General features: G+C 37.5%; 3 protein-coding genes and 1 long non-coding RNA gene across 4 annotated transcripts; 3 read left to right on the top strand and 1 right to left on the bottom strand.

The window, feature by feature from the left end:
• Positions 1-29,144: 29,144 nt before the first annotated feature.
• Positions 29,145-34,736, bottom strand: LOC117274226 (uncharacterized). Its single transcript, XR_004504322.1, has 3 exons — positions 34,556-34,736; positions 30,356-30,476; positions 29,145-30,219 (listed from the first exon to the last, which is right to left on the bottom strand). It is a non-coding gene; the product is annotated as an uncharacterized lncRNA (long non-coding RNA).
• On the top strand, positions 31,118-33,793 carry LOC138900827 (toMV resistance protein Tm-2(2)-like). The gene has a single exon (XM_070188451.1). It carries the CDS (start codon positions 31,118-31,120, stop codon positions 33,791-33,793), a length of 2,676 nt encoding a protein of 891 aa, XP_070044552.1.
• Positions 34,737-37,996: 3,260 nt separating the features above from the next.
• LOC104086418 (dehydrogenase FPY6) lies at positions 37,997-46,986 on the top strand. The gene is made up of 12 exons (XM_009590663.4): positions 37,997-38,198; positions 39,681-39,821; positions 40,948-40,996; positions 41,469-41,486; positions 44,722-44,837; positions 44,913-45,026; positions 45,332-45,382; positions 45,516-45,604; positions 45,690-45,750; positions 45,855-45,932; positions 46,065-46,175; positions 46,477-46,986. Exons 1-12 carry the CDS (start codon positions 38,070-38,072, stop codon positions 46,603-46,605), a joined length of 1,086 nt encoding a protein of 361 aa, XP_009588958.1. The 5' UTR covers positions 37,997-38,069; the 3' UTR covers positions 46,606-46,986.
• Positions 46,987-53,282: 6,296 nt separating this feature from the next.
• LOC104086419 (FT-interacting protein 3-like) lies at positions 53,283-55,977 on the top strand. The gene has a single exon (XM_018767407.3). It carries the CDS (start codon positions 53,490-53,492, stop codon positions 55,794-55,796), a length of 2,307 nt encoding a protein of 768 aa, XP_018622923.1. The 5' UTR covers positions 53,283-53,489; the 3' UTR covers positions 55,797-55,977.
• Positions 55,978-72,089: the final 16,112 nt, after the last annotated feature.

Here is a 72,089-nt window from a genome sequence, read left to right on the forward strand (position 1 = left end):
GGGCATCCGATGTTCCTAAGATAGCTTTTCGGACTCGGTATGGGCATTATGAGTTTCTAGTGATGTCATTTGGGTTGACAAATGCCCCAGCAACATTCATGGATTTAATGAACCGGGTGTTCAAACCCTACTTAGATTCCTTTGTGATTGTGTTTATTGATGATATCTTGATCTACTCCCCCAGTCGAGAGGAGCATGAGCAGCACCTTCAGATCGTTCTTCAGACTCTAAAAGACAACCAGTTATATGCCGAGTTCTGAAAATGCGAGTTTTGGTTGAGTTCAATTGCTTTATTGGGTCACGTTGTATCAGCAGAGATTCATAGTTTCCTAGGTTTGGCGGGCTATTACCGTCGATTTGTGGAGAGGTTTTCATCCATAGCAGCCCCATTGACCAGATTGACCCAGAAGGGTGCCCTGTTCAGGTGGTCAGACGAGTGTGAAACGAGATTTCAGAAGCTCAAGACTGCTTTGACTATGGCACCGGTATTAGTGTTACCCACAGGTTCAGGATCTTATACAGTATACTGTGACGCATCCCGTATTGATCTGGGTGCGGTATTGATGTAGGGTGGCAAGGTTATTGCATATGCTTCGCGAAAGCTGAAGGTTCACGAGAAGAATTACCCTGTTCATGATCTAGAACTGGCAGCCATTGTTCATGCGCTGAAGATTTGGAGGCACTATCTTTACGGCGTGCCATGTGAGGTATTCACTAATCATCGGAGCTTGCAGTATTTGTTCAATCAGAAGGAATTCAATTTGAGGCAGAGGAGGTGGCTGGAGCTATTGAAAGACTATGATATCACCATATTGTATCATCCTGGGAAGGCCAACATGGTGGCTGATGCTTTGAGTAGAAAGTCAGTCAGTATGGGTAGCCTTGCATATATTCCAGTTGGTGAGAGACCACTTGCATTGGATGTTCAGGCCTTGGCCAACCAGTTCGTGAGGTTAGATCTTTCTGAGCCCAGCCATATTCTAGCTTGTACAGTTTCTTGGTCTTCTTTGTTTGAACGCATCAGAGATCGGCAAGATGACGATCCTCATTTACTTGTCCTTAGAGACACAGTGCGGCACGGTGGTGCCAGGCAGGTTACTGTTGGAGATGACCGAGTTTTTAGGATGCAGGGTCGTATTTGTGTGCCTAATGTGGATGGACTTCGTGAGTTGATCCTTGAAGAGTCCCACAGTTCCCGGTATTCTATTCATCCGGGCGCCGCCAAGATGTATCAGGACTTGAGGCAACATTATTGGTAGAGGCGAATGAAGAAGGACATAGTTGCCTATGTAGCTCGGTGCCTAAATTGCCAGCAGGTAAAGTGTGAGCATTAGAGACCTGGTAGTTTACTTCAGAGGTTAGAAATTCCAGAGTGGAAGTGGGAGCGTATCACTATGGATTTTGTTGTTGGACTCCCACGGACTCAGAGAAAGTTCGATGCAGTTTGGGTCATTGTGGACAGGCTGACTAAGTCAGCACATTTCATTCATGTGGCATATTCCTCAGAACGATTGGTAGATATTTACATTCGTGAGATCGTCTATCTTCACGGTATACCCATGTCTATCATTTCTGATCAAGGTACGCAGTTTACCTCGCACTTTTGGAGGGAAGTACAACGTGAGTTGGGTACGCGGGTTGAATTGAGCACAGCGTTTCATCCTCAGACGGACGGGCAGTCCGAGTGTACTATTCAGATCTTGGAGGATATGCTCCGTGCTTGTGTTATAGACTTCGGAGGATCATGGAATCCGTTCTTGCCCCTTGCAGAGTTCGCCTACAACAACAGCTAACAGTCGAGCATTCAGATAGCTCCCTACGAGGCATTATATGGTAGGCGGTGTCGGTCGCCAGTTGGGTGGTTCGAGCCGGGAGAAACTCGGTTGTTAGGCACAAACTTAGTACAGGATGTCTTGGATAAGGTCAAGATTATTCAGGATCGACTTCGCACAGCTCAGTCCAGGTAGGAGAGTTATGCCGACCGTAGAGTTCGTGATGTTGCGTTCATGGTCGGAGAGAGAGTGTTACTTCGGGTATCACTCATGAAGGGTGTAATGAGGTTCGGAAAGAAGGGCAAGTTGAGACCTAGGTATATCGGACCTTTTGAGATTCTGGAGAGAGTGGGAGAAGTGGCTTACAGGCTTGCGTTGCCACCTAGTTTAGCAGCTATTCATCCGGTATTCCATGTGCCCATGCTTCAAAAGTATCACAGTGATCCGTCCCATGTGTTAGATTTCAACTCTGTCCAGTTGGACAAGGATTTGACTTATGAGGAGGAGCCGGTGGCAATTCTAGCCCGGCAAGTTCGCCAGTTGAGATCAAAGAATTACCCTTCCATTCGAATGCAATGGAGAGGTCAGCCTATTGAGGCAGCTACTTGGGAGTCCGAGTCCGATATGCGGAGTAGATATCCCCACCTTTTCACCAGCCCAAGTACTTTTCTATGTCCGTTTGAGGACAAACGGTTGTTTTAGAGGTGGAGAATGTGATGACCCAAAAGGTCATCTTATGTTTTAGAACTCGAATCTGCACTCTTAAGCCTTAAAAATCTTATTTTTACCCTCCTCGATTTGCATGCGCAATCCGGGCAGGTTTCCGGAAAGCTTTTATGTTGAAAACTAATGAAAATAAGAATTTTTACCTTAAAAGTTAATTTTAGTTGACTTCGGTCAACATTTTTGGTAAACGAGCTCGGACCCATGCTTTGACGGTCCCGGTAGGTCCGTATCGAATTATGGGACCTGGGCGTATGCCCGAAATCGAATTCGGAGGTCTCTAGCTTGAGTTATGAATTTTTGATGAAAATTAAAAGTTTGGAAATTATTTGTTTTTAAGAATTGACTGATATTTGGCATTATTAGTATCGGGTCCGTATTTTGGTTTCGGAGCCCGGTACAGGTTCATTATGATATTTAAGACTCATCTGTGAAATTTGGTGAGAAACAGAGTTGATTTGATATGATTCGGACGTCCAGTTGAGAAAATAGAAATTGTAAAGTGTTCTTGAGAATTTTATTTGATTTGGTGCTAAATTCGTAGTTCTAGGTGTTGTTTTGGCAATTTGATCGCGCGAGCAAGTCTATATGATGTTTTTAGACTTGCGTGCATGCTTGGTTTGGAGCCCCGAGGGCTCGGGTGCCATTCGGGCGATGCGCGAGTTAAGTTCTAACCTCAACAAGGCTGCTGGTGCACCAAATCTGGTGTGCCCGCACCTGCGAGCCTTTGGTCGTAGGTGCGAGCTTGCAGGTTCGACCAAGGCCTGGACTTTATTTTTTCGCAGATGCGGACTTCTCTCCGCATGAGCGGGACTGTAGAAGCGGAACGATGTACAGGTGAGGTGACGAGCATCTATGCGTCGTTGTCGAGTCATAGCATGCGAGTGAAATTCTATTCTTGTCTATTTTGTAGCCTTAAATTCTACTATCCATGCTTATCGGGTTATTTGAAATGATGGGTGACTCATATCTGGTTTCACTGAGATTTGGTAACTTTCGAATATTGATTCAAGGTTGAGATTACATTGTGCTATTGATTATGGGTAAAATACTGGTTTCTTTGTGATACTCTTATCTATCCATTGTTATTGATTTTGGGATTGGTGAGGAGGGGTGTAAAGCACGAACAGTGATGTCGTGCATGCATTATTTATATTGTGAGGTTGAGAGTAAAAGCACGAAGGGTGATGCCATGCTGTTCTATTTATTTATTTGGTGAGGTTGAGAGTAAAAGCACGAAGGGTGATGCCGTGCCATTCTATTTATTTATTTGGTGAGGTTGAGAGTAAAAGCACGAAGGGTGATGCCGTACAGTTTTCTTTTGCTGTTTTAATTGCTCAATTCGTTTAAGGATTTTCTGTTTAATTCTGTCTTTTCATTATTCTCACTCTTTATGTTGTATTCCCCCACTGTATGTCCCCTTCCCATTATTTCTGCATTATTGCTTTATTTACTGTTGTTGCCACTAGCATGATTATATTGTTCAGGTTATATGTGGGTGTCTTGTCCTAGCCTCGTCACTACTTCGCCGGGGTTAGGCTCGACACTTATCAGTACATGGGGTCGGTTGTACTGATGCTGCACACTGCACTTTCTGTGCAGATTTTGTTACCGACTCAGGTTGATCGAGATTTGCTACTGGTCCGTTGTCCGGAGACTCAAGGTAGATTTGTCGGCGTTCACAGACCTTGAAGTCCCCGTCTATCTTTTATGTCCTACTGTTTTCTTTCATTCAGACAGTTGTATTTTTTTCAGACTATTACTTATAGTAAATTCTAGAATGGTCGTGAATTGTGACTCCAGATCCGGGTGGTAGTAATTAATATAGTTTTATGATATTCCGCACTTATTATATTTCATCTCAGTTAATTATTGTTATTTACTGAATGGAAATAAGAAATTAGTTTAACGATTTTCTAACGTTGGCTTGCCTAGCAAGTGAAATGTTAGGTGCCATCACAGTCCCGTCGGTGGAAAATTTTGGGTTGTGACATTTTAAATGAAAGACAAGTAAAACATAACCCACAATATATACTTTTAAAACATTTATATCAACCCAAGATTTTGGATAATATCATTCCATTTGCTTTAATTCATCGAAATCACTTTCGTCTCCTTAGGCCTAAACATAAGAAAATCATCCTTTGTCACGACCCGAAATTCCCACCTTCGGGACCGTGATGGCGCCTAACATTTCACTTGCTAGGTAAGCCAACTTTAGAATAATCTTATCTCTTTCTAAACAAATTAAATTAAACGAAAGTCAATTACTGAAATAAAGTGCGGAAGACCATAACTACCGAATCATCAAAATACATCCCCGAATCTGGTGCACGAGCTACTAGAATAATACAAATAAAGGTCTGAATAAAATTCAAGCTGTTTGAAAGATAATACATAGCTAAGATAAGATAGAAGGGGACTTCAGAACTGCGGGCGCTGTGCAGTTATACCTCAAGTCTCCTCTGGATAGCTGAATCCGAGCAAGTATATGGTACGCCGCTGGGACCAACTCCAAAATCTGCACAAGAAGTGCAGAGTGTAGTATGAGTACAACCGACCCCATGTACTCTATAAGTGTCGTGCCGAACCTCGACGAAGTAGTGACGAGGCTATGACAAGACACGTATGTAAACAACATGTACAAGCTTATACACATACGAAGCGACAATAACACAATAATTAACAATTATAAATTTGGGAGGGAACATGCGAAGGGGGATGATATAATAATTTCAGCAGGAGAAGTATCACGTAGCAGCCAATTAATTCTTCAAAAATAAAATGAGTAGCTGATAATATGAAAATGGCACAGCACCACCCTTTGTGCTTTTACTCTCATTCTTCCCATATATTGATAAATAAATAATAATAATTGGCACGTCATCACCCTTCGTTCTTTAACTCTCTTTGAAAATGGCACGACATCACCCTTTGTGCTTTTACTCTCTTTCTCACCATGGCAAGGATAATATAAATGGCACGGCATCACCCTTCGTGCTTTTACACTCTTCCTTATCATGAAAATAATAATATAAATTCGTAAGAGTATTTAAATGCGGGGATATATACTTATCAATTAATTCAATACTAGAATACCGACCTCACCTTCCAAAATATTCAACAATAATTAAACTAACAATAATCTCATGAAAAAATGGTCAAATAAACAATAATAACTTAAGCAGGAACATCTTTATTAAATAGAAAATTATTCACAATAAGCAAATTCCACCAGCATGCTTTGACTCAACCACAACGCATAAGTACTCTTCACCTCACATATACGTTGTACCCGCACATTAAATCGCGTAGCAAATAGACAAATAAGTCCTACTCCATCAAGTCAAGGTTAACCATGACACTTACCTCACTTCGCAACCAATTTCAAGATTCCAATAAACCTTTGCCTCGCAAATTCGTGTCTGAAAGCTTCAAATCTAGTCACAAACAATTCAATATACTCAACACGAATCGTAGGAATTAATTCCATATGAATTTACTAATTTTCCGGATTAAAATCTGAAATTCATTTTAAAAATTGATAGTGGGACCCACGTCTCAGATCCCAAAAAAACTCACGAAATTCGAACACCCGTTCTGATACGAGTTCAACCATACAAAAATTATCGAATTCCGACATCGGATTGACCTTCAAATCATAAATTTCATTTTTTGGAAAGTTTTCCAAAAATTTCAATTTTCTTCCATCTAAATCCGAAATAAATGATGAATATACACATGGATTATATAATCACTATATGATAAAGAACACTTACCCAGTTCAAAATCGTAAAAAACTCCTTTGAAATCGCCCCTAGGCCGAGCTCTAATGGAGGGTTTGTGAAATATGGGGAAAATCTCATTTTTAGGTCTGTTTTAATCACTTGCGCCAGGCCTTCTTCGCGTTCGCGAAGGGCCTGTCGCGTTCGCGATGTGTAGCAAACCCAAGTGGCCTTTGCGTTCGCGAGATACCCTTCACGTTCGCGAAGGCTTACACCCACCAGCCTACGCGTTCGCGAGCCTTGTGCCGCATTCGCGAAGAATATTGATCAGTTCCCCTCCCCTAGGTCCACAAAGCTACGCGTTCGTGATACAATGTTCGCGTTCGCGGAGGGCAGCCACCCTCCACTTCGTGTTCGCGTACAGCCCTTCGCGTTCGCGTAGGGTAAAATCCCATCCAGCCCAGTTCACTCTTCGCGTTCGCGAGAGTGCCTTCGCGAATGCGAAGAAGCAAACCAGATGACAGATGAAGCTAATGAAAAATCAGATTTTTTAAGTCCCAAACCACCCGTAGCCTATCCGAAATTCACCGAGCCTCAGGGCTCCAAACCAAACATGTACACAAGTCCAAAAATATCATACGAACTTGCTCGCGCGATCAAAATACCAAAATAGCACCTAGAACTACGAATCGGACACCAAACTAAATGAAATCTTCAAGAAAACTTTAGAACTTCTATTTTCACAACCGGAGGTCCGAATCACGTCAAACTAACTCTGGTTTTTACCAAATTTGACAGTCAAGTCATAAATATAGTAATGGACCTATTTCGTATTCTGGAACCAGAATACGGACCCGGCATTAATAAAGTCACACATTAGTTAAATCTCTTAAGTCATTAAACCATTAAACTTCAAACTTTCGACAACAAGCGATAACTCGAGTTAGGGACCTCCGAATTCGATTCCGGACATATGCCTAATTCCTAAATCATGATACGGACCTACCAGAACTGTCAAAACACTACTCCGGGCTCGTTTGCTCAAAATGTTGACCGAAGTCAACTCAGTTGAGTTTTAAAGCTCTATTTTCAGATTTTAATTAATTTTTCATATAAAAACTTTTCGAAAAATTTTACGAATTGCGCACGCAAGTCGATGAATGATGAATAGTACTATTCGAGGTCATAGAACATAGAAATGAATGTTTAAATTAAAGATGACATTTTGGGTCATCACATCCTAACATTTCACTGGGAGTACTATACCATCACCGACATAAGAAGGTCAACTAGGTTATGTACCTAGCGGCAAGTATCATATACCCTACTTGCTCATGTCGTCTAATCGTAGTGCCGTACAAATTGACTCATCCATGCTAATAATAGCACTAAATAGTACTCTCTCGAGGGAGAGCACTCTATCATAGTCTATACCATAAAGTGATCATCTACGCCTACACCGGCATGTGTAGTTTCGTGACAATGAACACAATATATCCGAAGTCAATCTTGGTGAAAATAAGTAACTCCCAAAACATTTGATACTTCAAAAATAGATTCATAGCATAGTAGCTTCAAATGATCTATTTTTATAAACTCATAGCATTTATAGAAAATCTAAATCATTTGAACAAAAATTAAATAAACAACCTTTTACATGCTACAACCTTTAGCAATTTAACATCAATATTTAAAAGATACACAAGTGCTATTATGTTCGTCAATTTCCCAAAAGAAGTACTTTTCATGAAAACTTATCTTTAGCACTCAAATATGTATACTCTAGTCAATACGCAAGTTTTGATAAAAACTTATAACATTTACCTTGAGTGTCATTTTGCCAATAAGATTTAAAATAAAATTTTATAAAATGGCATGACACTACATATGCAACATAATATTCTAGTACATGGAGACATCCGTACTTGTTTGTCCCCACAAGCATGAAAGCATATTTGCAAACAACTTAAGTATTAACTCGAAACATGCTTTTAGAGAAAGTCCTTCAAGAAGAGTAAGTTTTAATCAACTTACCTCGCTTTTACTTTATTAATATTCACAAGCCTTCAATCCTCCTCCATCATTCCAATGTTGATTAAAATGCTCAACATCACCAACAAGTCGATATCTACAATTAGATATCCTAATTACATCAAAGTATGACCTAAGATATTGATATATCCATATATGGCTCATAAGTTGGCTACAAGCCTCCAACTTTACTATTCATCGTCTTTCATAATCAACACTTGTAAAATATACAATTCGGGTGATTACTTAGTTGATCACTTCCAATTTTTGCTAACAAATAACTCCATAGGTTCATTGTATTCATTAGTTTCATCGGCAAGATTAATACTCATCTTCTCTCATATATTCTCAAAAGTATTATTCATGCCATGAACTAGAGTTTTATATCTAATATTTCAACCATTAAAATTTGTAACAAATGCTTCAAATACTTCTAACCACTCATAATAAACGAGTTTGAAACATTGAAATTATCTCTAGTAGCTCAATCTTGAAAAATCACAACTTTGGTGATTTTAGTATTCTTGAGGATTTGATGATGAAATATAGTATTTGGATGCAAGAGTGATGTTAGAACTCATGCATATTGAGTAAGAATCGACCCAAAATATCATTAACAACTTACCTTGGTTGATTGGACTTGATTTGAGCTTAAAATCGCCCCTTCACCTCAAGAACCCTAACCCCTAATACTTAAAAAATACTCTCCTCCCCCGACTTTGTATTTATAGGCCCAGATTTTTGGGTTTCAGATGCATCCTCGGATGCTATGGCAGCACTTCACTGCCAGCCATTCTTTCGGATGCGGCCCCGGATGCTTCGCATCCGCAGACTCCTCTGCCAGCCTTTGGTAATATGGTCATAACTTCTTGTAGGAATGTCCAAATGACAAACGGTTTAAAGATTTAGAAACTAGACTCGAAAATCTTTAATTTGATTGGTTTTCCATCACATAAATCCTTATAAATAAGTAGATATGATCTTCCAAAATTTGGTCTTATACGTACTCATTTGGAACTTTAGTCTATCATGTAATTTCCAACTTGACTTGGACTTAGAGCTATCCTTAGACCCCACATCACTTATAATATGCCTCGTACACTTATTATCATATTCAATTGATATCTATCATATTAATAGTCCTCGTCAGCACACAAAATAATATAATTAGCGTACATAAACTTTTTTAATAGCGCTTAAGTACTTTGAAATTTTTCGAGGTGCTACATTCTCCTCCACTTAAGAACATTCATCCTCGAATGTTTTGCAAGTCATTTCTAAGAATATATTTACCATCCTTTTACCTCCAACCATTATGCATAGGCACTTATGACTACATGGGTCTTATACTTTCTTTCCAAAATCTCAACTTACTTATGGCCCTCAAAATTTGTCTATCTTTACAAATTCTTAAAATTTTCGGCAGAGTTTCCCTTGCAATTGGGACTATCAAAAAAACTATTTAACCTATCTATAACAAGCCTCCACACGGGCATCAATAACAATATAGCTCAACAACTAGAAATATAGAACATGATGAACTCTTTAGGCTCTCACGACCTTACATATACCATAAGTGCATCAAATATATACTTTTGTACTTTGAGTATTTACATACTTGCATACTGCTCAATATTAATAATAGTCACTCGACATAGTACCCATATCACTACTGAACATATGTGTAGTCCTTTATCTTGAATACGTCAACTTGTACTTGAACAGTATCTTCAAGTAAACTAAAATCTCTCTATGATTGGAAATTTTACAAATTTCATAATGTAGAATAGCACATTTTCATGCTACCTAAATTCTCAGCTTCCTCGAAGCTATGGCTCATGCTTGGTGAGAGAAAAATTATATTGCCCACTTGGTACCTGTAAACTTATCCATTCATAGTCCAAAATTTTCTTATAACAATACTTTCAAATTAGTTTGTTGCCATTTTTGAGTCTTATATATATATATATATATATATATATATATATATATATATATATATATATATATATGGATTTCCACATTGATTTTACTAGTTTTGGAGTGACGGACATCGGTTTGGGGTGTTAGAGTGGCGTTGGAGTCGGATTATGGAACTTCGGAGTAAGGTAAGTCTCATGTCTAACTCTGTGAGGGGGAAACTACTCCTAGGTGTTGTAATTGATATTTGATACTTGTTGCGAGGGATACGTATGCACGAGGTGATGAGAGTCCGTAAGTAGATACTTTCATGTTATTGTTCGGGTAGACTCAGGTTAACGCCATGCTATAACTATACTATTTGAGTTATTTCTGGCCTATTAAATTCCTTAACTTCACATTACTACTTGAGACTAGACGTGCATAGAGTGATAGACTTGCTATCGTAGAGATTTGACGAGTTTCATGACTAGCCGTGGAATAATTATACTCCTCTTACAAATTTCTCCTGCATTATGCGTTCTCATCGAAAGGTTTCCTCAAAGATCCTTATAACTCACATGTCCCTTCGTGAGTGGGGTTAAGGACCCGTTAAAGTTTCTTATTCTAATGGGATCGGGCCGTTTGCCTCGACAGGATAGATACATCTATGGTTCGTGCCGTTCAACCCTCAGCAGTGCGCATATCTTATGGGATCGGGTCGTTCGCCTCGGCAGGATTATGTATCACACTCTCATGGGAGCGGGCCCTTCGCCTCGAAAATATATATATAATAGATGTATCAATGGTTATATACCAGACTATGATGGGATCGGGCCGTACGCCTCGGCATTTCTATGAAACACTTCTATGGAAACGTGCGTATCCTTTGTCAAAAAGCCAGTGTATCTGGGAGTTTTTCCTGATTTGAGTTATGACGACCCATCAAGTGAGGTCCTTTTTATATATATACATGCTCCGGTTGAGGAGGAAATTACTAATTAAGAGCTTGAGTTTATTGTAGAGAAGAGGATTGTACCACGTATTTATACTTGTTCATTTCATTTATTTACTCTGCCCCATATTTGTTTACTTCTTATTGTATCTGTCTTATTAGACCACTAGTAAGTGTCGATGTCGACCCCTCGTCACTACTTCTCTGGGGTTAGGCTAGATACTTACTGGGTACGCGTTGATTTACGTACTCATACTACACTTGTTGCACATTTTTGTGCAGGTACATATATATCTGGTGGTCTTCTGGGCGCAGAAGCAAGGATGTTGCGGGGACTTACCGTGAGCTGCATTTCATGTTACGATCCGCAACCTGTAGAGTCTCCATCAGAGTTATTTATATTTTTCTGTCTAATTTGTACTCCGGACAGATATTGTATTGTATTACATTTTCTAGTTGATGCACATGCACTTGTGACACCGGGTTTTAGGGGTGCTTATAGGTGGTTCATTATTGTAGTTGTGAAAATATTATCAGTTATACTATAAAAATTCTATTTCTTACTACTTAATTGATAAAAATTATGATTTCAAAAATACTAAAATGAGTAATTAAGTTAATCATCCATTGTTGGCTTGCCTAACGGTGGTGTTAGGTGCCATCACGACCTTTAGTGGATTTTGGGTCATGACAGCTTGGTATCAGAGCCTTAGGTTCACTTAGGTCTCACGAGTCATGAGCAAGTCTAGTAGAGTCTTGCGGATATATACAGAGACGTCTGTACTTATCTTCGAGAAGTTACAGGGCTGTTAGGAGAACTTCCCTTCTTGATTCCTCATCGTGCAATTTGATTCCTTTGAGGCTTGTGCCTTTATTTACTTCCTACTCATTCATATACGATATTAAACCCCCCGGGTCAATTGAGTACTGAGGAGTTGCAGTGGTACAACAGACGTGGAGCAGGATGTTTCTCTTTGCGCATTCAAGCAAGTTATTATCGTCTTCTTGCAGAAGGATGTTCTGTCATTTTAGCTCAGTAGCTATATTTTGGATGGTTTTGAGGTTATGCACATGTTGCTATGATGTTCATGAGTTATTATCTCACGGTATTGATGTAATGGTAGGGTGCTCACTTATGTGCCGACGCATTGTATGACTTGAAAGAAGGATTTCTCAGCACATGATGTAGAGGTTCGGCATTTAGTTCTAATAAAGAAAAGGCAACCGTACTATGAATATTCAAGTTTAGGTTAATGGAGTGATGAGACACAATATTTTGGAGTGTGGTGGAATTATTAATTGTGATGTGGTGTCATCATCCTTGTTGAACGCGCTAAGGTTTGCCGGTGTTATGGTCTTCACCAATTTGCCTTCGGGGCAGGGTATTGTGGAATGGTGCCTGAGAAACGGTCGTCAGAGATAGCAGAGTGTAGCGATTTAGGAATCGAATTGGTAATTCTAGTATTTGTGGCTCAAGAAAGATGATCTTCTAGAAGGTTTAGAGTCGGTAGCGACTCATTTGTTCAAGTGCTACAGGTATGGATTGATTTGGGGCAATATTCGGGCAGCAAAGTATGAGGAAAGGCATGGCGAAAGTTGTCTCACGGTGGTTGAATTACTAGCAGGTCGAGTATGAAAAGCGGAAGTCGAGTAGTTGCTTAAAGGAGAGTGTTTAATCAAAGTGGAAGAGTGACGGAGTAGCATATGGGTTCTGTGGTAGGATATCCACACATCTTGAGGAAAGTTTACAGCAATCTGGGAATCCATGTTGGGCAATGACTAGGTCCACGGATTTTATTTGGATGCAACATGACTTAGAGTTTGTAATGTATTGTTGGACTTTTAGTTGATGTCAATGGGGTAGAAGGAATCTTGGTGGGTTCCAGGTTTATGTAATTGCAACTTCAAGCTAAGTGGGGGGAGTCCCACCATCTACGATTGGATCACATGGTTGTCTGCTTGTGCGGTTTCTGGTGGGGTATCATAACTAAGGAAAGAAAATATCAGTGGTAATTCGAGCAATGGATTTGAGGACGGTGTGCTATATTTGGCCTTATCTATTCATAATCAGGTTTTGGGAAAACTCAAAGTTTATGCTTCTTGTGGGGGTTATATGCAAGGAAAGAAATTCAGCCGATTGCTTCTTTGAGAAGGTGTTCATGTGCTAGAAGGGCCTTGGAGTTTGATTATATTCGGGAACAATTCAGAGTGGGTGACTCTCAACAACGGTCCTAGTGGGTTCAAAAACATTAAAGTGTGGTGCCTAACGATTTCGACTTCGTGGCATGGTTAAGTATCAAGCTTTTGCAGTGGATTATGAAAGGGGCTTGGAGTGTTCTATGTTGTCATCGGTATGCGGCGTAGCTTTGAAGGAATGTGAGAAAATAACTTCGGATTCATAGAGGAATTATCAGAATGGGTGTACCAGTTGAAGATGCGAATATGCGCACAAGGAGGGCATGAGATGGTTCGTGGGTTTTGAGACAGCGTTATCTCGTGAAATAGGGTCACTCAGGATGAGTGCGGATCAAGTTCGTTATATTTTGAATGGAGCTATTATTATTTCTAAGGCAAGTCCAGAGTAAATTGGAAGAAGTTGGGTCAGTTAGTAATAGTTGAATCAACATGATTGTGGCAGTGATCAGTTTCTTCAACGTGAAGTTATACGTGTAGTTTGTGGTTGCACACTTGGGCTTGAGCGCCATCACCACTTGGTTGATTTGGGAGGTATTTGATTCGAATGGCTTGTTATGTGTAGATGGATCCTGGAAGAGTTATGGGGGTTTAGACCACTACTTGAGGATTGTATTTTCTGCGGTTATGGGAATTCAGTCGCGTGTTGCAATGGTTCTCCTGAAATGAGTTAAGTGAAAGATTTCTATATGATGGAGTGTTTATTCTATTAGTGGTTTAGGAGTTATGATGGAATTCTTGTACTCTCGCGTATTGACATGTTATGTGCAGTGAGCGGCATGGGAATTGAAAGTTGAGGATCAAGGTTGCGGTTCGGCGTTGACAAGAATGTCACAAGCTCGGATGAGCAGGAAAGAATTAAGATGTTTAGAGTAAGCTGGTATTGTCTGAGCGTCACCTGAGAACGGTGTCCTGTGTTAGAGGCTTTGTGTACTGATTTGCGGATTCTCGATTCGCTTTGCAGAATTATATGGCCGGTGGTATGGATATGCAGACTTTGCTACCTGGTGCGGGAGGTCATGGGGGCATATCCCACGGGAAGATTGTATAAGTGTGACATGAAGTCACTTGATTGATTAAAGATTGAAACCAAGTATGGGGATTATGGTACTATCGCTAATGTGAGAGAGTTTATACCTGAGGGGCATTCTATTCCTTGGGCTGTTGACCGTGTGAGTTTGTTTCGAATTTGACAGTTATTCTTATATGTCATGGAAAAGGGTTATTGTGGATCCTTGAAAGATTATTAGCCAGTATGGTACGATCAGAATCGGTTTGAGGTCCGTTGGTGGGTCTAAATGTGTATGTGCGCTCTACACCAGGCCGAGTGTGTTCATTCAGCATAGCATTTCTTATGGAGGAGTATTCGAGCATTGAAAGTTAATTTCGTCGTCAACTATTTCATGTAATACTCTAATGTGCCATGTGGGTTATGAAACGACTTGATTATTCGCACATGTGTTGAGGTCCCGCGTAGCGGTGGTGTTACGTGGGCAGGATGGCTCTTGAGATGCAGGTCAAATATCGTACCTTAGTTGTGCTTGAGTTTCGTAGCGTATGGCGCTATCTGTCTCCCCAGAATTTGTACTATGCACTTGGTGTGCTTGTGGTCGACATTCGGGTATTTTGTAAGTATGAGCATTCTAGCTCGGTAGGTATTTCGTTATTGATTACTATGTTGGATCGGGTGGCACGCCGCCACGGGTATCATGGTTGGATCGAGTTGCATGCCGCAACGGTATCATATGTGGATCAGGTTGCACGCCGCAACAGTGTAATGTTGAGTACAGTTCCCCAATATCTATTCTTGTGTGTTTTGTTTCTCATTTTCTGAGGAAGGTTCATAACATTTTTTCGGTTGTTTAATTAGTTACGTGGGTTGAGTAGTTCTTTCCAGAGTTCGTTTTCCTTATGTATCATATTCGAGTTTGTAGTTTGTTGGCGCATTATGGCATCATATGAGATCTTGGTCAATGTTTGAGGTGGCTTATTGCAGAGCAGCTAGACGAGATTTTTGGACCTCAAATCAGTGCAATCTGATTTATATAAGGTAAATTAAAGAGCAAATATCGTTATCCAGTTCAGAATGAGTTGATGTCCCTTAACAGGAGGAGAGGCTCCATTATTTGTTGATTCGGCAGGTGATTATTAGTTTCTACAGATCTCTTCCGTCGTGGCAGTAGTGCATGAGTTGAAACATGGCTTATATATGTTATGAGGTATACTACGGGATTCGAGTCTGTGAAAATTTCAACTGTTGTTCTTGGGGGAGATTGCCTTGGGCAAATGAGTTATGTGGTGCATGGTGTGATTTCAGCGGAGGAGCATGGTCACGTTGGGTTCAATGTCTGGTGATTGATACGGTGCTCGTGTGTTAGAATGTGGTATCGTGGAGAATTCTGGATATTGGAATTTGGTTCTAAAGCTTGTTAGCTAAAGTAGCGGGAAGGATCTTCAGTCTGACTTGAGCTGATATGCTCAACTGGATTGTGGTGGCATGGGTAGGTGCACGAGGTGTTAAACAGAGATTTTTGACAACTCCGGAGTAGTTCTTAGCACGTTCGAGGACAAACGTATGTTTAAGTGGGAGAGAATGTAACGACCCGATCGGTCATTTTGAGCTCTAGCGCATCATTCAGCGGTTTGAGGCCTTGAGTAGCTTCACTTCAGGTATTATGACTTGTGCGCGTGGTCGGAATTTAATTTCAGAAGTTTGGAGTTGATTTGGAGAGAAATCTCAAATTTCGGAAGCTTTAAGTTAGAAGAATTGACTAAGGTTGGACTTTTGAGTAAACGACCTCAGAATCAGGATTTGAAGGTTCCAATAGATTCGTATGATGATTTCGCACTTGGTGTATGTTCAGGTTGAGTATCGGGTCGCCCGGGAGTATTTCGACGCTTATTGAGGAGAGTTGGCATTTTGAAAGTTTAAGAATTTCGTAAGTTTGGTTTGAAGTGGATTCTGATGTTATCAATGTCCGTTTGGGGTTACGATCCTTGGAATAGCTTCGTTATGTCATTTGTGGCTCGTGTGTGAAATTTGAAGTCATTCCGAATTGATTTGATAAGTTGCGTCGGATGTAGAAGTATGAAGTTTTAAAGTTCATTGAGCTTGAATTGGGGTGATATTTGTGGTTTTAACATTGTTTGATGTGATTTAAAGGATCGACTAAATTCGTATGATGTTTTAGGACTGGTTGGTATAATTGGTCGAGGTCCCGGTGGGGCGGGTAGATCTCGAATGGTTAACGGATTGAATTTGACCTTATGAAAATGTTGGTGGCAGCATATCTGGTGTAACCGCACCTGCGAGGTTTTGGCCACAGGTGCGGAGCCGCAGAAACGGCACTGTGTCTACAGAAGCGACCTTTGGACTAAGCTTGGCCGCAAATGAGAGTGTATTTCCGCATCTGCGAGCCTGCAGATGCGAAGGAGACTCCGCAGAAACAGAAAACGAGAGGGGCAGTTGGGTCACAGAAGCAAGGATGTTGCAGGGACTTACCGTGAGCTGCATTTCATATTACGATCCGCAGCCTGCAGAGTCTCCATCAGAGTTATTTATATTCTTCTGTCTAATTTGTACTCCAGACAGATATTGTATTGTATTATATTTCCTAGTTGATGCTCACGCACTTGTGACACCGGGTTTTAGGGGTGCTTATAGGTGGTTCATTATTGTAGTTGTGAAAATATTGTCAGTTACCCTGTAAAAATTCTATTTCCTACTACTTAATTGATAAAAATTATGATTTCAAAAATATTAAATGAGTAATTAAGTTAATCATCCATTGTTGGTTTGCCTGACGGCGGTGCTAGGCGCCATCACGACCTTTAGTGGATTTTGGGTCGTGACATTTAATATTCTCTAATCATCAAAACTATTTTGGAATGTTCTTTTATTCCTTCCAAAGATTAATAAGATATTTGTCTCAGATTTATCCATCATATATATATGATAATTTAATACCCCCACTTTCGCTCATACCTTTAGAGCTCACGTTAGATTCATAACTTGATAACTATTGTTACCGACAAGTTTACTCAAAAAATATAATTCCACTCACTTCGTTCGATTTCATGACACTAGTTTGCCATCTACTCGCGGACATCCGTGTTCCAGTTTTATTTTTTAACTTTTACCAATTCCTTCACACTATTGAGTATGTTGTGATATTTTTCTACCAAAAACTTGGGATTGCATTTATTTTCATGCGCACCATAGACATGCTACCATAGCTCGTAAGCCTTCAACAGTCGAGAGTCATCATTATCACGATGGTACTTGTACACTTTTAATATTAATGCTCTTCTTTGAACCCATGCCCTTTATTCGCACACTTTATTTTTGTATAGAAGAGTCTCTTCTCATTCAAGAATGCGCATTACATTACCCTTTTCTATTTCATCTCATGCTAAGTGTGCACATATTAAAATACACTCTTATTCCACTTAATCCCACGTACAATTCAATGTACTTCCTTGTTCTCTGCCAACACTTGAATTTAATTCAAATTGCACATGTCCCCAAAGTTGTAGGAATACATTCGAGTTGCCCATTAAGTCTTTGACTATCAGACATAACTTTTAACATCCCTGATGCAGAACATCGTAACTATTACTTGTAATGATTCCTTGATTCTCTACAAATACTTTATGGTAATTGTACTCATTCCATCATGAAGTTACCGAAGGTTTTCTCTTCATCTTGACTCTAGTAAATAAAATATCTTATTTCTCAATTCATTACTTTTAAGGTGAATATTTTCTGTTCCGATGCTCCCCAACTTAAGAGTAAACCCAATTCAAATTCTTACTTGCCACGCGAAGTCATTATTAAAATTCTATCTCACATAAAACTTTTCATTGACAATCAATTTGTTCACCCACTACAATAGGCTATTTATCCCGCCCAATTAGAAATCTTTGTTTTACCGCTTCAATCTTTCATCGTACATTAACTTTTATTTCATCATTATGTCAATATGCTCATTATTCTGACAATAGGATAGATTGGTTATACTCATAGGAACTTTCTTTGTTCATTTTTGTATCCAAGTATCACGTTGCTACTAGCTGCAACATATATTGCTAAGGGTCTTTATTTTCCAGCCTTATGATATCATTATAGTTAACACTTCACTCTTTCATGTTCACTCTGCCATTGAAATCTCTTCTCACATTTCATCCTTCAATCCATGCTCTAACACAGTTCTAGCAAGTATGACTACCTTGCGCCTCTCATCTCATGCTTAAATATGTTGAACAAGTGTGACTCCCTTAGGCTAAATCTACATATCATTATATAACTTTTCACAATATATACTATTTTCACAATATTAAACGTAAGAATTACACATTCTATATTTATGCCAACATCGTGTTCTCAAGCCGCATATATATATATATATATATATATATATATATATATATATATATATATATATATATATGAGATTCCGTAGTGTATATCTCAGAAATTATATTTCTTGCTATTAAGTCCTTTCATAAAACTTTATTTCGATGGTATCCCACCGAGTACACTAATATTTGTGATAAAGATATCATGCCTGTAGGGTCTTATTACTTCATATCTTCATCATAATGCGAACTCTTTTGGCCATAGCTAGTACCACATATTTACATCAACACGTTTCATATGATAAATATATACTTGCATATTTTTCCATTCTTCATGGTATCGTTGACCTCGTCTATACACATTCATGTAGGGATTTATGATACATTATCATTTAGTCTTAGAATTCTTGTAACTTTTCAATCTCCAAATCCGTACCACAACCGTTTTCAATCTTTGTTTTGAGCCTTACGTCGTACACCTTATATGTATAAATTTCCAACAACTTTAACTTAGCCCATGAGCCATTTCAATATTTATTCTTCTTAAATCATAAGGATCTGTTTACTCACAAGTTAACTGCTCTTTCAATGTCGGGCACATATAGAGTTGCTTTGACATCACTCTTGGAGATTCTCAATTTTTTATCATTTCAACAGAATAAAATAAGACATACCTCGACTAGAAAAAACTCAAGATTACCATTTCACGTCATTTTATTTTCCTTCTCTTGCAACATATATTGCTTCATACAAGATCCAAGATTACACCATTTGTGCATCCCATGCCTTAATATTTTCACGCTTACCCATTTAAGTTCACATACTTTATCCTCGCATACCTTGGTATGCATAATTAGAGGACTTTTATTTGTATCACATTCATCATCTGGAGGAACTCAAGGTTATCATGCCCATCTTTTACATATGGCATGCTTCGTCTATCCTCAACTCGTACTTACACGTGGCACTTTATTTCTTGTGTATCACTTCTATTACGTATGACACAATCATGACGATAACCTATCATGCTCATAGGAAACCCAGCGTCTAGTATAATTAAGGTTCATTTCCCTCATCCTGTAACATTCCCTTTTCGAATGATCAAGAAAGTCTTTTTCTTTTTCTTTTGGGAATGTGTCTTTGGTCATTATTGACATTGTTTTAATCATGCCATACTTTTATGAGTCATACTATGTTTACCACAAACTTGAATGATTCACATTCACTTATCAATTAGACCCATATCACCTCTCTATATCTTGTCAAGATAATTTAAGATGTAACATCTTCATTACAATATTCTTTTTTTGTGTACCTTTGCTTAACTCGTTAATGGTGACTACCATAGTAAACAGACGCTCCAACATCTTGACCAACAATCTTGAATTAAAATTTATGGTCTAACATAGGTGCCCTTATTCACATCCTTTAGTAAAATTCTTTATAAGTCAGGACACCATCTTGACAATACTAGATGACATTATCACCTTGTTTTTTTCCATGATTTCTCAGTATTCGACTGATAATCCTTATTCACCAAAGTCATACGTGTTGACTGTATCAATCCCAATCTATTCTCAACTTATCCTTCCATTTTGAACAAATCTGGCACTTCCTAGATATTAGCCTAAACATCTTGTATTATAACTTGAACCTTGACCTTTATTCTCGTCACTTCCATATCTTCCTCATCAAGTAATCAATACGATCGAGAATTCGTACTCTCACTTCAGGCACAAATGCACGATATAGAGTATGAAGAAAGTGAAACTCCCTAGATGTCATTGTAGCCTCCCTGGTATAAGTGTGGCCGATAACACACCGATAAAAAGGACTCTACATGACACGGCTCCATACACTTCCTAGGACTCGACTTAGAACCTAGTACTCTGATACCAAGTTTGTCACGACCCAAATCCATGTGACTGGCACCTGGCACACTACCCGACCCGAGTGAACCAACCCATATTTCAAGACTAATTATAATTGCGGAAGCCAATTGAAAATCTTGTACATTTTCAAATCAAGTCACAACATATTTTTTATTTCCAAAATCATACATGAAACCTTTTATAAAAATGATATAATCAAATTAAATGATTATTCCTTTATGCATGACGTCCACAATCCTATTTTTACAATCCCACAACTATCTATGGAGCCTCTATACCAAAGAATAGAACCAACACTTGGAGTAATTCCAACAAAATAGAGGATACATAATACCTCGGAAAGAGAGTCATCCTAGCCCTGACCGCATGCCACGTATCATAGATCATCCTGAAACATGTAAAGTAAGTGGGACCCTGGAGGTGCTTTATTTACTCCTAAAACATTTGATACTTCAAAAATAGATTCATAGCATACTAGATTCAAATGATCTATTTTTATCAACTCATAGAATTTATAGAAAATCTAAATCATTTGAACAAAAATTAAATAAACAACCTTTTACATGCTACAACCTTTAGCAATTTAACATCAATCTTTAAAAGATACCACAAGTTCTATTATGTTCATCAATTTCCCAAAAGAAGTACTTTTCATGAAAACTTATATTTAGCACTCAAATATGTATACTCTTGTAAATACGTAAGTTTTGACAAAAACTTATAACATTTACCTTGAGTGTCATTTTGCCAACAATATTTAAAATAAAATTTTATAAAATGGCATGACACTACATATGCAACATAATATTCTAGTACATGGAGATATTCGTACTTTTTTATCCCCACAAGCACGAAAGCACATTTGCAAACAACTTAAGTATTAACTCGAAATATGCTTTTAGAGAAAGTCCTTCAAGAAGAGTAAGTTTTAATCAACTTACCTCGCTTTTAATTTATTAATATTCACAAGCCTTCAATCCTCCTCCATTATTCCAATGTTGATTAAAATGCTCAACATCACCAACAAGTCGATATCTACAATTAGATATCCTAATTACATCAAAGTATGACCTAAGATATTGATCAATATCCATATATGACTCATAAGTTGGCTACAAGCCTCCAACTTTACTATTCATCGTCTTTCATAATCAACACTTGCAAAATATACAATGCGGGTGATTACTTAGTTGATCACTTCCAACTTTTGCTAACAAATAACGCCATAGGTTCATTGTATTCATTAGTTTCATCGCCAAGATTAATACTCATCTTCTCTCTTATATCCTCAAAAGTACTATTCATGCCATGAACTAGAATTTTATAATCTAATCTTTCAACCATTAAAACTTGTAATAAATGCTTCAAATGCTTCTAACTACTCATAATAAACGAGTTTGAAGCATTGAAATTACCTCTAGTAGCTCAATCTTGAAAAATCACAACTTTGGTGATTTTAGTATTCTTGAGGATTTGATGATGAAATATAGCATTTGGATGCAAGAGTAATGTTATAACTCATGTATATTGAGTAAGAATCAACCCAAAACTTCATTAACAACTTACCTTGGTTGATTGGACTTGATTTGAGCTTAAAATCGCCCCTTCACCTCAAGAACCCTAACCCCCAATATCCCAGATTTCTAGGTTTCGGACGTGGCCTCGGATGCTTCACATCCCCAGTTCACTCCTATTCGAAGCTCGGACGCGGACCTGGATGCTATGGCAGCACTTCACTGCCAGCCATTCTTTCGGACGCGGCCCCGGATGCTTTGCATCCGCAAACTCCTCTTTCAGCCTTTGGTAATTTGGTCATAACTTCTTGTATGAATGTCCAAATGACAAACGGTTTAAAGAGTTAGAGACTAGACTCAAAGATTGTTAATTTGATAGGTTGTCAATCACATAACTCTTTATACATATGTAGATATGCTCATCCAAAGTTTGGTCTTGTGCGTACTCATTTGGAACTTTAGTCTATCATGTAATTTCCAACTTGACTTAGACATAGGGCTTTCCTTAGACCCCACATCACTTATAATATGCCTCTTACAATTATTATCATATCCAATTGATATGTATCATATTAATAGCCCTCGTCTGCACACAAAATAATATAATTAGCGCACATCAACTTTCTTAATAGCGCTTAAGTACTTTGAAATATTCCGTGGTGATACAAGAGCAGAAGGCAGGAACTCGACGAAATCGACGAACGAGAAGATATGTCATACATAAGAATGGTCGCTCAAAAACAATAAGCAGAACGCTATTACAACAAGAAAGCAAAGGTCTGACCGCTTAAAGTCGGGGACTACGTACTGAAAGCCAAAACTAAAGCGAGCAAAGACCCCGGTAAGGCAAGCTGGGAACGAATTGGGATGGTCCGTACAAAATCACAACCAAAGAAAACAAGGGTTCATTCCAACTAGAGACAATGGAAGGAAAGCTACTATCAAACAACTGGAACACCAGCCACCTAAAATACTTCAACTTCTGAGAGACAAAGCGTCCCCCGAGTCGTACTCGTTTTTCCTCACTTGAGTTTTATTCCATTTGGGTTTTCTCGAGGAGGTTTTTAACGAGGAGGAGAAGGGAACACTTCGAGTTGAAGTACGCGAGGGTAGGATCGTTGTTACTCTTTCATTGATCGACTTCTCAATACGCTCCAAGTCAACCAATGAAGGGGCTAGGTAGAATGGGACTGGGACTGGAACGCCAAGCAATGCCTAAAATCTATAATTTTCTCCAAATATGTAACCAAAGAAACAATGTCAAAGCAATAAAAAACTTACGTTTATCAGGACACCTTTTTCGTATTAAGGTTATGTTCGACATCGCTCGAACAAACACCTACCGGCCCTCGGCCGTGACTTAACGAAAGGTTATGTTCGACCTCGCTCGAACAAACACCTCGGTCGTGACTTAACGAAAGGTTATGTTCGACCCCGCTCGAACAAACACCTACCGGCCCTCGGTCATGATTTAACGAAAGGTTATGTTCGACCCCGCTCGATCAAACACCTATCGGCCCTCGGCCGAGACTTAACAAAAGGTTATGTTCGACTAAGCTCGAACAAACACCTACCGACCTCGTCCGCAACTTAACGAAAGGTTATGTTCGACGATGCTCGAACAAACACCTACTGGCCATCGGCTGCGAGTTAACAAAAGGTTATGTTCGACTAAGCTCGAACAAACACATATCGGCCCTCAGTCGCTATTTAACGAAAAGTTATGTTCGACCCCGCTCGATCAAACACCTACCGGCCCACGGTCGGGACTTAACGAAAGGTTATCTTCGACTAAGCTCGAACAAACACCTATCGGCCCTCGGCCGCAACTTAACGAAAGGTTCTGTTTGACAAAGCTCGAGCAAACACCTACCGCTCCTCGGCCACGATTTAAAGAATGATTATGTTCGAACTCATTTGAACAAACACCTATTGTCCCTCGGCCACATCTCAACAAAGAAACGCACGCGACCTAAGAACATTCGACTCCAAGGCCACGACCAGCTAAAAGATAACAACTATTAGAAGGACAAGAGTGAAATGAGCAAACAACAGAAGCAAACAATATATACAAGTACAGAAAACAAACCACATGAATGGAAGATGATGTAAGGAACAACTTTGATATTTCACACTTAAACCGTTTATAAAGTCTCGTGAAGACGCCGGCAAAACTACACAAAAATTGGGGTAGAAAACTACTGGTCGTCGCCATTACAGCCTTCAGCGCCCTCGCCAGCTCGATCTTCAACATCATCACCACCCTGACCACCAACACCCTCACCATCTTGGCCCCTAGTGCCCTTTCCATCCCCGACCAGAGGGTATACAGAATCATACGGGGCCTCGGCCTCGAGGCAATCTATAGCATCCTCATCGCCCTCATCTTCCTCACCAGGACGAGGAGTAGCCGGATAATAACCACACACAATCCGAGCCTTGCGAGCTTTGGCACGAGCACCCTTAAAGTCTGTAGCAGAAACGGATCCCGCTACATGCAACTCGCGAAGCATATACAGTTGGGCTTCGGTAGAACCCACACCTCGTACAAATCACAAGGAATGTTGGGAAAGCTGGAAATCGCAGATGAAGAGGGCCGATCAAGTAGTTTGGCCTTTTCGACCTCCAAAGTAGCAACTCGATCGTAAATATCAGAGGTCTCTTTCTCTAACTCCCCAATCCTTTCATCGAGCCGCTCTTCTTTGAGCCTTGCCGTCATTAAATCATTTTTATCACTCGGAACGGAGAGTCTGGATCACCACCTCAAGGGACTCCGCTTTCCTCAAAGCCTCCGACCATGCAAACTCCGCCTTCTCTAGCTCACCTTACTTCTCAACGACCTCGCCACTAAGAGCCTTCGCCCTAAACTGACATTCCTCAAGTTGGCCTTCCAGCAAGACTACATGATCTTGAATATCACTGCACTGGGCTTCGACCCCCCTGCTAAGCTTGAGCTCTTCCTCCTTGTTCCTCAACGTCCCCACTAGGACGCTGCACTTCCCCACTACCCACACCAGCTCCTCATCTCTTGCCTTCAAGTCCTCCATCAGTTGGCGCACATCGTCGCCTTCACGAAGCCGGCACATCGTATTCAAGCGAGACGTCGTCCTCATCAATTAGCTAATAAAGTTAGGGGCAGGAACTGCAGAACGAATGGAGACGTGCTCCCGAGTTATGGTAGCCGGGGTCGATATCAGAATAGAAGATGTTGTAGCCGTAACATGAGCCGAAGTCGATGAGGCAACAGCCACCTTACGGAAAGAAGGCACTGGTACCCAGCTCCTACGAGAACCCATACCTGAGAAAAAGTAAGTACTAAATCAGAAAAACGAATCCGCATATAATAGGAGACGGAGTAGCCACGATAAAAGAAAGGAAATTACTAGTTGAAGGGAGAACATGCCCGAATTTCTTGAAAAAACTTGGCCAATAACGGATCCCTACGATGTGAGTGAGGAGTCGCTCGACCCAGTCACAAAATATGAGAAGCTAGAGAAGGAGGTTGACTGTTGGCTACAAAAGGGAAAACAAAAAATCACCAATCAAAGTTCAGAATCAAAAGTAAAAGCAAAAGGAAACAGGGCACTCACGAGTGTAGTTCCAAGATTCGGGGAAGCCATTGACGTTGGCCACAATGTCCTCGGTCCTGACAAAGAAGAAGTTAACCCACAACCGACGGTTAGCTTTGTCGTCCATTTTTACCACCAAGCACTTGCCTCCTCGGTGGCAATGGTTCAACATCATCTCCCTATAAAAGCCATGGGCGAATAGGTGTATCAAGTGCCGTAGCATTAGTTTGACCCCGGCTACCTCGGCGAATTTGGTCAACGTCTTAATCACCTAACGTACGGTGCAAGATGAGCCAGGGAAACACCGTAGTGGCGACAAAATTCCTTCACTAACGGGAGGAGAGGGAGAGAATAGCCGATGAGGAAGGGATAGACATAGAGGGTGCAGTACCCAGGGCGGTGTACCTGTACCACGTCCCCCTCGGCCGGGATCAACTCAGCATGGTTGGGAAGGCCAAATTTGGCCGTGAGCTCCGCCAATTCTTTAGGCGTCATCATTGATTTAAAAATTCCAGGTGCAGCATCTGGTACTTTGGTAAGATCGGACCTGGAATCGGGATTACGCGTGATTATCTCCTTTACTGACGGGAATTTTTCGTCCTCAGCAATGGCAGAAGCACCTTCCCCGTGAGAGGGAAACACCACTGCCGAGGGAGAAACACGACTTCCCTAACCTGACTCAGAAGGTACATTAGACATGATTCAATGTAAGGAAGAAAAGCATCAAACGAGAGGGAGTAAGAAACAATGTAAGTCACTGGAACAGAGAAAAGAAGTTCGGAGGAGAAGAGAAGGAAGAGAAAGGTATGGGATTTCGAAACAACAAAAAATTTAAACTTCAAAATCGTGTCCAAATACCTCTATTTATAAAGGTCATGGCACCAAAACCAAAAACGGCTCATCATAATTGGCACCGGAACTGAAGCGGCAGGTCTAATCAGAGGTCACACACGAAACAAAGCGACACATCGGGAATATACATCATAATGATGCATGACATCATGACGTCATCCTAACTCATGGGCAAGATAACTCCAGCAAATCACCCGAAAAAATCGAAGCATTTGAAATGTGCGGCCACGGAGGACCACACTGCCTATTCGCCGCAACCACCATGACCTGCGTAGCTCACTCGATTAGCTCGTCCACAAACAACATGATCCGCTCATCGAACCCGCCCGTGAAGCCGGCCTCAATAAATGGAGGGACTAACTGTATGGGTCAAAATCTATCTTTAGAATACTTAAGTCAAGATAATACTGGGGAAAAATGTTCCCAGGTCGTCGTTTGTCGAAATGACCTAAGAAGCGAAAAAGTTTGTGGTCGAAGAATTAACAAGGAATGAAGTCGAGGAGTCAACAAGGATCAAGGCCGATGTCGAGTATTTTTGACAGAGTTATAACAGCTAGTTTTCAAGATAGGACATTAAAGAGTATATTCTAAAGGATATTCTCTGCACTTATACTATTAAGGTTTTTTAGGAACATGTTCCCTATAAATAGAAAAAGAGGCAATGATAAGAGACATGTGATATTCATTTGTAAAAATACACTTTGACTTTAGAGAGAGAGAATCTGATTTCATTGTAAGCATACGAATATCACATTTTCACTAAGATTGTTGTTTACATTTTTCCACTAAATCCGAGAATGACTCAAATATTCAAAGGATTGTTCATCACTCATTATTGTCAGAAAGAACTTTCACCGATTCCATCCTTTCTTGGGTGACTCATTCATTCTATTTACTTAAATGTCATTTACTGTTATTCATCAATATTTAATGCTACATTATTGCCTTTGATTTCTTGAATATTGAATGTATGTTGATGTTGTTATCAAGATATACTTACGTAGTAGTTATTGCACTTTTGAGAACTCTGTCTTTGGGATATTATTGTTAGCTAAGATTAACCTTTCATTTATATAAATTTAATTAGTTGAACCAAGATCTATATTTTTTGGTCAAACAAGACGAAAATTACAACTAGTTAAGATATTTTTTGAAAGTGGGACGAGATAGCCACAGACTTTGTCTAATTATTTGAGTGATTGTTGATCACTTGACCAAACTAGTTCATTTCTTACCAGTCATAAATGACCTACGGTACCGGTAAACTAGTCGAGATATGTATTAATGAGATAATGCACCTACGTGGAATACCATCATTCATAGTAGGGGTGATAAATGGGCGGGTCAGGTCGGATATGGGCGGGTCGAAAGCGGGTAATGCAAAATATGGATAAATTATTCGACCCGACCCATATTTAATACGGATAAAAAATGATTTATCCGGCGAATAATATGGATATCCGTATTATCCATGGCTTCTTGAATATGATCACTTTTGAGAGAATTCTTAATCTCCCAAACTTGAGGAACCCCCAATTTAGGTTTTACAAATGTAAAAGTTAAACATTAGTTATCCATTGGTTATTCATTTTCTAAGTGGATAATATGATTCTTATCTATATTTGACCCATTTTTAAATAGTTCATTATCCAACCTATTTTTTAATGGATAATATGGGGGAATAACTGTTTTCTTTTAACCATTTTGTCACCACTAATTCATAGTATCACACAGATCCACCGTTTTAAATTTCAACTTTGTAACAAAGTTTATGAAAAGCTATCAGTAACACAATCTTAGCGTGACCTTCCATCCTCAAACCGATGATCAGACTAAGAGGACAAACAAGACACTGGTTTTAGGATAAAAAGCATATGTTTGAGCTTGTTGTCCATCAGTTGATTTTTTAACTTAATTCATAGGTGTTGTTGCTGTAGACTGTAGCAGTGTGTCATTAATCTAATTGTACTTCTTTCACCATGTCATTTATGTATCTCACTGTCCTATCCTTTCTTTTTTTTTTACACAAATAGACACTTCTGCTTGCACGGTTTTGTAAAACCAATCCTCCAACTAAAGTACACCACTAGTTATGGTGAAAACACATGTTTTATACACCTCTCCTTGTTGACTAAGCTTGTGCGGCAATATTGTGCAAAAAACACTCAAAAAAGGAGCAAAAGAGCCCGTTTGGATTAGCTGATTTGAATTAGCTGATAAGCATTAGGTGCTGAAATATACTTTTAAGTGCTGAAATTGATTTAATAAATAAGCAGTTACGTGTTTGGATACAAATGCTGAAATTGATAATAAGTTGTTGCAGTATTTGATAAAAAAATGCTGATAAGCTCTTTTTCTGTTAAAATGACTTAAATAACCTTAGAATTGTTTACACTTATAAGGGCGTAATTTCTTCAAAATTTTAGATTCTAGATCGATTCAAATACAAAATATTCTATTTGTCATTTTATTTTAAATACAACTGTGCTTAGATAAGATAATTTTTATGATAAATATAATTTATTTTATGATAAGCATATAATCATAAGTTATAATAATTAATAAATTGACAAAAGTTTCTCAGTAAAAAATAAACCTAAATAGGACAATATTTGAAGAGAAACAAACATTGTCTTCATCACCACAATACTTAGAAAGCAATACACCAAAAAATTGATATGTCTTCATTTATTACATACAGTTCAAAGATTAATACACAATTACATTTATACAAATATGCAAAGGAATAGAGGATTTGCTTATCTTAAATAGTCAATGAGAATTGCAGACTTGAAGAGGAGGAGGGTTTAGGTTGAAAAAATACTTGAGGCAGTGATTATCGATGTAGGAGTTTTGTTCTAAAAAGGAAAATTTTAAGGATAAAATAGTAAAAATCTTGGTCAAACTTAAAGTGCTTATAAGCTAAAAATTTATAAGCTGGGGGTGACCATCTTATGGCTTTTGGCTTATTTTTGACTTATAAGCACTTGACTTATAAGCACTTTTAACTTTATCAAACGCGTAGATAAGCCGAAAAGTGCTTATAAGCTCGTTAGACCAGCTTATAAGTTTAGCCAAACACCCTCTAAATGTTAAAGAACAAAAAACACTTTCTCTTCATGATTTTGACCCTTTGGTCACTCTCTTGTTTGGTCTCAGCATCTTTGAGGTATGATTGCATGTTCTCATCTCTTTTTTGATTGATTCAATTGATGTTCTCTGACAACTGATAAAAACAAGAAAATAGGTTCACCAGCTATTTCTGCAGCCTTATTGGTCACTGATGTTAATAACATTTCACCATATTTCCAATCTAAATTACTGCGGAATAGTGAAGCTTCATCCGGTCTTTTTGTCCAGAAGTCCGCTTCTTCACAAACATGTCTATTTCACCGAGCCTCTCTCCAAGACAATGCCCAGATAATTACACCTTTCGTGAGGATCGAAACTTACCCGACGACCGTTACATTTATGGCCACCGTTTACCCGGCCTTTGGTCGTCAACTCCCCTGTCATTGAGTCACCAACTTCCTTGACCCTTCCGGCACTGGGCAAGCATCAGCTCCCATACATGGTCTTACAACTTTGTGGAGACCTACGTTTTTGATAAGCAGTCGCCCGGGCCTGAATTGTGTAATGCACCCTGTTGGATAACTGATGTCAGTATATCCTTTATCATATGGAAGGTCAACCTTCTGAAGTGTCTAAATCAATTCATTCTTAAGTCAATAATCCCCTGCATAAAAGAAATCGGATGATATGCCACCTACCTTACACTAGAATAAAAAAGACAAAGGATTGGGTGTCCATTTTCTTTTGGTCAAACTATTATTGATGGAAAAAGAGTTAATATAGCTTTCACATATGCATACCTGGTGATTTAGAAGAGGATCTCTAGATTGATCACAGAGAAAAATAAATCTTGACAAATGTTCCAATGTATCTGAACTACACATCTTCAAAGGCTATACCTTTAACATTTCTTGCAATGTCCTGTTAGATCAAAACTGTAAACTTCAGTGATAGTAAATGGTCTTCACTTTCAGTTTCAGCACTTTCACCAGTACTCATATTACCATAAGTTTTTGTATGATCAGTTTTTGTGTTGGCACTTGGCAGTTAACAGTAAGCATAGTCATATGGATTATTAGACCAAGAAAAGTTAAAAAGATTTCCAAAAGCCACTTATAACTTAAATATAGGTGCTTATTTAAAGCCTAGCTGTTTTATTATTTTTATTACTAAGAACTCAAGGACCTGAAATCCTGCACACCACTAACTCTATAACCAACAATAGGATTAAAGATTTAAAAGTTGAAATCCACAAGCCAGATACCAGAGTCGGTGCCTTTCACTATTTTATTGCATTTACAATTCTCAAATTCCATCTGTACCATGTTGAACTAGAGAAATACTTTAATATTATTTCCTTTTGTTTTCCTAGTGTTGGATGGATGCCTACTTCTTATATATTTATGAAGGGGGCAGGAGATGGTTGACTTTAGAACAATAGACAGATACATCAGTAGGTTGACCAGCAATACAATGAAGAATTCAGAACTATTAGCATTGCAATAGAGATAACATTACACAATTCAACTTTCAGATTCAATTTTACTGTGACAAAACAAAACATGGCAGAAATTCTGCTGACAGTAGTAATCAAGAAGGCTGCAGATATTGCCGGTGAACTTATTTCAGCACAAGTTTCTAGGTATAGTAAATTGCCAGAGAACACAAAATGGATCGAAAGAGAGATGAGACACATGCAATCTTACCTCAAAGATGCTGAGTCCAAGCAAGCCAGAGACGAAAGAATCAAGAACATGATCAAGGATATTGAAGAAATAGCTCGTGATGTGGAAGATATTCTGGATGAGTTTCTTCCCAAAGTTGCATCCAAGGGAGGAAAATCACTAGGGTTTTTTAAGAACACTTTACACGCCATTCCGTTTGCAATAGCTGCATTTAAGTTTGTTTCAGAAATTGAGAAGATCAAGAGAAGGGTGCATGAAATTGATCGCATAAGAACAACTTATGGTATCATGGATACCGGTGTTAGTGCTGAAGCTGATGGCAACTGGGATTTTAGAAGATCATTTCTCTATGCCGATGAACCTGATGTTGTTGGTCTAGACAAAGATTGCCAAAGTTTAGAGGCCAAATTACTCGATGCACATTTAAGGTACGCTGTAGTCTCAATAGTTGGCATGCCAGGTCTGGGAAAGACAACACTTGGAAAGAGAATTTACAGGCGTGTTCAAGGTAATTTCGAGTGCTCCGCTTTAGTCTATATTTCTCAAGAGCCAAGAATGAGGGAGCTTCTACTCAGCATAGCTAGACAAGTAGGCCTACCAGAAGGAAGGAGAGATGAGGACTTGGAGTCCAACTTGAGCATATTCTTGAAGGAAAAAAGGTATCTTGTTTTCTTGGATGACATTTGGAATACTAGCACTTGGGATGGTTTGAAACTTGTCTTCCCCAACAATTGTAGAAGTGGCAGTAGGCTTATTATTACTTCACGAAATAATAATGTTGGTCGATACATTGGAGGTGAAAAATCACTTCATAAGTTGCAACCTCTAGATCCAGAAAATAGCTGGAAGCTATTCTCCAAGATGATCACAACCCTTCAAGAAACCACCATCGATCCACCAGAGCTGATAGACATTGCTAGGAAGATAGTAGGAAGATGTGGTGGCGTGCCTCTAGCTATTGAGATGACAGCAGGTATGTTGCGTGCCCGAGAAAGAACAGAACTTGAATGGAATGGGATACTCAAGAAAATAGGTCAAGATGATCAAGACAAATTCTCAAGGATTTTGACTTTGAGTTACACGGATTTGCCGGCCACTTTAAAACCTTGCTTTCTCTATTTTGGACTCTTTCCTGAGGATACACAAATATATGCTTCTGATTTGATCAACATGTGGGTTGCTGAGAAATTTCTAGGAACTGAAAGGGGGATGGATGCTACAGATATTGGGGCAGACTACCTAAACATCTTGGTGGCTCGGAATTTAATCCAGGTTGCTAGTAGAGGATTCGATGGAAGGATCAAAAGTTGTCGAATTCATGATCTTTTGCATGATCTTTGCATTACACTGGCTGAAGAGAGCAACTTTTTTCAGAAGGTAGACAGCAGAGGTTTTGGTGCTACTACTACCAGAATTCGAAGACTTGCTCTCCATCCTCAACATGTCACTGAGTATGTCACTTCAAACTCTGAAGCTCCCAAGATTCGTGCTTTGCTATGTTTCACCAGCGATTACCAGGGAATCGACCAGCAACATCTCCAACATATGATTTCCAGATTCAGGTTCCTGCGTGTTTTGAGTCTAGAGGCAAGATATTCTTGGTGCTCTTTGCCAAATGAAATTGTGAACATGAACCACTTAAGTTACATTAAACTAAAAGGAACTTTCCATGGAGAATTTCCTTCCCGTATATGTTATCTTGAAACCCTTCTTACCTTGGACATCCGAGGATGTTTGGGAACCATATACCTTCCTACTTCTGTCTGGAGGATGAGACAAGTGAGATATCTCCTTCTTGGATATACTACTAACTTCATATCCTCATTTTCTCTCACGCGCAGATTTAAGCACAAAAATCTGTCCCTTCCAGATAAGGTGGATTCAGTAAATCTCCAGACACTGTACAATGTACAATCCGAGTATTTGAAACCAAGCTGGTTCTCTAAATTCATCAATTTAAGAAGATTGAAGATAAGGTATATCTCAGAAGTGATATTGAGGGCATTGATGGATGCAGCTCATGTGTTACAGAAGCTCGAGAAGCTTTGTTTGAGCGGAAATTTCGATGACAGAATGTTTAGAAGTATTGAAGCAGGGGCAATCAGCAGTACGTATTATGCACAGACATTCAATCTTTCAGGCTATCATTATCTCACCAAGCTAAATATTGAGCACATACCACTGAAAAAACTACCCAACTCGGAAGCATTTCCTCCAAATATCGTCAAACTTACTATTTCCGCATTTACAATGACAGAAGATCCAATGAATACACTAAAAAGACTACTCAAATTGAAGATCTTGAAACTCAGAGACTTTTACTACAACAGTGTAAAAAAGCTGGATTGCTCTGGAGTAGATAGTTTTCTGCAACTTGAATTGCTCGAAATTGAAAATTGTAGTTCTCTACAAGAATTGATAGTGGATGATATGGGAATGCCAAAGATCAAGAAGATTGTAGTTCTTAATTGTCCTTCATTAAAGAAAATCTCAGAGGGACTTCAATGCAAATTGCTGGAGAAGACATCTGATGCAAAAAGGAGGAGAAAATAACCAATGTTGGTATTGTTCTTTTATTTGTTAAGACATCCTCAATGTCCACAGACTTGCTTCAACAAGTTCCCTGCTAGACTCACTTCATTTCATATGCACAATGAATCACGATACCCCTTTTCATCATTCCCATTCTCTCTTTTTTCCCTTACATCTGTATTCACTTTCAAAATGATAGCGAAGATTTGGTTGCCAAATGGAATATGTTGTCATTGGTCTAATAATATATCGTAGAATTCAATTTTTCAATCTTAATGCAATTCATGTCAAGATGATTGCTACTCACAGCCTGTGCACATGACAGGGATTGAAAGTTCTTGATTGGACAACTCTTATACTAAACTTCTTAATCCATGGGATGAATTATCTGATAAAAGACGAGGTATTTTAGAGTTCTTGGCTAAAAACTAACTATGCCTCAAATCTAAGGTATGTCTTTGTACTATCACAGTGAACAAAACATCCAAAAGTTAGCAACTTTCATCCAACCTTTACGAAATGTTCTTTCAAAAACCAATGGTGCACATGAAAACCAAATGAAAGCCACGCAATTATGACTAAAATTACTGAATACACTAGCCTCACTATCAGTACTACTTTCAAATTAAAAAATGTTTGAATTTGGAAGAACTGAGCAAGTTTCAGTTTTTAGTCACCAAAGTAACTCAAATCAGTTTTTAGTCACCAAAATAACTCAAATCAATCTTCTAATATTACAAATAAACTAAATATTTCTGATAACTCAAAACACAATAGAATTACCTGAAATCAGAAGATTTTGGACTGTTTTGTGAAGGAATTGGAGGTTGAATGTAGGTTATGTCAGCCGAAATTACTTCATTCGCCGTCGAAAATGGAGGAATACATAGGAAGGAGGGACCGCGAAGTGTGTTCTAGTTGACTTATAAGGGCGAAACGTAAAGCGACTTATGAAATAATGCGACTTAACACTATGTCCGGATCATTCTTATGCATCGTTATAATGTATTATATTATATTATACTGTACTATTGTATTATTTATTATTATTAAATAATATTTTTATTATTGGTTTGACTGTATCGTACATTATTGTAACTGATAAGTTCACTAAAATACCCGTAATTATTTTAAATAAAATTTATCAAGAATTACACATAAAAGTAATTTTAAAAAAACTTTTTCTACTAATTTATCATCAATTACGTAACTTGAAAACAAGAGCAAAAATCTGGAAAAAAAAAAGTTAACTAATATTAGAAACACCAAAAAAAAAATTAAAACTATGTAAAGAGACAAAGAATGGAACGGAGACTTGGATAATAAAAAGAATTGGGCAAACCAACTCTAGAAAAGATGGAAGAAAACAAAGTAGGTCAATAGGTTGGAGATTTGGAGTTAAAATAAAAAAAAATTAAATAATAAAATAAAATTATGGAGTAATAAGTTTGGACATAATTAGAAAAGAAAATAGGAAACGATCGCACCACACTAAATCGGTTGTTTCATAAAATAGAGTTTTTGATTGTTTCGGAATAATGAATTTAACAATACGATATAATCAATTTTAAATAAACAATCAAAACAAAAATTATTTTACAATACGATACAATGGGTAACAACCATCCAAACAAGCTGTAAATCCGACGCATGCTTTTCACATTAAAACTTCCCTATATTTGACTCAGTTTCGGATGCACCTACTCTGATTTAAAACCAAACACTGACACTTCCTATATTATGAAAAATTTATACTTACACCCTATCTCTAACTATAAGTATATTAAAATATGATTATTTTTAAAACTTAAAACTCTTTACGTATTTATTTTTTATTAAAATTTTAAAACGATAAATATTTTTATTGAAAATCTTTATTCACGCATTTGATTTGAAAAGAGGATAAAAAGTTTTTTTTTATCTTTCCTTCTAGATGCTTTTTGAGTATTTTCAGATGTTTTCTCGTGCTTCTGGTTTGACCGCTAATATTGAGAAGAGTTCCATTTATTTTGGTGGAGTAAGTTTAGATGATCAGTGTGTCATTATGCAAGCTCTAGGATTCGTGAAGGGTGAGTTGCCTTTTAGATATTCGGGAGTGTCTCTAAGTACAAAGAGAGTGTCTGTAGTACAATGCCAAACTCTAATAGACAAAATTCTGGGTAGGATAAAATCGTGGACTACTAGATTTCTATAATATGTCGGGAGAGTTAAGCTGATTAAAACTGTCATATTATCGATACAAGTTTTCTGGTCCCAAAAAAAATAGTCCACTTGATTGAGGCTACTTTAGAAGGTTCTTGTGGACCGAAGGAGTTGAGGTTTCAAAAAAGGCACTAATAGATTGGGATAAGTTGTGTTATCCAAGGTGGCCCTTCCATAAAGCAAATAAAGCAACTGTTTTAGGCCTCATATTTGTGGGAACCTTATTTTTTGTTACACCTAATAGGTTATATATAAGTTTGAAAAATATTTGTAAAGTGAAAAAGTTTGATTTCTTAAAAAAGGATATGAAACTGCTATAATTTCTGCCAAGAAAATTGCACTTGAAATGAATATCGAACCCAAATTTTGTAACAAACATGTGATATATAGTAAGTAACAATTTGATGAGAATATTGATAATAAAATCTCAAAATCTTTCGAATAGTCATTTAGAGTTGATTACTTTTATACATAATAGACAAGGCTATTTTTTCCCTTCAAAATAGATTTGAACAATTCAAAGCATATGAAAATATTTTTAATTTTCTATTTAGCAGTAAAAACTAAGATCACTAGATGATAAAAATTTAAAAAAATATTGAATGTTCCTTATGGCATAATAATCAATTCGATATTGATGATTTAGATTTATTTTCTAAATTAAAACTATCCAAAAAAAATAGTACAATTAGAAGATGGAGTAGCAGTTTAATTGATACACTCAATCAAATATAAATATTTTATTCTTTTCCAAATGTCTATATTGCTTATGAATAATGTTAATAACTTTTATTACCGTTGCTTCAGCGGAAAGAAATTGTCAAAATTAAAATTGATAAAATCTTATCTAACATCAACAATGTCTCAAGAAAGATTAAATGGATTAGCTATATTGTCAACTGAAAAATACTTATTAGGAGTTATTGATTATAAGAAAATTATTAATTACTTTGTATCTAAGAAAAGTTTAAAAAATAGACTTCAAATAAATAAATAAATAAATAAATAAATAAATTTTAAAAAGTTAAGGCCCCTCATTAAATTTGGCTTTAGGCCACAAAATTCGATGGGCCACCCCTGACTGCAGGTGGGCTTAACATCTAATTAGACACAGAGGCAGACCCATGTGTATGGGTGAGGGGTCACCGGACCCTATAAACTTCGGCTAAAATCCTGTATATATATATATATACGTATATACCTTGAAAATGGTTAATTTAAAGCAGTTGGCACCCTGAACACTAAAAATATTTAGGGGCACTGGTTGAGCAGAATAATATGCCCCGTCCCGTAAAAATTCTGAATCCGCATCTGATTAGACATATATACATGGAATAAGACTGCAATTTGTAAGCTGTTGTGGAGTCTGAGTAACAAAAAAACAAGCTATGGGTTATATGGGTCCATCATTTTTTTCATAAAAAGTGAGAGTCTATGAAGCTATAACAAGTCAAGCTTCATGGTGGTACAGAGGATCCTGAAGGCTAAAAAGTTCTTGAACCAAACTGGATACGTGGAGAGTGTCAGAGTGATATGCAAATGATTGATAAGTTCTCTATTAAAATTATATATGGGCAGTTGAGAGGTGATTTTGCAAAAATCGAATGGAGGAAAATAGTCTGCAATAGTCTAGGTGCACATAAATAAAATTTTGTCATGTACTTGGCTGCTCACAGGAGACATTAATAGAGGAGTAACGAGACTTGACACCTAAATTATTACTCCCTTGTTTTAATTTGTTTAAACTTATTTGATTCGATGCTAAGTTTAAGAAAAAAATAAGACTTCTGAAACTTGTGGTTTAAAACATTCGTAGATATATGTGTGGCCAAGGAAAATACAATTTTTAAGTTAAATTGTTTTCAAATTTAGAAATGTTTATTTTTTGAAATTAACTACAAAATGAAATAGTTTCATTCTTTTTGAAATTGGAGTAATTATTATTATTATTATTAAAGCCATTGGTTGTGTCACGTGATTCTCACGTGCATAGATAGTTTTTATACATTTACCAATACCAGTACAACAAACTGAATAATCAAAACGGAACAACATTACTGAGTACTAATCAAATCAATCAGTGTTAAGATCTGCAATGGCTCAGTCTCAGGTACCCCAAATAGCAATTCTTGGAGCTGGCATATTTGTCAAAACTCAATACATTCCCAGATTAGCTGAAATTCCTGACCTCTTTGTTCTAAGAGCTATTTGGAGTCGCAGTGAGGTAATTGAACTTATTTCTTGAATTTTTATAGAAACAAAAAATATTCTCCATTTGTATGCATTTGTTTGTGGATTTTAGTTTCTGGGTTTTGATAAAAATTGGAACTTTATGTAGTCTGGCTGTGGAATTATTTAATTATATTAGTTTTAGTTCCTGAGGTTCATAAAAATGGGAACTTTATGTAGTCTAACTGTGGAATTAATTAATTAATTTAATATTATTTTTAGGTTGCGTTATCTAGAATTTAAAATAAATCTCCCTTTCCTTTTCATGGATTTAGATATCCAGATTTGATAAAATTTTAAGTTATATGCAGTGACGCTGTAAAAAGTATTTTCATTACAGTGTCAACAACAACAACAACATACCCAATATAATCCCACGGGTGGATTTGGGGAAGGTAGTGTGTACACAGACCTCACCCCTATGGCCCTATCTTGAGAGGTAGAGAGGCTGTTTCTGATAGACCTCGGCTCAAGAAAAGATGGAAGATGGGGGAGAAAGAGAGAAGAGGGAGACAAAAGACGATGAGGAAAAAGAATCAGATAGTAACAATCAGGGAGCAACAATTTTCAGTAAAAGGGGAGAAAGAGTAGCATCAAATAGTAACAATTAGGGAGCAACAATTTCCAGTAGCAATTTTCAAAAACAATGGACGTGGTCGCTAAATACCAGATATAATAGCAAACTAGAAGGAAGTAACTTTCAACCAACAAAAAGAATAATACTTGTACTACTGGTAAACCTAGGAGAAACTCACAACTACCTGTCAACCCACCACCTTAATCCTCGACCTCCACACCTTCCTATCGCTAGTCATGTCCTCGGTTAGGTGAAACACCGACATGTCCCGCCTAACTATAGTGTTAGTATATATAAATTAAATCCATATGATAAAATTGGCAACACTATGTAGTCTAGCTGTTGCATTTTCCTTGGCAGCAAGAATTGGTTTGTTTGGAAACTACAAGTTATACACTATAAAACTTTTGCTATTTTCTCGCATTTGTTAGTGGATTTACTGACTGAACTTGATAAAAATGTGAACTTTATGCAGTCTAGTGTAGCATTTTTTCTTGAAAGTGAAAATTGTATTGTCGAGAAAATGCAGGATATTTGCTAGTGTATGTTTGTGGATTTTAGATTGTGGGCATAAAAACAGGAACTTTGTAACTTTGTGTAGTCTCGTTGGTGCGTTCTCTTGAAATGAAAGTTTGAATAATAACTGAGTCTCTTTGTGTACCTTTTCTCTGAATTTTTTTTTTTTTTTTTGATAAGCTATGTTGTGCGCACTCTTCAAAATGATGCCGCACCCGTGCCGGACCCTCAGGATCCCACACGCACCTAGTGATATTTTCAGAGAGTCCGAGCAACATAGTTATTAAGTAAAGATTTAAGTTGTCAATATTTTTGTGGTGAACATGGAACGAACACCAAGTAGTTGTTATTCTTAGTCTTGATTGCTACTCTTATGTTTGTTAGGAATCTGCCAGAAGTGCTGTTGAAATAGCTCGGAAGCATTTCCCAGATGTGGAATGTAAGTGGGGAGATGCCGGGCTTGAAGATATCATTAAGGATAGTTCTATTACTGGTGTTGCCGTCGTTCTTGCTGGACAAACCATGGTATATCTCTCTGTCTTTTCTGTATGCTTGTATATATCATAAAAGTTCTATATGCACATCGTAATTGATGTTAGTTGTCTGCGTCTTATTACCCTGTGTTTGTTTCATGTCAAGGAGGTAATTATGGAGTAGGAAAGGAAGTATCATTGCTTTCGGTTATGAGCTTCTAGAATATGTACAATAATTCACTTAATTTTTTCCTTATTTCGCTTTCATAATACGTTTTGTTGGCTTAGTTGTTATTCGTGTCAGGACCTTTATAAACAGTGGCGAAGCCAGGAAATTCAATAAGGGTGTTCAAATTTTGAACACCCTTTGCCAGTGGGCTATGCAAGGGTGTTCAAAGTTTATTTTTAATCAATAACAAGCAATATTTTACCTTATACGTATTATAATTTTTCGGCCAAGGGTGGGCCAACATAGCTTCGCCCCTGTTTATAAACTCACTTTGTCTTAAAGTTGTATTGGGCACTTACTGTTACCTATCAACAAGCATAGTGTGGGTGGGGAGGGGGGTGGGTGGGTTTGGATGGCTGCAATGATTTTGCAGACTCATGGGATAGGAAGCCACTACATGGTTATGGAGATTACTATAAGAATGACGCAGTAATGTGTAGAGAAACAGCAGAAAGAACAAAAAGGCAGCCCGGTGCACTAAGCTCCCGCTATGCGCGGGGTCTACGGAAGGGCTGGACCACAAGGGTCTATTATACGCAGCCTTACCCTGCATTTCTGCAAGAAACTGTTTTCACGGCTCGAGCCCATGACCTCCAGATCACATGGCAACGACTTTACCAGTTACGCCAAGGCTCCCCTTCAAACAGCAAAAAAGAACATAGTTAAAAAATCATTGATGTCAGAATTACAATATCTGGGATTGGGAAGTATTTATGAATTAAGTTGACTGTACTTATTTATTAAAAGAAGAAAGGTACATACTTTTCACGACCCAACTTCACAGGAAATCAGATTATCAATCACGTTAAAGGGAAATGTCTTCCCTGTCGGCATTGAACTTAACAATTTGCTTAGTTCTAAAGTGAAACATCTGACTATCAGCATTACACTTTAATAAATCGCAGTTAGTTCAGAAAATTGTCTTTGATAAATGGATTAATTCATGCAGGTGGATATGTCATTGAAGTTGCTTAAGGCAGGAAAGCATGTTCTTCAAGGTAATTGCATAAAAAGTTGCAATAAATGGTGTATTTCTTTACTTTTTAGCACTTCCTTTTTAATGGTGTATTTCTTTACTTTTGAGCACTTCTTTTTTCTGTCATATATATTTGAAAACGAAGCCACCTTGAGTAGGTTGGATGGTGGCGTGGATAATGGCCTGACATTTTTTGAAGTTCATTTTCTAATAAATTTCAATATTTGTTACCTTGTCGATAAAGCAGGACAAATACTTGTGTTTGAAGTTCATTTTCTAATAAATTTCAACGTTTGTTACGTTGTCGATAAAGCAGGACAAATACTTGTGTTTTATCATTTTTTTATCCTTATCTGAGTTATCTCTTACATTTATGTTCTATGAGTAGTTGAAATTACTTGTGAAAGGTTTAGCTCAATTCTGCATGACGTGCAATCAACTAACCATTGTGTATTTGCATATCTTCTTTTACTTGGCGAAATTGGGAACTCCAGAGAAACCAGCCGCTGCAAGTAAGTAAGATGCATTTTTATTTCATTGAACTTATGCATGTTGCTCTGTTCAATTTATTTCTGTTTGAAGTGCAGTTAGCTAACCAACTTCTGGCATTGTTCCTATTGCGACTTGTTCAGCCTTAAATGTGTTATACTACAGTACTCTTAGTGACATGACTGATATAAGAAGTTTAACATGAGCTCGGTCTTGAGGCTAGTGAAGATCTTTTTTGAGATTCAAATTAAGACATTGCATGTCTTACATTCAAAATCTTGTTTTGGAGTTAAATCTGAACTTAATAACCTTGCAACATCCTTCATCAGTGGACTGAGGCCAGAGTTGGGGAGGCACATTGACAGTACTCTTTCTTATTAAGGATATATCTATATAATATATTACTTGCAAAAGTACAAACGAGGTGCGGTACATGTGAAACAGGACACCAGAAAACAAAACAAAAACATAAGCATCTATATAGTGCAAAGCTTCCATTTTCCTTTGAAACATCTGAGATCCTTCCCCAAAACATTCCATAAGAGATGCAGCAATAGTTTAGCTTCTTCTTGATCTTCTGTCTGTGCCAACAAACAAGAGTTTCCTTCACTTCCTCGGCATCACTACTCCAAAAAGATTAAAGACATACTACAAATTTACCAGCTAAAGATGCAACTAACAAACAGATAATCTGGTACTCACAAAAATTTACAACACACAGGAAACATCTACTGCAGATATTTATGAGTCATATTCTCAAGGTGCTGGTGGTGCTGGGGGCGGGGGTGATGGCTGGGGAAACTCATAAGACCGAGGTGGAGGCAGAAACGGAATAGGCTGAAAAGGATCAACAAATACAAATGGAGGAAACTCCGGAAAATCAGTAAAGTTCCTAGCCACACCAATTTGTCTCATAGCGTTGGCGGACAACCACAATGAATGCGTATTATAAGTTAGATGTTGCATCTGAATGTGTTCAATTCTTTCCATTTTGCTTGTCACTCGTTCGTCCAACCTCTCTGTTCGTTCGTACACCCTTTGAATATTTTCCGTGTAACTCCGAGTTGACAGAGGCGGAAGCTGAGGCGGAACAGGCTGAGATACAGGATCAACAAATACAAATGGAGGAATCTCCGGAAGATCAGAAATTTCCCAAGTTATAGCAATTTGTCTAATCATGTTGGAGAGCAACAAAAACATCTGACTAGTGTAAGACAGTTGTTGCATCTGAATTTGTTCGTATCTGTCCAACTTGCTCATCACGCGTTCCTCCAACCTGTCCATTCGTTCTACCAACCTTTGAACTATTTCTGTGTAATTCTGAGCACTTTGGTGTGGTGGTGGAGGCGGCTGATACTGACTTGGTCCAGCTAAATCATTTGGTCCCTCGGTAGGCACAACTCGAGGAATAGGCTGAGACGTAGGATGAGCAAATACAAATGGCGGAAACTCAGGAAGATCAGCAAATTCCCAAATCATAGCCATCTGTTTCATCATGTTGCAGAATGTCCACAACAACCGAGTACTGTATGTTAGATATTGCATCTGATTATGTTGACTTCTAACCAACTTGCTCATTACTCGTTCCTCAAACATGTCCATCCTTTCCTCCACACTCCGAATACTTTCCATGTATTCCCGAGCACTTTGCTCAGATGGTGGTGCTAGCTGCTCGTCGCGCAGTTCATCCTCACGCCCCTGTACCTTATTTGGTCCAATTGTCATTTCCATTTTCTTCCATATTCTTCTATCAATCATTTCATTCTGCATTTTCACCAAACTCTCGGAGTTTATTCCCTTCTTCCTCAACAACTTAGTAATGGTGGAAGGAAACCTAACACTGTCTCTCCAACAAGCAGATTTGATATTCGCATTGATAATTCGACCCAAATCAAGAGGCAACCTAGTATGTATTGCATACAACAGAGCCAACTGATCCATACAAATCTCCGAAGCATTCACATTCGTGCTCGGAACCACTCTACTATTAACGAAGGTTAACCAGGCCCGCGCCGCAAACCCAATATACTTGCTTTTACAGCTGGTTTTAATTCCATCTTCATCAACTGACCAGTTAGCTCCATAAGGACAGAGAATTTCCTCAATCTCTTCAACGGGCGGGTCAGCTATTACCAATCGGGTCGACGAATCATCAACGGGTATAAGACCGTAGAGATTGTTAATTTCTTCAGGAGAAAAATCAACAAGCTGTCCCTTAACATAAGAGAGATTGTATGTTGGATTCAAGTTGGCGTAGAACTCAAGTACTAAATCTGGGCTATAATCTCCGGGTGGTTTTACAAAACCGGCCCACCCGTAGAAATTTATGGTTCGGGTTATGTACTTTTCTTTATTTCCGTCGTTTTCATTGAAGTCCATGCCTTTTTCTTCGATGAATTTTGGAGTCATTTTTTTGACGTAGAAAATTTACCACTGACTGCTCTCAGTTCTTTTTGAAGGAAAATATTAGGGTTTTTGACCTTTATTTGTTTCAACCTTTCTGTTGGACCATTAGATGTTGCCACGTGGAAAGCAATATTGGTTTGGATTTCACTTTTCACACGTTTTGAAGCATGGAATTTTTTTACTGCACACGTTTTGACAAAACAAATCAAATTTAGGATTTCTTTTGACACATGGCATTTATTACATTTCACTGTTACACATATATAATTGTTGATATTCACTGAATATATATATTTATAAACCTTTTGTAATCAAGTAGTTAAAATTACTAAATTACAATAGTACCTTTATATTAGTTATTTAAAACTAGATAGATGCCAAAAAAAAAAAAATAAATAAATAAATAAATATATATATATATATATATATATATATATATATATATATATATATATATATATGTGTGTGTGTGTGTGTGTATCCATGTATGCATTCAACGATTGACCAAAATATTAATAATTAATAAATAAATAATAAAAATGAATAAATAATTTTTTTTTGGTTTTCCACCCTGTGTCCGGTTACCCACATTGGGGCCCGACTAAATTCGAATTCGCGCCGGGAAGTCCCACATTGGGGGTAAAACGCTCCCTAACAAAGACGACTCTATACCCAGGGCTCGAACCTGAGGCCTCTGGTTAAAGATGAAAGAGAAATAACATATTATTCATTATTATTAATATTTTGCATTAACTTAGGTCAATCAAATAATGATACTTCTATACATATGGGATTATTGTATTAATATATGCATTTCACCTTTATACATCTGAGATTATTGTATTAATACAGCTGTGGACGAGGCAGAAACAGCATTGACTCACTATAATTCTCTCAGCACCACATTGACTCATCAACCAATATGGGCAGTTGCAGAAAATTATCGCTTCGAACCTGCCTTCATTGAGGTACTTCCACAACGGCATCTTGATCTTATTTTTCATATGTGGCTAGCTGGATAAATTAAATATTGTATTGTACAGGGCAAAAAACTAATTTCTGAAATTGGAGAGATGATGAATATTCAAGTAATCGTTGAAGGATCAATGAACAGCTCAAATCCTTACTTCTCCAGCTCCTGGAGACGCCAGTTTGATGTGAGTATTTCACTAAATGATATATTAGCTCCGCTATCTTATGAGTGAGGAAAATGTTTTAGAATAAAATGGCTTCTTTCGCCATAATACATGTTAAAATTTTTTAAAGCTAACATTTCACACAAATAGAATAGCACTGAATAGTTGCTTGTAACATCTCTTGTCACAAAGTTTTCTTTTTCAATTGTAGTCTTAAGCACAATGGAAGCATTTTCGAGTTGTTAAGCACGTTGTATGCGTTTCCATCTCTCTTTCAGTTTAAAATAATTGACTTGCTCTTTGACAATTTCATTTGGTTTCCTCAGGGTGGTTTCATTCTAGACATGGGTGTACATTTTGTAGCTGGACTAAGGATGGTAATATTGTCATCCCTTCTATTTGGTGATAGCTATTTGTAACGAGTGTTCAATTTAAAGACAAAAAGATATTCTTTAAAGATAAAGCTTCTTCGATTATTAATTAGCACTATTGTCTTCTTCAAATGTGCAGCTTGTTGGATGTGAGATTGCATCTTTGTCAGCCATAAATTCTCATGTGGATAAGACTTTGCCTCCTCCTGATAACATCTCGTCTATGTTGTGAGTTCTACACTATTATCCTGATACTAAGGATTTAACTTTAACAAAGTTGAACGTATTGATGATGGACTTTTCTTCTATTTAGTCAACTGGAGAATGGTTGTTCAGGAGTTTTTGTGATGGTGGTATCTTCAAAGTCACCGAAGGCAAGATTAATACTGACTAGATTTTTTTCTCCAGAAAGTATTTTCTGTGACAACATATCCGTAGAGCTGTAATTCTTGATCAATTATACTGTTCACATCTCTAGATAATCTGGCGAGTTGTCGGTTTGAATGGAGTGCTGCAAGTTGAGCGTGGTAACAAGGATGGAAAACATGGCTACTCGGTAATTGGAAACTTTATTCTTAATTCCGATTAGAACGAAATGTAATTTTGTTTAACTTCTTTCCCTTCACAACGAACAATGGTTTCAGTGCAAATCTCACATATCTGTTTTCTCTTTAAATTGCTGTCCCAGATTCACCTTCATATGGCTGATGGTCAAAGCAAGAGCTTCTTTTATCCTTTTAGCGGGGTCACTGACGAACTGAAAACATTCCTATCAGATGTATCAACGGCCAACCTGAAGGTAAAACGCGTCCTGTAATCTCTCATTTGCTTAGTTGTTAGTTTCCTACAAATTAGCTAGTTCGAAATGCTTAGTTGTTAGCGTCCAACAAACACTTCATGTATGCTTATTTGGCTTGGGAAAGAACAGTCATTTTCCAGTTACAATAACCATGCTTGTGCTCCTTTTACTCGCTCTTTACCAAATTATGGATGATTGCAGTGTTAAACCACTACTCCAAAATCATTGTTCCTGTGGTTTACATTCCAGAACATTTTTGTAAGGTTTTCTATCGTCACCACATAAGATTTCTTTTATGCAGAAGGACCATAGTTCCCACATCGATCCTCGTCTCTCATTTGCTGAAGGTGCTCGTGATGTTGCTGTTTTGGATGCAATGCTCGAATCAGGAAAGAGACAAGGAGCTTTGGTCCAAGTAAAAAAGTTCTAGTTTTACGACTTTTTTACGCAGCCATTACTCTCCTTGAATATGTCGTGCACATGATTCTTGATCTTTATACCATGGAGCGGATACGTTTACTGGGAAAAAAATGGTTCATAATTGAGGTTACAGAAAACGGATCGATCGAGAGATCTCATTGTCTCTAAACTCTTGAAGATTTCTAGGACGAAACCATTGTACTCTTTTGGGACAATATTATGAAGCTGAAAAACCTCTTAATCTATGAGATCCTTTCTGTTTTCCAGGGTGAGAAGAAAGAAAAGTTTGGACTATATATATGTAAAAGAAAAAGTACTATATGAACTGGAATTTTAGTTACCTAGCCTTGTTGAAGCTGAATAAAAGTGATGAAAATTTGTTTTGATCCTATATGTACATGCATTTATTTTTGTTTCTTGGGATAGGGCTATGGATAAGAAATTTGATCCACAACTAACAAGTGAGAATCTAGTTTATGAAAGATTTATATCATACTAAACAATTAATATAGACCTATGAACTTTAAGAATGATGGACGAAAAATAATTGATCTGGGGAATTAGTCATTGATACTTGTACTAGGGTAGATTGCTTACATCATACCCCTTTGGATGTGGTCCTTCACCGGATTCTGCGTGATGCTTTATGCACCGGGCTGCCCATTAAGGACGAATTATGAGAACCAAAAATGTCAATCTTTACAAGAAAGCGACTCAATGAATATTGTCCACTTTATTTCTCAAGAAATTTAAGTAAAAAGTCCTAGCCGTTATTTTACCACTCCGATTGCTTCTCTTATGGTACACTCTTCTCGTCGAGCCTCTTTTCTCCTCAGATTTATAGACACAGTAAGATTGGTGCCAACAGTTCATCGTCGAGGAAATGTTTTGGCTATAGTCATAGTCATCATTCTCCTATGAGAGAATAATTATTTACCGCAAAATTAAAATCTTGTTGCACACACCAATTTATATCGCTAACCCCAACTTGTTTGGCACTAAGGTGTAGTAATTATTGTTGCGGTTGTTATTCACCAATAAAGAGAAATATATTTTGTCACGATCCTAAATCCACTAGTCGTGATGACACCTAACCCAACCCGATAGGTAAGCCAATTAACCACTAACCAGTTCCAATAACAATTAATAAAGCAACTAAGTAAAGAAATATCTGAATCTGATACGCTTCCCCAAGAACTAGTAGTACAAATCATGAGCTTCTAAGAATAGAATTTACAAAGCTGAAATGAAATAAATATATCGTCTGTTTGAAAAGCACATAAACAGAGTTTCATAGACCTAAAGCTACCACGAACAAGGGGCAACTACAACCGGGATGCAGGTACATCTTCAATCCATCTCCCATCGAACACAGCAACATCAGCAACCAACATTTGCACGTAAGGTGCAGAAGTATAGTATGAGTACAACCGACCTCATGTACTCAATAAGTAACAAACCTAACCTTAGGTTGAAAGTATAGTACAAACCTAGCACGAAGGTCGGGTCCAATACTAATATTTCACAACAGTTCATAACAATATAGTATAAGTAATAAAAGAGGTATCTCAGAAATAAAATACTCACTGCGTTCACAGCTCCAGAAAAATAGACATTTCTTTTCAAGTATCTTAGTGAAAATCCCAAATCTTTTACCGAAAATGCCAAAATATGAGTAAGTTTGAAAACTGTGATTTTTCCCAAAACTTCTTTCAATAATAAGTAAGATGTTTCATTTTCAGATAGCATGAGAAAAGTACGTCTCTATGCCTACATGTCAAGATACAGGTAAAATCATAAATGTCACCAACACCGGGTAGCAGAAGAAAATGCATCTCTATGCATGTATCTCAAATACGCATGTCAAATGCAATGCATCTCAATGATGAGATCATGTACTCACACTCTCAAAGTAGTCAATCTCAATGTCTCGTATTCTCTCTCACTATGTTCAATGCTCAGCACACTCAATCACTCAGCGCTGTACAATACTTGTTGCGACGTGCAGCCCGATCCATATATGGCCATAAGGCTCGTTGCGGCATGCAACCCGATCCACATATATATAGTCGACTGCACTTACTGGGGGTGTGCAGACTCCGAAGGGGCTCCTTTCGCCCAAGCATTATATCGCTGCGGCGTGCAACCCGATCCCATAACATATAAATAGCCATAAAGCTCGTTGCGGCGTGCAACCTGATCCCATAACATATAAATAGCCATAAAGCTCGTTGCGGCGTGCAACCTGATCCATATATATATATATAGCCTTAAGGCTCGTTGCGACGTACAACCTGATCCATATAAAATATAATCAATATAATATGCTGCGGCGTGCAGCCCGATCTCAAAATGTCACTCTCACTCAGGCCCTTGTCCTCACTCAATCATCAATCTCTCCAATCTCACTCACGGGCTCACCATGTCATGAAACTAGCCCGACAACAATGATATGATGTATCAATAAATAATATCTGAGACTGAGATATGGTATGAATGCATGGATATGACTGAGTATGAAATATCAATGAAATAAGTGAGATGACAGTAAGAAACGACCACTATGGGTCCAAACAGTATCGACATAATGCCTAAACATGATATCTAGCATGATTGACAGCGTAACTACTTTATCACATGGTGAGAACACGAATATCAACAAAGTAGGACTACTATACAGTGTCGTGGGAACAACAGAGTCTCAATTCACATGGTGCACGCCCACACGCCCGTCGTCTAGCATGTGCTCACCTCAACACTAATCACATAACGTGTATTTCGGGGTTTCATACCCTCAGCTCCAAGATTAGAAGAGTTACTTACCTCAAAACGTGAAATTCTTTATTCCACTAGGTCTTTGCCTCGTAAATTGGCCACCAAACGCCTCGAATCTAGCCACAAATAATTTAAGGTGATCAGTGTAGGCTAAAGGAATATATTCCACAAAGAAAACATGAAATTCTACCCAAAAATCTGAAATCGGCCCGAACCGAGCCCCCGAGCCCACGTCTCGAAATCCGACAAAAGTTACAAAACCCGAAAGCTCATTCACTCACGAGCCTAACCATACCAAAATTACTCAAATCCGATAACAAAATCCCATTCAAAACCTCAAAATTCTAATTCAAGAGTTCTTCCTCTTTTCCCCCAATTTCTCACCCCAAATCACAAATTAGATGAGAAAATTTAAAGATGAAATCGCGGGATTTAACCAAAACCAAGTAGGAATCACTTACCCCAATCAACTCCACAAAAATCCCTTCAAAAATCACCCAATTCCGTGTTCTCTAGCTCAAAATATGTAAAATGGGTTCAAACCCTCATTTTTTGAAATAATACTGACTGCCCAGATTTCCTTCTTCGCGAATGCGACCGTCCTCTCACGTTCGCGTAGGCCAACTCATACTGCCTCCCAGTTTACTCTTCGCAAACACGATCAACGCTTCGCGAACGCGAAGCTTTACAAGCTCAACTCATCGCGAACGCGACTCATACCTCGCGAACGCGTAGACCAAATACCTGGGGTCCCCAGCTGCCTTACTTCTCTTCGCAAACACGACACCATTCACGCGTTCGCGATGCACACACAGACCACACTTTCGCGTTCGCATCCTCTTCTTCGCGAACGCGAAGAATAAAATCTTCGCAGCTCACCTTAACCCTTCGTGAATGCGAGGCTCCTCTCGCGAACGCGTAAAAGGAAACCAGAAAATATACACCAGCAGATATCAACCATCAACTAAAGTTCAAAAATGATCCGTTAACCACCCGAAACTCACCCGAGGCCCCCGAGACCTCAACCAAACATACCATCAAGTCCCAAAACACTATACGAACTTAGTCGAATCCTCAAACCACCTCAAATAACATAAAAAATACGAATTACACACGGATTCAAGCCTAATGAACTTAGAAATTTTCGAATTCTACAAACGACGTCGAAACCTATCAAATCACGTCCGATTGGCCTCAAATTTTGCACACAAGTTACATTTGACATAACGAAGCTATTCAAATTTTCAGAATCGGATTTCGACCCCAATATCAAAAAGTCAACCCCCGGGTCAAATTTTCCAAAAATTCAACTTTCGCCATTTCAAGCCAAATTCCACTATGAACCTCCAAATAACTTTTCGGACATGCTCCTAAGTCCAAAATCACCATATAGAACTATTAGAATCATCATAATTCAAATCCGAGGTCGTTTATACATAAGTCAATATCCTGTTAACTTTTCCTAACTTAAGTTTTTAATTATGAGACTAAGTGTCTCATTTCACCCTGAAATCCTTCCTGACCTGAACCAACTAACCCGGTAATTCATAAAATAACTGTAAAGCATAAATTGAGCACTAAATGGGGAAATATGGCTGTAATACTCAAAACGACCGGCTGAGTCGTTACATATTTCTTGCTATAAGAAGATAAAAAGGAGAGTAGATAGGAAAACAATTATTTGTATTAAAACCAACGACACCTCACATCAATTCTTCCTCATAATTTTTATGATCTATATAGGGAAGTGACTTTGAGATACAAATAAAGAAAGTTATAGACATTTTCTTACCAAATCATGAAGAATATTGATTGAGAAGTGAACAAACAGCACATTACTAATTGAGTCAAGTAGTTGATTTTGGACCCATTTTGAAAGCAATCTCTCGTATCAAAATTATTTGAATTGAAAGTTTTAAAGTATGGACCAATTAAATTCCTTCTTCAGAAAATTTAATGTCAGAAGGAGCAAGTTATTGTTTAAAAAAAAAAAGTCCTCGTATTTGTAAATTTTAGATAAGAAAAAGGGAAATAAAAAGTTGTTAGGAACAAGGCATTCTTATTATAGACTCGTTCTTTTAATATGTGGACTAACTTCCCCATGTACATGAAGTAATGTTCTCAAGTAATTTCTTTAGAAGTATAAAATATAAATATAGTCATGCACTATGTGATATATAGTCAACATAAAAATAAAAAACATTGAAATATTCTAAATTTAAGATGTTATTCTCCTCAAAGACGGATGTAGCAGGTAATAGGTTTAGTACTTTCGGAGCGAAATATAAATTCATAAGTTATTGTTTACCCAAAGTATTGACATTTCGTATATAATTCTTTTGATTTCTATACTATGAAGTTGAATCGCCTAAGATGTAGTATATAATACACGGGCGTTTTGTAGATTACACATAGGCGATCTATGAATTCATCATGATAATCTTCCATTTTATAAAAAATGAACATGGTAATAACTAATAAGCGATTAGCCAGAGATCATTTAGACGATCATAAATAATACATGAGTGATTCCTAGATAACACTTTGGCGATCTATAATTCCAAACAACAGGATCTCTTAATTTATTAAAAAATAATCCTGATAGTAACTACTCCATAAGCTATCAACATGTGCCATTTCAAGATAATAAATAATACATGTACCATTTCAAGATAATAAATAGACGATATATAATTTCACGAGGATCTATGATTGTTTAATTTAAAAATTAGATAATGTTCATTGATTAGTTCAACAAGTAGTGTGACAAAGACCTATAGCAATACCTCTGGATAGCTGTTTTAATAAGCACATATATATATTCTATTTCAATAAAATAAAATAAAATAAAATTATATATATATATATATATATATATATATATATATATATATATATATATATATATATATATATATGGACTTAAGAATTGGAGAATTTATTTAGCCGAGCACAACTTCCTTAGGCATATTATTGGTTGTCATATTATCTTAATATTGACAACATACTCTTTCCCTTGAAAATGATTCACGTTTTCAGTCTTACATAACTTGACAATCCCAATAACTGAGAACTAACTTAAGCAAACAAAAAATGAATAAGAAATCCGATACCTAATTAACTGATAAATATATTTATTATAGCATGCGTTAACATCATTTAAGTCAAATGTTAATATTGTCTATTTCACTGAATATGATAGTGAGTTCTTTACCCAAACTACAAACTTTGCCATTCATGTAATTAGTCCAATATCTCGTTTACAGCTTCAAACTCGACGGATAATGAACCCGTCCCTCTAACTTTATTCGCACCTGATTCATCAACCTATAGAATTCGACCCGTGACATGTTCTTACAACACATCATTTTTTTTTCTCAATATAGGACATGGTCCTCTTTGAAAAAGGGTGATATATGCAAAATATGATACCCACACGGATCACATTAGTTTTTTTTTCTGTATCTTCTAAAGATCATATGCAGAATTGCAGATTACATAACCATGTAATCCAAGACTCATTCTACAACAAATTGTTGTGTACGTTTTCTTTATTTCTACTTCAGCCCCAGAACTTTCTGTTAATTACAAATTGGTCCATACCAAAATTTCTACTAATTCTGCTGTAGTTATAACTACCCAAAACAACTCTATTGTCCTTTTCAACTGCTTCTTGAGGTAAGTCATCTGTTTTTCCCTCCTTTCCCCCACTCTTAACTTTTCTAACATGCTAAAAATTTGGAAAAAAAAAAATCAATTTTTATATAATTATACTGAAACTTTCTTACTAGAGTAGCTTACTTATTTTTATCATCTATCTCCATTTCTATACTCAATGCAAAAGTTGTTTTCAAGATATTTGAAAAAATAGTATTCTTCTTCTTGTTACTATAACAATAATTTTTCTTAAAGCTCATCATTAAACAGTAACAAAACAAATAATTGTTTTTGGCATTTTTATGTTCTCCTATGTTTTTAAGCAGAAGGAAAGTATTCTAGTTCTAATTCACTTCAATTCTTGATCATTTGCAAATTCAGACTATTGAACATTGAGGAACTAATTACTGTCCAAGAAGATACAACTTGTTCATATCCTTCTAAATATACGAAGAAGGAAAAATGCAGAAAGGTCCAATACAAGAAGAGTTTGCTCTAAAGCAAACAGCTCCAAAAATAGTTGGATCAGGTGTGATGATTGGAGGGGATAAGGTAACTGTTGCCTATGACCTCGTCGAGCAGATGGAATATCTATATGTTCGCGTTGTCAAGGCAAAAGAGTTGACAAAGGATGTCACAGGAAGTTGTGATCCTTATGTTGAAGTAAAGGTTGGGAACTACAAGGGTGTCACAAAGCATTTCGAGAAGAAAACCAACCCCGAATGGAATTATGTGTTCGCCTTTTCTCAGGATCGACTTCAGGCTTCTTTCATTGAAGTTTGTCTGAAAGATAAGGATGTTGTGTTGGATGATTTGATCGGACGAGTCATCTTTGATCTCGTTGATGTACCGAGAAGAGTTCCACCAGATAGTTCATTAGCCCCACAATGGTATAGATTGGAGGATAAAAGAGGTGAAAAGTTGAAAAAAGGGGAGATTATGCTTGCTGTTTGGAAAGGAACTCAAGCGGACGAGGCGTTTTCTGATGCATGGCATTCAGATGCAGCAGCTGTGGGAAGTGAGGGAATTTCAAGAATTAGAGGAAAGGTATATTTATCCCCTAGACTTTGGTATATTAGAGTTAATGTTATTGAATGTCAAGATTTGCTCCCAAGTGAAAAGAATCGCCAACCGGAATGTTGTGTGAAGGTTATATGTGGAAATCAGGCCTTGAAAACTAAAATTTCTCCAATAAAAAGTGTCAATCCAATGTGGAATGAGGATTTGGTTTTTGTAGTAGCTGAACCATTTGAAGAGCCTTTAGTTATTAATGTGGAGGATAAAGTTGGATCAAACTTTGAGTTCTTAGGAAAGTGTGTGCTCCCTTTTAGCACTGTTCCTAGAAGGCTTGACAATAAACCTGTCCCTTCTAAATGGCACAATCTTGAGAAATATACAGTTGTAGAAGGGGAGAAAAAGGAGACAAAATTTGCTAGTAAGATTCATCTGAGGCTCAGTTTAGATGGTGGATATCACGTGTTGGATGAATCGATACATTACAGCAGCGATTTCAAGCCAACATCAAAGCTTTTGTGGAAATCCAGCATTGGACTACTTGAATTGGGGATTATCAGTGCAACAGGATTGTCAGCTATGAAGTCCAAGGATGGCCGAGGAACGACAGATGCCTATTGTGTAGCTAAGTACGGGCAAAAATGGGTTCGTACAAGGACAATCATCGATAGTTTGTCACCAAAATGGAATGAGCAGTACACTTGGGAAGTACACGATCCTTGTACCGTGATGACAGTAGGGGTATTCGATAACGGATATCTACAAGGGGGGAAATGTTCAAGCATTGGAAAGGTGAGGATTAGGCTCTCCACCCTTGAAACCGAAAAGGTTTACACACATTCCTACCCTCTCATTGTCTTGCAACCCTCAGGTGTTAAAAAGATGGGAGAAGTACAATTAGCTGTGAGGTTTTCGTGTACGTCTTATATCAATATGCTTACTAAATATACTCAACCATTGTTTCCAAAGATGCATTATGCTCATCCCTTGTCTATCAGTCAGCAGGATTTTCTGAGGTTCCAAACTACTCAAATACTATCGACGAGGTTAGGCCGAGCAGAACCACCATTGAACAAAGAGGTTGTGGAGTACATGCTAGATGTTGGCTCACATATATGGAGTATAAGGAGAGCTAAAGCTAATTTCTTCAGATTAATGTATGTTGTTAGTCCACTAATGGCTATTGGAAAATGGTTTGATCAAATATGCCATTGGAAGAATCCACTCACCACCATTCTGATTCACATACTCTTTGTAATATTAGTCCTATACCCTGAACTAATAGTTCCAACATTCTTTCTTTACCTTTTCTTCATTGGTATTTGGCACTATAGATTGAAACCAAGACATCCTCCTCATATGGACATCCATCTTTCACATGCTCATGCTGTTTTTCCCGACGATTTGGATGAAGAGTTCGATACATTTCCAACAACCAGGGGTTCGGATAAGGTGAGAATGAGATATGATCGTTTGAGAAGCGTTGGAGGCAGGGTTCAGACCGTCATTGGAGACTTGGCAACTCAGGGGGAAAGGTTCCATTCCCTGTTGAGTTGGAGAGATCCAAGGGCGTCGGCGTTGTTTGTGGCGTTCTGTTTATTTGCTGCAATAGCCATGTATGTCACACCATTCCAAATCGTCGCACTTCTCACTGGATTCTATCTGTTAAGGCATCCGAGGTTTCGCCAAAAACTTCCTTCATTGTCTACTAATTTCTTCAAAAGGCTGCCTGCAAGAGCAGACTGCATGTTGTAGACTTATAGCTAAGCAAATATTTGGTTTCTACTGACTTCTGAAGGTAGAAAATGCAGGAAATGATCTATTAGTTCTAGCTTATTAAATTTATCCTTTTGTAATTAGACTTCTCTCAAGCTGCTAATGTGTAATGTATTTATAAATCTGAATCTTTATTGCTCTTTAGAAAATGAATATGAAACTGTCTATAACTTCAGACTTTAGGAGATCCATACAAGCAGCTTACCATAAGATATGAATGTGCATTTCACCTAGTAAGTGCCGAATCGCTAAAATAAGTGATAATTTCAGCGGCAAATTATATGTTGTTGTTTTGAATAGCGACCTACCTTACAGATATTTATGGCGTGTTTGTTTACTTTCTGTGCCGAACTTAGTCGCCACAAAAGCTAATTTATTTTATTATTAACTTTTGTGGCGACTAAGCTCGCCACAAAAAGTAAATAAATACGTGATAAATAGGTTTCAGATAGGTCGCCATTTTTAAAAAGCGATGTACCTTAAATCTATTTTGGGCGCATTTATATACTTTTTTGTCAAGCTTAGTCATCACAAAAGCTCATTTATTTTATTATTATCTTTTGTGGCGACAACGCCACAAAGTAGACACAAAATTGATTTATGGTAAGTCGTCATTTGTTCAAATATCGTACCTTAAATCTATTTTGTGGCGCATTTGTTTACTTTTTGTATCGATTTTAGTCGCCACAAAAGCTAATTTGTTTTAATATTAGTATTATGGTGACTGATCTCGTCACAAAAAAGTAAAAATGCATCACAAAATAGATTTAAATACGGCGCGTTACTTTTGGTGGCGACTAAGCTGGTTGCCACAAAAAGTCATTACTGAAACTTGTTTTACTTTTTCCCTTCAACGTTAATCGTATTTCAGCATTGCGATTTAGAATACGTATTCAGAGAATGCGATTTATAAGTCGCATTTAAGAAATAATTTATAAGTCTCGTATAGAATACAATTAATACTGTCATGATTAGTTTTGATTAATGGAAAATCTAGAAATGATTGTATGATCTCTTATTATATTTTTTTTTAATCGTTTGAGCTATTTTTTTTTTAGATGTAACCACCCGGCCTCATTAATCCAAATTCATGCCGCGTAAGTCCAATATTTTAGGGCCCTACAAAGAATTATTGGTGCAATCTCAGTTGCTCCCATGAACTCAGTCCTTCAGCATGGTGGTGTTTATGTTGGCTCCAAAAATCCAGTTATGGTCAAAAGCAAGTCTTATTTCTTGGATGATCGAATCGAGGAAATGGACATGAAATATAAAAAGTTACTTGGAAATCTAGATGCAAATTTGGCTGCTTCAACTCTTAAAGTAAAATCAAGATTCTTCCATTGAATTGGTGCTGAAGGAAAAGGATGCTTAAGGATGTATAATGACATCCCAGGTTTGCCATATCACAAGATCTTCGGTCTTGGCACAACAACATTGGTGAGGACTCTGCCGATCTAACTTTATAGGGTAGGGATAAGATCTGCGTACACACTACCCTCCCCAGAACCCCATTTATGAGATTATGTTGTTAATTTTAATCAGCAAACCAGAAAACAAGTAAATGTTTGTGATTAATGAAAGAACATAATATTAAAGGATCGAAGAATAGAGAAGAAATCTGGAAAGAGAGCATAAGACTGATACAGAACAAGGATACTTTTCATTGTAATCTGAGTTACAATTTATAAGAAAAGCCTAACTGCTAACTTCATGGTCTTGAATATCAGCGCATGATCTACTTAAAAAAAACTAACAAAGATACTGGAAAAATAATAACTGCAGAATTCAAACTAAGTAACTGTAGTCAAAGTAACTGCAACTATTCAAAGCTAAACTGCAGTCCTAAAACATAGCAACTAACACTCCTCCTTACTTTAGGATCTACACCAATTTTCGATCTCAAAGACTAGAACTTGTGAACTGACAATGGTTTGGTAAAAGCATCAGCTAATTGATCATATGATTTGCAATAAATGAGAGTCACCTCCCCATTCTCCTAGACTTCTCTCAAGAAAAATAACTTAATATTAAAATATTTCATCTTTCCATGAAAAACTAGATTATGTGAAATAGCTATTGCAGCCTGATTGTCAACAAATATCTCAGTTTCTTCTTTCTGCTCAAGATGAAGATCTTCCAATATTTTCATCAAATACAATGCTTGATTCACCGCAGCTGCTGCTGCCACAAATTCTGCTTCCGCTGTCGATTGAGCTATTGTATCCTCCTTTTTTGAACTCCATGAAAAAATAGCTGAACCAATAGTGAAACAGTATCCAGAAGTGCTCTTCATGTCGTCAACTAAACCACCCCAATCACTGTCGGAAAAACCAGTTAGTTTGAGTTGTTCACAACTTTTAAACTTGATTCCAAAATCAGTCGTTCCTTTGACATATCTGATCACCCTTTTTGCTGCCTTTAAATGCACTTCACTTGCGTAATGCATGAAGCGAGATAGAATACTTACAACATTGAGGATGCCAGGCCTTGTCGCTGTTAGATACATCAGACACCCAACCAAACTTCTGAAATATGACTCATCCACTTTCTGGGTTCCATCTTCTTTGCTCAATTTTTCTTTTTGATTCATTGGAGTGCTCATTTCCTTGCAGTCTTCCATGCAAAACCTTTTTAGTATCTCTTTTGCATATTTTTTCTGACAAATGAACACTTCACCCCGTTCTTGTTTAATATCCATGCTGAGGAAGTAAGACATAAGCCCAAGATCTGTCATTTCAAACACTTTCATCATTTCTTGTTTGAAATCTTTAATTTGATATGCACTACTTCCTGTAACCAGAAGATCGTCAACAAAAAGTGAAATAATTAGAGTATCATTTCCACTATATTTGACATACAAAGTGGACTTAGATAAGTTTTTTTCGAAGCCTAAACTGATTAAATGGTCATCAATTCTACTATACCAAGCTCTTGGAGATTGTTTCAATCCATATAATTAAAAATTAAGAAGGTAGACTTTATGTTCTTCTCCTTCTTTCACATAGCCTTCTAGTTGTTCTACATAGATCTCCTCCTGCAGAAAACCATTCAAGAATACTGATTTGACATCTAACTGTACACTTTCCATTTCTTTTGTACTGCAACAACGAGTAAGAGCCGAATAGTGTCAAGTCTTGCTACTGGTGCGAAGGTATCTGAGTAGTCCACACTGAATATTTGAGCATATCCTTTGACCACGAGCCTAGCTTTATGCTTGTTGATTGAGCCATCAACATTAAGCTTAGTTCTGTATACCCATTTGACTCCAATCACCTTTTTGTTTTGAGGTCGATCAACTAACTCCCATGTTTTATTTTTTTCAATCATGAGCAACTCCTCTTTCATTGCAACACTCAAATCTTCATCCTTCTTGGCTTCTTCATAATCAACAGGTTCACAAATTGCAATGTTACTTCTTTGATAAACATCAGAAAGTAATCGTGTGCCTCGAACATGAATGTGATCCACCAAATCATTTTGCCCATCTCTTGTGATACTTTGATCTAATGTATCTGAAGCAGGCAACTTGAACTTTGAAGTCGGATACATCTTATCTGCATCGTCCCAGTTCCACTCTTCATCTCACATAAAGTGCGCATCTTTATTTACAATAATCTTTCCTGTTTGTAGCTGAAACACTTAATAAGCTTTTGCAACAAAACTATAGCCAATAAAGATGCCTGAAAGTGCTCATTTATCTAATTTATCCCTCTTGATCTGTAGAACGTGAGTGAAGCACAAACATCCAAATACTCTAAGAAAATTCAAAGATGGTTTTTAATCATACCATGCTTCAAAGGGTGTTTGATTCTTCAATGCGCTTGTGGGAAGCCTGTTTTGTAAAATAAAAAACAGCAGTATGAGCTGCTTTTGCCCAGAACTGCTTGGGTAGATTCTTCTCATGTAACATACATCTTGTCATCTCTAGAATATATCTGTTTCTTCTTTCACTAACTCCATTTTGTTGCGGAGTATATGGAGCAGTAAGCTGGTGTTCAATGCCAGATTCCTCACAAAACAAATTGAATTCTTCTGAGGTGTATTCTTTTCCATTATCTGACTTTAGAACTTGAATTTTGCAGTCACTTTGATTTTTCACCATTTTCTGGAACTTCCAAAACACTCTAGCTACTTCTGATTTGAATTTCAAGAAATAAATCCAGCACATTCTTGTAAAGTCATCAATAAAAGCAATATAATATCAACTACCTGCTATTGATGGAGTTCTTTGATGACCAAATATATCTATATTGATTAGTTGCAGCTTGTGAGTGGCTCTCCAGGTTGACTTAGGAAAGGATTTCCTATTTTTTCTTTTCAAACTGACATGCTCTGCAGTTTGGAATGGGATCATTGAACTCTAGAAACTCATTTGCCATTCTTTTAGATTTTATCTGCAACAGCCCCTCATGATGATAGTGCCCGAGCCTCTTATGCCAAACTTCTGTGACACTTTCTTTGACTTGAAAAGCAGTTTGCTCCTCCTCCAACGATTTTAGTGCGAAACTCTTGCCCACTATTTTGACCTTGAATATCTCATGGCCTGATGGATCTTCTATCACACATGCTTTGTTTACGAAGTGAAGTCCGTATCCTTTCTCCATTAATTGACCAACACTTAGCAAATTTTGATCAATATCTGGAACATAGAGAACATCTGTGATAAACTTAGTTCCTGAACAACGTGCAATGGCAATGGTGCTCTTGCCTTTAGCAGGAATATACTCATCATTTCCAATTCTAACTTTCTTTGTCTCAGTGCTCCTTAACTCGTTGAACATCACCTTATCATACGTCATGTGGTTAGTACAACAACTATCAATTAACTAACTTTCACTTGAATGGCGACTTGTGATACAAGTTGCAACAAATAGTTGATCGTCATCTTCTTGTTCAACAACTTGAGCTTCTACTTCATGTTGTTGAATTTTGCTTTTGCATATTACAGCTTCGTGACCCTGCTGATTGCACTTGCGACACTTCGCATCAGGTCTCCTCCAATATTTGAAAGGAGGGTGATTTTTTTTACCATAATGTTGACAAGGCGAAAAGTTTGTCTTTCTTGCTTCCAGTCTTGATTTTGTTGCCATGTCCAACATTCTCATTGTTTGCTCCTTGGACCTTTTTGTTCTGCTTCTTCTAGTTTCTTCTACTGTCTTAATGCTTAACTGGTAAGGCTCCTTCAATAGCTCCTTCTTGTCTCATAACACGTCGTTTCTCTTGTGCTTGAAAAGCACTCAAGAGCTCTGCTAGTGTAATTTTGGACAAGTCCTTAGTATTTTCTAAGGTTGTAATTGTAGTCTCAAATCTTTCAGGCACCGTTACAAGGATTTTCTCAACGATCCTTGAATCGTTTAAAGTGGAATCCAACAATCTGACACTATTTGCTATGTTAAGAAGTCTGTCAGAATACTCCTTTATGGTTTCATTGTCTTTCATCCTTTGCAACTCAAATTTATACACCAAATTCAGCAGTTGCATTCCTCAAACTTTTTCATCTCCTTCATATTCAGTGTTGAGATAATCCCATACATCTTTTGCTGACTTCAAGACATGATACAAGTGAAGATGGTGGATGAAACTACAACAAACAAGCATGCCTTTGCCTTTGACTTTCTGGTTGTCCTCTCCTTGTAATTTTTGATCTGAGCCATCGTGGGATTGTTTGGCAAGGGAGCAATCTCGTAATCATCTTCAACAGCCTCCCAAAGATCCAATGCTTCCAAATAGGTCTCCATTCTAACTATTAAATATAAGTTTTAATGATGAAAAATAACATATTACTATGGTATAGGATCACGAGGGATAAAACGAAGGACTCAAGAAAATCTATCATTCAAGTATGGAACAACAACAACAACAACAACCCAGTAAAATCCCATTAATGGGGTCTGGGGAGGGTAGTGTGTACGCAGACCTTACCCTTACCCCGAAGGAGTAGAGAGGCTGTTTCCGAAAGACCCTTGGCTCAAAAAACAAAAAAGACAAAAGGACAAAAAGTGAGACAATATTAGTATCACAACAACAATCATAGGATAAATAGGAACACCATGAAATCCAGAAGAAAGAAGCAAAGCAAAGGGAGACAATATTAATAAGAAAAATAGGAACACTATGAAATCTAGAAGAAATATGCAAAGCAAAAGCGATAGCTAGTAAATAGGACATGCACTGAAAAGCGAAATAGTAAGCCACAACATTCCCACTAGCTATCTTAGACAAAAACCCTACATGGCTAGTCCCACCATGGTACGAAGTAAGGCACGACTCAACTACCTCCTAACCTACGACCCTAATACTCGACCTCCACATCTTCCTATCAAGTGTCATATCCTCGGAAATCTGTAGCCTCGTCATATCCTGCATGATCACCTCTCCCCAATACTTCTTAGGCCGCCCTCTACCTCTTCTCGTGCCCTCCGCAACCATCTGCTCACACCTCCGTACCGGAGCATCTGGGCTTCTCCTCTGAACATGTCCGAACCATCTAAGCCTCGCTTCCCGCATCTTGTCATCAATGGGAGCCACATGCACCTTCTCCCGAATATCATCATTCCCAATCTTATCTATCCTAGTGTGCTCGCACATCCACCACAACATCCTTATTTCTGCTACTTTCATCTTCTGGATATGTGAGTACTTAACGGGTCAACACTCAGCCCTATACATCATGGCCCCATTCAAGTATGGAAGAAGTCGAGAAAGGAAAAAGTAAAAGATCAAGGCAAAGATCTGTCAACGGAGGCAAGTAAGGAAGGCTAATGATTGAAGCGATAATGATTGAAGGTCTAAGATTTCCCGCTGCCGTGATTGCTGAAAATATGCATCAATAAAGGAAGGATCAGGATCTCTCGCTACCCTGATTACTGAGGATATGCGTCAATAAAAGAAGGCTATCAATCCCATAAATTAAGGAACAACTTAAGGAGAATTTATGACAAAACTCTTTTCGAATAAGGAAATGACCGACACTCATGGATCGTCTTTGGAAGCCCTATCTCTAATCTTGGAATGGATCGCAACAGATCCAATTCTAAGAATCAATTCCCTTGGGACTGCAAATCTCTTCAACGACCTGCCAAAGATTCGCCAAAGCCAATAAGCTTAAGTATAAAACAAAGTATGTCAAGAGATGAGCATATACTTTGAACAAATCACTATCACTCTTTTTATTTTACTCCAAACAAGCATTGTAGTTTTCTTTAGATCTGCTGTATAATTAGTGAGAGAAGAAAAATAGATAAACACTGGTGAGACATTGTATCAAGAAGAGAGAAGTGACATAGTGACTAAGCTATTGGTGTAAAGCTACATCAACTCTCTTGTAATCGAGTAACTTCTAATACCTAAGGGGACTGGACGTAGGATTCAAATTGAATCCGAACCAGTATAAAAATCGTGGTGTCTTTAATTCCTACATTTTATTCCTGCTTTACTTATATTCTGTTCTTACCTTTAGTCGACTAATTAGTAACTAGTCAACTACTTAGGGTATAAACAAAAATCGACAATTCACCCCTCCCCCCTTGTACTTTCAATTGGTATCAGAGCAAGTCTCACACTTCTATCTTTTGCTTAACAGCTAGTGAGAAAAGATCATATTAAATTAAGTAACTATTGGAGTACTCTTTCAAGAAGGAACATCGCAAGTAAGGCGACCATACTTCAATGGACAACATTTCTCCCACTGAAAAGTACGCATAAAAATTTATGCAAAATCCTATGATGTCAAAGTATGACGTGTTATCAAAAAGAAAAACTATCCACTACCAGCAGCAGCTTAACTACCCGTTGATCCTGAAGATATAGATGAATATACAGACGAGCAAATGGTTCTCATTCAAGTTAATGCTAAGGAACAAAACTTGCTTTATAATGCTATAAGTGTAGAAGAGTATGAGAAAATTTCAAGCTGTAATACCGCCAAAGAAATGTGGGGCAAATTGGAAGTTACTTATGAAGAAACCAGCAAAGTGAAAGAAACTCGGATAAACCTGTTGGTTCATGATTATGAACTCCTACAGATGAAAGAAGGAGAATCCATTGAGGAAACATTTGCAAGATTTATAAAAATCATTGGCGATCTGAAAGCCTTTGGTAAACCTTACTCAAGTGGTGATCAAGTTCGAAAAATCCTGAGAAGTTTGCCTACCACATGGCAGACAAAGATAGTTGCACTCGAATCTCAATATCTAGATAAACTTTTATATAATGAACTGTGAGGATATCACATAGCATTTGAGAAAACCCATCTCAAGAAAATACGTCAGGAAGAAAAGAAGAAAAATAGTTGCTTTCAAAACTACAACTTAAGGACCTGAAAATGATATTGATGACGATCCAGAAGCTCTTGAAGAAGAAATTGCCATGGTATCAAGAAACATGAATGGATTGATGAGAAGATATAGAAACATAAAAAAGGGAAGGATGTCATCTAGACAAACCAGGAAATATAATGAACAAGACAAAATTGATGGAAAATGCTATGAATGTGGAAGGTATGGTCATGTTCAAACTGAATTCCCTGATCTTAAAAGAAAAGTCTCCATAGGGTTCAACAAAAATAAATCCTTCGAAAGCTGGAGTAATGAAGACAACTTAGAACATGAGGAAATAGCAAATATGTGCTTCATGACTGTTTTAGAAAATGATATTAAATATTCAAACTGTTGGACTGATGAAAACACATCAGATAATGAAGCAAAGCAGACACTGAAAACTGTTTCATGGCACAAAGTGAAACAAGCGAGGTAAGACCCTATGATTGTGATAGATGTAAATTGCAGGATATTCTTGACCTTACCCTAAAAGAGTCTCAAAGATGGCTGAATGAATTAAAAAGACTCAATAGGGAAAAGAAGGACTAGAACTTAAACTTGAAGTCTGTGAAATCGAAAGAGATGTGCTTCAAGATGAAGTTCAGGAATTGCAAATGCAACTGAACGATATGCGCAAATCCACCAGTCATAGTTCTGTCAAGTCTAACCAGGCGACTTACAAGTCAACTGGAAAAAGATTGGTTAGAACTGAGTCCACAAGTACTTATACAAGTGGTAGATCGAAAACTAGATCAACCCATGTATGTCATTACTGTAACAAAGTTGGACATAAAAATTCTTTTTGTAGATTTCGTAAGTCTAATGTTTCAGGATGGATTTGGAAACCCAAAAACAACCTTGATTCCAGTAGATCTAACCAGCAAGGACCCAAGAAAACTTGGGTACCTAAAAGAAGGTGATAATTCTATTTTGCAGGAATACCACAGAAAGAGTCGCAAAGGAAAATGGTATTTAGACAGTGTGTATTCCATTCACATGACGGTTGATGAAAATCTGTTCAAAGAAGTTACAAAAATAAATGTAGGAAGTGTCAAATTTGGTGATGATTCAAAAGGAAAAATAGTTGGCACCGACACATTTCCATTCAACAACAATTGTGATATTACAGAAGTATATCTTCTAGATGGACTCAACTATAATCTCTTGAGTATAAGTCAACTATGTGATTCAGTGTACGAAGCCAAATTCAAGAAAACATGATGTGCCATTGAAGATGAGTCAAATAAAACAATACTTCCAGGGAAAAGGTATGGAAATCTTTATATTCTTGATGGCTTTGAAAACCTAGATAGTCTTATCTGCTTAGAATCCATATCTGATGATCCATGGTTGTGGCATAAGAAACTTGGTCATGCAAGCATGCATCTAATTGAGAAACTCTCCAAGTATGATTTAGTTATTGGCCTTCCCAAACTCATTTTTTTTAGAAATCATGGTAAACAAACTAGAAACTCTTTAAAAACAAATTAGAAACTCTATGTGATGCATGTCAGATTGGTAAACAAACCAGAAACTCTTTAAAAACAAAGACATTGTTTCTACGACCAAGTCTTTAAAATTGCTTCATATGGACTTATTTGGACCCACTAGAACTGCCAGCATTGGAGGTAAACGATATGCTTTTGTTATTGTTGATGACTACTCACGTTTTACATAGGTGATTTTCTTATCTCATAAAAATAAAGCTTTGAAAAATTGAGATTTTCTGTAAAAGAATTGAAAGAGAAAAGGGGTATCTCATCAAAACCATCCAGAGTGACCATGGAGGAGAATTCGAAAGCAGAGCCTTTGAAAAATTCTGCAACGATCAAGGATATACTCATAATGTTTCAGCTCCAAGATCACCTCAAAGGAATGGAGTAGTTGAGCGGAAAAATCTAACCCTACAAGATATAGCCGGAACAATGATATTAGAACATTCATTTCCAAATCACTTTTTGGCAGAAGCAGTAGGCACAACTTGTCATATTCTTAACAGATGTTTTATAAGACCCATCTTGAAGAAAATTCCATATGAATTATGGAAACGCAAACGGCCCAATATAGGCTACTACCATCCGTTTGGCAATAAGTGTTTCATCCACAATAATGGTAAGGATAACCTTGGAAAATTTGATCCAAGGAGTGATGAAGGTATTTTCTTGGTCACTCTATTAACAGTAGATCCTTTAGAGTTTATAACAAACATACTTTATCTGTAAAAGAATCAGTGCATGTTATATTTGATGAAAATAATACTACGGCCGAGAAGGAAATCATTGCAGGTGATGAAGATATCAACCAAGAAGCATCACATGTAAGCAAGTCACAAAAGTCGACTCATAGCCCCCTTCCCCCCCCCCACGCAGTCACAAAGTCGACTAGTGAACCTGCTGATAATCAACCTGAACCATAGAAGGAGTCAACTACTCCTACAGTTGGAACGCATCCAAATGAGTGGAGAAACGAACCAGAATATCCTTAAAAGTTTATCATTGGGATCTGAGTGAAGGAATAAAAACCAGGGGAGCTTTTAAGAAAAAGGCAAATATAGCACTTATCTCTCAAATCGAACTGAAGAAAGTTGAGAAAGCCTTAAAAGACTCTAGTTGGGTACAAGCCATTCAGGATGAACTAGATCAATTTGATAAGAATCAAGCTTGGGAACTGTTACCTAAGCCAGCAAATGCTGCCATAGTTGGAACCAAATGGGTTTTCAGAAATAAGTTGAACGGAGATGGAAAAGTAGTCCGAAACAAAGCCAGATTAGTAGATCAAGGCTAATCACAACAGGAAGGAGTCGACTATGACGAAACCTTTGCTCTGGTAGCATGATTAGAGTCAATACGAATTCATCTTGCACATGCATCATTTAAAGGCTTTAGACTCTTTCAGATGGATGTCAAAAGTGCTTTCTTAAATGGCTTTATTGATGAGGAGGTGTATGTAAAACAACCTCCTGGTTTTGAAGACTCACAATTTCCTTACCATGTGTATTAGTTGACTAAAGCTCTGTATGGACTCAAACAAGCTCCTCGAGCCTAGTACGAAAGGCTTAGCTAATTCATACTTGATCATGGTTTTACAAGAGGTAAAGTAGATACTACATTATTTATCAAAAGATCACCAGGAGGTAACCTCATTATCCAAGTCTATGTCGATGATATTATTTTTGGAAGTGCTAACTCTCTTTTGTGCAAGGAATTTGCTAATCTCATGCAAAGTGAGTTCGAAATGAGCATGATGGAAGAACTTACATTTTTCCTTGGACTTCAAATTCAACAATCTGAGGAAGGAACATTAATATGTCAGCCCAAATATACAAAGGAATTTATTCAAAAGTTCGGCATGAGCAGTGCTAAAGCAATTGATACACCAATGAGCCCATCAATAAATCATGACAAAGACGAAAAGGGAAATCCAGTGGATGAAACGAAATATCGTGGAATGATTGGATCCTTACTTTATCTAATTCCTAGCCGACCAAATATTATGTTCAGTGTGTGTAAATGTGTCAGGTTTAAGTCATTTCCTAAAGAATCGCACCTGACAACAGTAAAGAGAATAATACGTTATCTCATTGGAATCGTTTCCTATGGACCGTGGTACCCACGATCTAACAATTTTAAACTTGAAGGTTTTTTAGATGCTGATCTTGCAGGTGATAAGGAAGACATGAAAAGAACCAGCGGAACATGTCAATTACTGGGAAAATCGTTAATATCCTGGAATAGTAAGAAACAAGGATCAGTTACATTATCCACAACTGAGGCAGAGTATATTTCCATTGGACAGTGTTGTGCACAATTACTTTGAATGTCACATCAACTGGGTGACTATAAATTATCTTTTAAACCAATTCCAATATTTTGTGATAATTGTAGTGCTATATGCCTTTCAAAGAATCATGTGCATCATTCTAGGGCTAAGCATATAGATATTAAGCATCATTTTATCAGAGATCATGTCATTAAGGGAGATATAGAATTATCGTTTGTTAGCACTATTGATCAACTAGCAGATATTTTTGTTAAGCCTTTGCTTGAGGTTAGATTCTGCATTTTAAGAGAACTACTTCGCATTATTTCGCTTGATCATAAAAATTAGGACTTATGTGTTATTTCTAATTCTTGTATGGCTAATGTTTTGAGTTTTCTTTCTTTGTAAGTACGCATTAATTAAGCGCCTTCGATTTTCCTCTCTTTTTCCATCAGTCACAACTTTCAAGAAAGAAAAATAAATCATCATGTCCTTTCAATGTCGCCTTTTCCTTTCCTGTAATCAACCATCAAATTCGTTCCTTTTAACCCTTGAAATCACCTCTCTTCTTCTTCATTATTCTCATCGATCATAAACCCTTTTCCAAAAACTCTTCAATGGCAAAACACTCCAAGAATCTTTCTGCCTCCACCAGAAAAAGTACACGCTATAAGGCAAAACCTTTCTCTCAGCCCCCAAAACAAGTAAACCTAGGGTCCGACCACTCTGAAAGGTTTGCCTCTTCTCAGGCGGAGCCATCTGATTACACTTACCGAATGGGCGAAAACGCTCTTGGAAAAAAACCCAAGGAAGACCCCCTGAATCCTTTACCCCCAAGAAATCCAAGGTAGACCTCTCGAGTTCTCTAGAGTCAGACCTAAATTTTTGGGATACCCCAAATAGAGTTCATTTCCCTCAAAGAGAAGCCCATTGCCCATGGCAGAGTAATCGATCTTGACGACATGAAGGCCCTAAATTGTAAGGTAAAAAGTCTGTTTGATTTTCAGGGATGGTCAAATTTCCTCTCTTTAACCCTTCCGAAAGTCTATGAACCTCTAGTGAGGATGTTCCAACGTTAATGTCCGCTCTAGCAAGCTTGATAAGTTAGAATCCCTAGTTTTAGGAAAATGTACTATTCTTGATTGTGCCATATTTGACTCAATTTTTCAATGTAAGTGCTCTGGTATCCCCATGCTTTTAAAAATACTTGGCCTGAAGACTTTGAAATTACTTTTGATCAAGCCAAGCATTGTATAGCTGAGTGTCCCTCTGATTCCCTCCCTAACCAGTTAGGTCCCAATGATGTTAGCTTTGAAACCCGAGTTCTGGACCACATTGTTGCAACTACCTTCCTCGCACTGGCTCACTCTCCACTTTCTCTCAACGAGACATTTTTCTTGTCCACTGTCTAGTAACCAAGATTAAAATCAAACTGTCCTCTTAATTTTATGGTTGAAAGTGCTGATAACTCACCAGTCTACCATATGGTATGGTTATCACCCATATTTTGGAAGCCCACAACATCTCTATCTCAAAATACCCCTTTGTCTCTGTCACCAAATCCTACAACTCTAGAGCCTTTGTTAGTATGGGGTATGTGTGTGTTAAGGGCTCCTAGGTGAAGAAACATGAGGAAGAAATCAAGAATGTTCAGCCTGATTCAAAGGTCAAAGCCTCTGGTTCCCATCATAGTATAAGTGATCCTGATATTGTAGAAATATTGACTATTGGAGACATTTATGCCATCTCCAAAGAGACAGGGTTCGATGTTTCAAAGATAAGGGTAAAAATTCTCAAGTTAGCAGAAAATGTAGTCAAAACTTTCAAGGAAGTACATGACATGATTGATGAGGTGTCAATTTCAGCAAATGCTAGCTTTGATCGTGTGAAGAAGGCGATTTGCAACACTCTCACTAACTTCTTGCGTCGTTAGTTGTGGATATTTTAGACAATATTGTGGACTGGTTAACCAGTCGTTGGATGTTTTTCTTTTGCTAACTCTGCATGCCTATAACTGCCTTTATTTGCCTAAATTACTTGCTTCTATTTGCATTATTTTATTGTTATAAATGTATATATCCCCTCTTTGCTGATGCCAAAAAGGGGTAGAAAAGGTTAAATTATAGTGCATGACAAATAGTAACACTTTTTAGGGGAAGTCGACTGCAGTATATGAGGTTACAAGTGCAGGACAAACAGAGACACATTTTGAGGGGGAGTCGACTACCATATCATGGAAGTCAACTAAGAAGTCGACTACAACAAAACAAGCATAAACTATAATAGGGAAGTAAACTGCTTTTATATGTTATTTTGTCATCATAAAAAGGGGGAGATTGTTAAATATAAGTTTCAATAATAAAAAATAATATATTACTATGGTGCAGGATCACAAGGGATAAAATAAAGTACTCGAGAATATCTATCATTCAAGTATAGAAGAAGTCGATAAAGGATTAAGTAAAAGAATCAAGGCAAAGATCTGCCAACGGAAGCAAGTAAGGAAGGCTAATGATTGAAGCGATACTGATTGAAGGTCTAAGATTTTTCGCTGCCCTGATTGCTGAAAATATGCATCAATAAAGGAAGGATCAAGATTTCTCGCTTCCCTTATTCCTGAGGATATGCATCAATAAAGGATGGCTATCAAATCCCATAAATCAAGGAACAACTTAAGGAGAATTTATGACAAAACTCTTCTAGAATAAGGAAATGACCGACAGTCATGGATCGTCTATGGAAGCCTTGTATCTAATCTTGGAATGAATCACAACAGATCCAGTTCTGAGAATCAATTCTTTGGGATTACAAATCTCTTCAACGATCTGCCAAAGATTCACCAAAGCCAATAAGCTCAAGTATAAAACAAAGTATGCCAAGAGAGGATCATATACTTTGAACGAACCACTATCACTATTTTTGTTCTACTCCAAACAAGCATTATAGTTCTCTTTAGATCTGATGTGTAATTAGTGAAAGAAGAAAAAGAGATAAACACTGGTGAGACAATATATCAAGAAGCGAGAAGTGACATAGTGACTAAGCTGTTGGTGTAAAGCTACATCAACTCTCTTGTAATCGAGAAAGTTCAAATACTGAAAGAGAACACCCGTGCAACCCAAGAGGACTGGACGTAGGATTCACATGAATCTGAACCAGTATATAAATCCCGGTGTCTTTAATTCCTGTATTTTATTCCTGCTTTACTTATATTCTGTCCTTACTTTTAGTTGATAAATTAGTAACTAGCCAACTACTTAGGGTATAAAAAGAAAAATCGACAATTCATCCCCCCGTCTTGTACTTTCACTAATTACCCAGATCTGATAACTTTCTTCATCAAAGGTTGGTGGTGCAATTGAAGAAAAACTTGTTTCTCCATCCATAGCGTCCACAGAATCTGCTTGCACTTACACAGGCCCCTTAAGAAAAAAAAAAATACTCTGATACCAATTATTGTTAATTTTAATCAGCAAGTGAATGTTTGTAATTAATGAAAGAACGGAATATTAAAGGAATGAAGAACAGAGAAGAAATCTAGAAAGAGAGAGCATAAGAGTGATACAGAACAAGGATACTTTTCATTGTAATCTGAGTTACAATTTATAAGAAAAACTTAACTACTAACTTCATGGTCCTGAATATTAGCATATGATCTACTTAAAAAAACTAACAAAGATACTGAAAAAATAATAACTGCAGTATTCAAACTAAGTAACTGCAGTCAAAGTAACTGCAACTATTCAAAGCTAAACTATAGTCCTAAAACATAGCAACTAACATATTACACTGAGTTTATTGTTATTGTTATTGTTGTTGTTGTTGCTGTTGTTGTTGTATTGGTGAGGTTGAGCCTCGAGAGGTACTACCACCAGAGACCGGTGCAATTCCAAGAGATGAGAACGACACACGTCCATTATGCTTCATTGATGATGATTTCCAACGTCGTCTGAGTAGTCCTGATAAGGTACATTATGTTCTACAACTGCAAATTAGGCCAATACCAGAAGACAAAGTCACTCATGAGACGACACTCGACTGCAACAAGATTGTTTACCCTCAAAATCAGATAACAATTGAATTTGTTAATGGTTTAAAGAATATGCAGATTAACTTGATACTGAATGATAAATTAGATTATAATTGAAATAGATAAGATAAATTAACAGCAAACTACACGAATTGGATAATTTCA

This window comes from Nicotiana tomentosiformis, chromosome 11 (genome assembly GCF_000390325.3).
Source record: "Nicotiana tomentosiformis chromosome 11, ASM39032v3, whole genome shotgun sequence".
NCBI lineage: Eukaryota > Viridiplantae > Streptophyta > Magnoliopsida > Solanales > Solanaceae > Nicotiana > Nicotiana tomentosiformis.

Coding starts and splice junctions, on each gene's coding strand:
- LOC104086419 (XM_018767407.3), top strand. CDS start 53,490: ATGCAGAAAGGTCCAATACAAGAAGAGTTTGCTCTAAAGCAAACAGCT.
- LOC104086418 (XM_009590663.4), top strand. CDS start 38,070: ATGGCTCAGTCTCAGGTACCCCAAATAGCAATTCTTGGAGCTGGCATA. Junction 45,605..45,689: donor GATAACATCTCGTCTATGTT/GTGAGTTCTACA, acceptor TCTTCTATTTAG/TCAACTGGAGAATGGTTGTT. Junction 45,751..45,854: donor TATCTTCAAAGTCACCGAAG/GCAAGATTAATA, acceptor TCACATCTCTAG/ATAATCTGGCGAGTTGTCGG.
- LOC138900827 (XM_070188451.1), top strand. CDS start 31,118: ATGGCAGAAATTCTGCTGACAGTAGTAATCAAGAAGGCTGCAGATATT.